Raw genomic sequence first — 60948 nt, 5'->3', positions numbered from 1 at the left:
ACTTAGAAATAGAGGGGTTGTGTAGCGGTGTCACTCTGGGATGTACTTCCTGTCTGGCTATCGTGAGAACTCCAGCTAGAGTCTGTTCTCTTCATTTGTGTCTCCACATCTAGTTGATTACTCTGACTGTTGTGGAGAAACAGTGAAAAGAGCCATAGCTCTAGTGGCCTTGATTTAAGGATTAGGAAGCTATCCTTGTGAGTGCATATATTTGGCCTTAGAACTCTAGTTATTCAACTTTTGATAAGGCACGAATGGGAGATGTGTGTCGTCTTATAACCGATTTTTTTTAAAAAAAATTAAACGCGTTGTATATATCACTTTATCATCATGTGTTTTTCTCATGCATTTTTTATGGTCTTGTTTTTGTGGGTCATATGTAGGAAGTTATAAATTTGTGACTAAGCCGTCGAGATAAAATGGAAATTAACATGAGATTTGAAGTTGACCGACCTTCAAGTTCAAACATTTTAAAGGAAAGGATAGCCATTGAAGCAGAGGAAGGAAATATGAATGGTCTGAGAAAACTGGTAAAGAAAATGAAGACATCCCAAAAGGATGCATTCAAGAAGGAGTATGGAAATTTGTTGAGCCTGTTAGAGGTGGAGGTCCAAACATCAGCAATTACCACTTTAGCCCAATATTATGATCCACCATTGAGATGTTTCACTTTTCGGGATTTCCAATTGGTGCCAACAGTGGAAGAATTCGAGCAAATCTTAAATATACCTCTCGAGGGAAAAACTCCATACAACTACCTTGGGCAATATATCCCTGTCTTGCAGCTATCAAGGATCATGAAAGTACACCCTATGAAGCTGGAGAGCAAGTTCACAATCAAGGGCAAAGTGAGGGGCCTTCCTCAAGGATACCTAAAGGGATACTTGCATCGTCTGGCTGAAGAGGAAAACTGGGAAACATTTATGGATGTATTGGCTCTTCTCCTCTATGGTGTCATGCTTTTTCCTAATGTCAAGAATTTCGTCGACTATGCCGCCATGAATGCATTTGTGGGGTACAAAGAGCGCTGTGAGAATCCAGTCACTGCCGTCCTGGCTGAAGTTTATGGGACCCTTAATCGTTGTTATGAACTGAAGGGAGGAAAGATGTTATGCTGTCTACCAGTGTTGTATATGTGGTTCATTTCCCGTGTGACTGGAGATGCCTTAAATTCCCTGTGCCCCATGGATGAGCTATTGCAGTGTAAATCAAATGTGAAAGGGGCAAATGAATGGGCACAACTTTGTGCAAGTTTAAACGAGGATCAAATTAAATGGTGTGTCCCTTGGCAGCGTAGATCACAAATTATATATCACTGCGGGAGGTACCCTAATGTACCCCTCATGGGTATTAGGTGTTGTATTAATTACAATCCTGTGTTAGCACAAAGGCAATTTGGGCATCCTATGAGAGGATCACCTACACCTGCGTCTCTTGCCATATTGCAGATCTACTATGAGGAAGGAACCTTTGTTGAAGTGCTTCATCAAGTTAGAAATGCTTGGGGCAACATTATTCGTGCAGAAATGGACCCCAGACCATGGACTATTGATGAAGGAATTCCTTACAGCTATTGGATTGCAGAAAGGGTTAGGACAGTGAAGTTGCCTTTCGAGTTAACTTCTCCTAACCTTGATTATGGAAAACAGTTTCGTAAGGCTGAAAGTGAGGAAGTAAAATTGTTGAAGGCAGAATTCGAGCAAATGAAACTAGAAAATATCAAGTTGACCAATAATCTTCAGAGCCTGCAACATGATTATGAGAATCTTAAGCAAGAAGGTGTGGAAAACAGCGAAGCATACAAGGAGTTGTTAATAAGACAAAAGCAAGAGCTACTAGCGGCCAACATTGAGCTAACTTTGAAAGACCGGGAATATGGTATAATTGAGATATCAGAGCGTGTTACGAAGCAATTGTGTGACCAATCCCAGAGGGACAAGCAAAAAGTACTAGAGGAACTGCATAAAATGCATATTAGAATGGACGACGCCGAACAACAGGCGAATGCAGCAGTGACAAAACTGAAGAAGGAACGTTGGCATCGGGCTGAATCAGAGAAGAAACATCAAGAGTTGATGAATCAGATGAAGGAGTATATCGTTGAACAAGAGCTAGTTACAGAACACTGGAGGAGAAGTTTCTCACAACTAGTTTCCCTTGCCAATGAAGCCATTAAGGATGTCCCTAAGCTATTAGCTGATGCTGAGTCTGCATTACCGATCTTTAACCCACCTGAGAAGGTTGAAACTTTCCTCAATTACTGCAAGAAACTGATAAGAGAAATGAAGAGTGTAGTGGCTGAGGCTCATGATAGTTGATCATGATTTTGCACACCTCACATGTGTTGAACTTAAATGTTGTGAATGGACTGTCCTATTGACTTTGTTTCATGTTAATTTCCAGATTATACATTTGGCAATGTTTTCGCATCTTTATAATTTCTTACTATAGTAATTGTGTTGCTTTGTCTTTTCTCTTTTTCTTTTCGTTTTTATTTTCTTTTTCTTAATTTATTTCAACTAATAAAATTCAGTTTAAAAATAATAATACGGCTAAAGTCTCCAAAACATCCTAAATAACACGAACCAGTGGCAAAATCATGGAGAACCAAGGAGAAGTTCAAGAGGGGATGAAAGTCGATATCCAACAGCTGAAGGAACAAATAAGTCAAATCCTAGAGGCCATGAATGCCTTACAAAGCCCCAAAGATTCGTGCGCACAACAACCACAACAAAGAGTTCCAGAAGTACAAACTTTCCCTTCCTATGGTCTTCCCCCAAATTATACTCCACCATCAGGAGTGGACTTGGGGCATCTTGATACTCAAAAGGCCGAAGGTAATGCAGTTGAAGTAGAAGGCGAGCTTGGGGCAACCACTTTCACAATTCCTGGGAAGACAATCCAACCAGGTATTGAGAACATGATAATGAAAAAACAACCTGAGACGAAGTCTTCATCTTATGTCGTTACACCAGCAGATTTTAAGGACGACAAGAGTAAATTAGAAGTCTTTGAGAAGAGGTTAAGAGCCATAGAAGGCGAAGGAAGTTTTGAATTTGGAGATGCTAGAAAACTATGTTTAGTTCCTGATGTGGTGATACCTCCAAAGTTCAGGTTGCCAGAATTTGAGAAATATCGGGGAAATACTTGCCCATGGAGCCATATAACTATGTACTGCAGAAAAATGGCAGCTTATGCCCACGATGAAAAACTTTTTATTCACATCTTCCAAGAAAGTTTAATTGGCGTAGCTTTGACTTGGTACATGCGCTTAGAAACTACTCACATCTATTCATGGAAAGATCTGGTTGATGCATTCCTAAGGCAGTATGAATATAATAAAGATCTAACACCTGACAGAATACAACTGCAAAACATGGTGAAGAAAGAGTCTGAATCATTTAGAGAATATGCCCAAAGGTGGAGAGAAATTGCTGCTCAAGTAGAACCGCCTCTGAGCGACAAGGAGATGACTACCATATTTTTGAATACTCTACAACCACCATTTTATGAACACATGATAAGCAGTGTCTCCTCAAGTTTTGCTGACATAGTAGTAATTGGAGAGAGGGTCGAGGGTGGCATAAGAAATGGAAAAATTGCACTAGGCTCACAACTAGTAGCAAGTTTAAATGAGTATGGTCCTAGACATGAGAAAGATAAAAAACGAATAGTTAACTCACATTTTATTGCCTATCCTCAAATGTCACATGGGTCCAATCGACCCATTGAGCGAAGAAATTACAATCGTAATGAGAAGGTCGTCAGCTTCACTCCTATCCCCATGACCTATACAGAGTTACTGCCAGATCTTCTCCGCAGAAACCTCATAAAGGTTTGTCCAACTAGACCTATACGACCTCCGTACCCAAAGAGCTATGACACAAACGCCAAGTGTGATTATCATGAAGGAGCGTGTGGACACTCAACAGAGGCATGCAAGGCTTTAAAGCATAAAGTGCAATCTTTGATCGATTCAGGATGTTTAAAGTTTGAAGAAAGTCAATCCAGCACTCTGGCAAGGCGCGAGTTCGGCCCTACAAATGCCATGGACAAATGAAGAACTATATGGGAAAGCATAGGTTGTTGTAAAAGGCGAAACTGATGTTGTTTTGTCTTGCTACGAGGGTTATGCTCATGGATATTATGCTTTTATCCGTGACTTTTAATGTGAACTTTCATTATTTGGTATCTCCAAGGTTTACTGGAAATCATGTCCTAATAGGGTGTCGTGGAGAAAAATGAAAGCCGCGAATAACAAAATTGAAAAAAAAACAACAAATAAATGAAGGCAATATTGAGTCGCTTGTCTTTCTTGCAAATTATCAAACTCTTGTTTTTTCGAAAATAGCAAAAAATATATAAATAGAAAAAAAAGAAAATAAAAGAATTGATAACAAAAAGAAAACAAAAGTTGTTGTGTCAGATTTTTCCGAGGTCAAATGTTGAATCAAAAATAACAATTTGATGTTTTCTCTTGAGATGTTTGTGCACATGGTGTTTGAAAAATCTCACCCTTCACTTTCCAAAATAAAGGATCTTCCCTAGTAAACATTGTCACTGCCCTCAGTAACAAAAACCTTTACACTGGGGCAGATTGGCTTGACCAACATTATCCTCGTTTGCGCTAGTTGAGTGATCCTGAATCCATTGAGGCAAACAAAAGAACGAAAGAATTTTCAAAAAAAAAAAAAAAAGAATAAGTCCCCTATATTGAAAAACCCGAAAGGGCGGTCTAGAAAAGAAAGGAAGAAAAAACGACTCATGTTGAGGTCATCTAATCGTAGAATTAATCTTTTGAAAATAAAGCAATCAGAGTTCAAAATGATGTGTGGCCTTCTTTCTTTATCCAAAAAGCAAAAAACTATAACCATTGTTACCCCGTTTGAGCCAAAAATAAATTCTTTTTCAAAACTATTCCCAAGCAAGGGTTATCATCAGTACGAGTCAACTTGGAATGCAGATGAAGAGTACTCAACGATCAAATGAAGCGAATCCTTCAAAAAGGGTAAACAAAAAAAAACAACAATAAAAAAGAATTAACCAGAGATGAAGGAAAAACGAAGTTCAAGACAAAAGCAAAGTGCTCTAAAGAATCAAATAGTTGATGCAATGCGTAGATGATAACCCTTGTTTTAAAAAAAATGTGTATCCGACAAACATTTCATTTGGGCCTTTATACCCTTTTCTTTCAATACCTTTTAGCCCCTAGCCATGTTACAAGCCTAACAAAGTCCACGCAGATCGAATGATGATTGCTCATATTTTCATAGAGCTTAATTTTGCGATAAGACAGAATAACTTTCAATGTGTCAAAAAAAAAAAAAGATTTGAAAATGAATAATGTCTCAAGAATAGGGGACCTCTCTACCAACCAGCCAAAAGCATACAAAAGAAAATCGAAGCAATTTGAGTCATCCTTTTAGCTGACCCTTTCCTACCCACTACTTCTTCCAAACAGAACCCCATTCCAAAAAAAAAAAAAAAACAAACAACAAAACTGGGGCAGCTTGGTAAACCTCACCGCGCGTCTTTTCCTTGAAATTCGTCAAACCATAATCTCAAGAATGGGGCAGCTTTGCAGATCTTACTTGAATTTTTCACCAGAATTATCATGGATTCACCATCATACTCATTACACCAAATCGGGGCAACTTTTTAGGTACCTCGTGTTTCGCTTTGACACTCATCTCCTATAAGGAGCGTATGAGGTGACAAGCCCGCATGGCTATCCCATTATCTTCCAAACCATTCTAAACAATTCCCATTTCTTCACTTCCGAGTGAATTCAAGCATATGTACGTTAATGTCTCGGGAGAAAAAGTCAAAATGTAATAATCTCAAAGTTAGATCTCGGATGTATGACATTCCTCACTTTTCTAAGCATTGGAAATAATGGCCAGTCTGATGATTGCAAGTAAGACCATGGACTCGAAAAAATAAAATAAAAAAACAAAAACAAAGCAAACGTTTTCATATACATGAATGGTTATCGATTTCCTTCTTCAAAAAAAAAAAAACCAAAGAAAACACAAAAAGAATAACATTCAGATTTTCTCTCTCAAGCCATATTGTTTCATGTCGATAAGCTTTCGAATTTGTGTCAAAATTAAATAACATGTGAAGTTTCAGGAATTTCAAAATTCGAAAGCCCAGTTTCTACACTGGCCCACAAAATGAAAGGTTTCAACACCCCTACGCTTTTTCAAAAATCAAATTTCTATCAAAATTACAAGACATTTCACAAATTACAAATTTCAAGAATTTCAAAATTTGAAAGCCCAGTTTCCATACTGGCCCACAAAGCCCAATTATCACATTGGCCCCAAGCCCAGTTTCCACAATGGCCCCTAAGCCCAGTTTCCACACTGGCCAACATTTCACAAATTACAAATTTCACGAATTTCAAAATCAGAAAGCCCAGTTTCCATACTGGCCCCTAAGCCCAGTTTCCACACTGGCCAACATTTCTCAAATTACAAGTTTCAAGAATTTCAAAATTTTAAAGCCCAGTTTCCATACTGGCCCACAAATCCCAATTATCACATTGGCCCCAAGCCCAGTTTCCACACTGCCCCTAAGCCCAGTTTTCACACTGGCCAACATTTCTCAAATTACAAGTTTCAAGAATTTCAAAATTTGAAAGCCTAGTTTCCATACTGGCCCACAAAGCCCAATTATCATATTGGCCCCCAAGCCCAGTTTCCACACTGGCCCCAAGCCCAGTTTTCATACTGGCCCACAAAGCCCACTTATCATATTGGCCCCCAAGCCCAGTTTCCACACTGGCCCCAAGCCCAGTTTTCACACTGGCCCCCAAAAGCCCAGTTTTCACACTGGCCCCCAAGCCCAGTTTCCACACTGGCCCCCAAGCCCAGTTTCCACACTGGCCCCAAAAGCCCAGTTTTCACACTGGCCCCCAAGCCTAGTTTCCACACTGGCCCCCAAAAGCCCAGTTTTCACACTGGCCCCCAAGCCCAGTTTCCATACTGGCCCCAAGCCCAGTTTCCACACTGGCCCCAAGCCCAGTTTTCATACTGGCCCACAAAGCCCAATTATCATATTGGCCCCCAAGCCTAGTTTCCACACTGGCCCCCAAGCCCAGTTTTCACGCTGGCCCCAAGCCCAGTTTTCACACTGGCCCCCAAGCCCAGTTTCCACACTGGCCCCAAAAGCCCAGTTTTCACACTAGCCCCCAAGCCCAGTTTCCACACTGGCCCCCAAGCCCAGTTTCCACACTGGCCCCAAAAGCCCGGTTTTCACACTGGCCCCCAAGCCCAGTTTCCATACTGGCCCCCAAGCCCAGTTTCCACACTGGCCCCCAAGCCCAGTTTTCACACTGGCCCCCAAAGCCCAGTTTCCACACTGGCCCCAAGCCCAGTTTCCACACTGGCCCCCCAAGCCCAGTTTTCACACTGGCCCCCAAAGCCCAGTTTCCACACTGGCCCCAAGCCCAGTTTCCACACTGGCCCCAAAAGCCCAGTTTTCACACTGGCCCCCAAGCCCAGTTTCCACACTGGCCCCAAAAGCCCAGTTTTCACATTGGCCCCCAAGCCCAGTTTCCACACTGGCCCCCAAGCCCAGTTTTCACACTGGCTCTTAAGTTCAATTTTTGCCTGGCCGTTAAGTTCAATTTTTGTATGGCACCTTTAGTTTCTCTTTGGGATATCGATCCTCTGCTAGGCAATGGTCGAACCCTTTTTATTGCATCGTGATTCTCTTCATCTTATGTACTTGAATCGATTGTTATTCTCCTCTTTTCTCTTTGAAACCCAGACGAAATTAGTATTTTTATCTTTACTTATCTTTTACTCTAATAATATAAAAACGTTGTTTGTCATATTATCTAGTAAAATCTAAGTAAAGAGGGGCAGCTGTCAATACCCAATTTCGTCCGGGTAAATATAATTCATCACAAAAATAAAAAAAAAAACATAAAAAAAAAACCAAAATGAAAAATACTATTTATTTTACTTTTTGCACCCCCAAATTTTCTTTTAAACACTTAATCCAATGGCCCAAAATAATCTCACTTTTTTTACTTCCTCACCACCCATCTCTTCTTATCACACCCCATTCTCCACATCACCATCCACCTCACCCTCCACATCATCTACCTTTTTCATTTACTTTTTCCACATCATTTCCATATTAATTTTATATATCAACTTTTCTAATTATTCCACTTACATTTTTTAATTATATCTTCTCCATTAACATTTTTTATTATCCATTTTTCTCCACCTTATTTTTCCACCCACTTTTTATATTATTTCTTTCACTTATTTTCCACATTAACTTTTACTATTCACTATATTTTATTTTACCTACTTTCTCCACCAACTTTTTATATTATTTCTTTCACTTAATTTTCATACCTAATTTCTCCACCACCTTTTTATATTATTTCTTTCACTTAATTTCCATACCTAATTTCTCCACCAACTTTTTATATTATTTCTTTCACTTATTTTCCACATTAACTTTTACTATTCACTATATTTTATTTTACCTACTTTCTCCACCAACTTTTTATATTATTTCTTTCACTTATTTTCCACATTAACTTTTTCTATTCATCTTTTTTTATTATATTTTATTTCATCTAAATTTTCCACCAACTTATTATATTATTTTTATTCATCAACTTTCTTCATCCTTAACTCTATAAATACATACATTCTCTTCACTTCACAAAAAAAAAGTTACATAATATCCATCTTCTTTCTCTCACACACCAAACCTCTTCATCCTAAAACTCTACTTCATTTTTCTCTCACATTTTACTATCTCTCTATACATATAAAATCTCATACCACATTTCTACTACAAATTCATCTTCTTCACCATCAATCTACTTCTTCTCACAACTTATTACAAGCAAAGTCTTACTTCATCTTTCAAATCCTTAACAAGGTACACATTTTCTTTTCATTCTACTTATATTCATTTTGATCATTTTTTAGTTTATAAATTTATCCTATTTTCTACCACGATTTTATCCTATGCTTTTTAATATTTTTACGTCATAGATATTTCAACTCACCTCTCTTTCTTAATAAAAAAATAAAAAAATATAAAACTTTAAAAAACATGTAATAATAAATATCGGTATGAGTACTCGTGCGATCGTACGCATCAGCCTAGTACTCGTTACCCAAAATATAAAAAAAAAACAAAAAAAGCCGTATGAGTGCTCGTGCGATCGTACGCATCAGCCTAGTACTCATTACGCAAAACAATAAAAAACAAAGAAAAAGCCGTGTGAGTGCTCGTGCGATCGTACGCATCAGCCTAGTACTCATTACGCAAAACAATAAAATACAAAGAAAAAGCCGTGTGAGTGCTCGTGCGATCGTACGCATCAGCCTAGTGCTCATTACGCAAAAAAAATCTAAACATTACATCAAAAAATACCAAAAAATATAAAAATCTTCAAAAACTAAAAACATCCACATTTTCAAACAACAATCAATATTGCTAGCCAGAACTACGTGATCCTTGATTCTCCATCAAAAGTGGAGATACGTAGGAGCAAGGCCAGTCCTTGTCAGGCTCACTCTCCCAAAAAATCCAAATCATTTTCCAAACAATTTCTCAAACAATTTTCCAAACAATTTTCTCAAACAGTTTTCTAAAAGAACTACGTAACCCTGATTTCTCACATGAGAATACGTAGGAGCAAGGTCAATCCTTGTCGGGCCCAAAAAACTAAAAAATATTGTTTGTTTCTTTAGAGTTTTATTTTAAGGGAAAGTTAAACATTTTGAAAACCACATCCACATTCGCGCATTTAGTTAAAGGTACTGCCTTATGGCAGGCGTTGTAGGGTGCTAATACCTTCCCTACACGTAACCGACTCCCGAACATAGAATCTCATTTTCGCAGACCATGCTTTATCATTTTATGGTTTTTCCGTAGTTTTCCAGAATAAACTATGGTGGCGACTCCAAATCTCTTTTTTCAAAAACATTTTATTTCTTTTTCTTTTTCGGATCGCCGTCCCGTCGCGATTTTTTCCGGTTGCGACATTGACAACTATATATTAGTCCTTTTATTTATTTGTTATTTTATTATTTAGTTTATTTTTATTAATGTACTAGTCCTCTTGTTAATGTGTTATTATTAAATTGTATTTATCAACAACATGATGTTTTTATTTTCAATTTATTTATATTTTTATTATTTAATTTGTTTCCGGTTATACGTTGATTCATTTCGTCATGCTCTTTTGTTTGTTATTTTCTACTTATTCTGAATTTAAAATTCTTGTTTTAATTCTTATTTTATTTAAATTTATTTTTTGTTGTGAAATATGTTTGAAGTCTTGTATCAACCATAGATAAGGTCAATTTAAAATATATAAGTGGGTGCAAACCTCACCTTACAAATCCATTTTGTGTTTAGAACCTATCCTAAAAATAATTGTTGTTTATTGGACATATTGTTCCACCTGCTATCAGGTCGTTATCGGACTACTCATTAATGTCTAGTTTCACACTCGATATTTATATACCTGGACGTGATGGGTATGTTGAAAGTCCCATATCGATTAGAGATAAGGCCAATTTTAAATACATAAGTAGGTGCAACCCTTATCTTACAAGCCAATTTTGTGAGTTTGAATTAAACTTAAAATTCACTTCTTACCAAAAGATATTTTAAATATTGTTATTTTATAATTCAAGATATATATAAATATATATATATATATATAATAAAAAATAAATAATAATAAAAAGAAAATAAATTTTTAATTTAATAAATTTGAGAAGAAAAAAAGTTACATGTATACTTTACAATTAACTTCATAATTTTTCACGTTTTTTTTTATATTTCTTTGAATTGTTTATATAAATTATAAATTGATTTTTAAAATAAAACATGACATATCTGATCTTGAAAATTTAAAAGAACATGTGAGTTGAATTGAGGAGAGTTACAAATATTTTTTTGGAATGAACATTATGCGAACACGTGATTATTTGTGTTTAGAAAGTCAATTAAACTTGGTGAAAATAATAAAGTAAATACATGGATATTTAGATGTTCTATAGTACATTTTATATAATGCCAAGGTTAGTAATATAGATGTTTTTTTTACAACCAAAAATGTTTTCTAATTGAATTTCCAACATTTTTTAATTAATAAGAATTTGATGTATAATCTTTCGTTAAACAATAGAAACAAAATATAAAAGATGTAGTAAATAACTTTTTAGGAAGAAAGAAAACATTTTTGAAAGATTTTTTGTTTTTATATAAAGGAATATCTAATTCCAGTTTTATCCTTTACAAACTTTTAAGAATTAAAAAGTGTATCCAAAGTTAGATTTTTTTTATTGTAAACTTTGCAAGAGTTTTATCAAGAAGTTGTACTTTTATATATATGTATATATATGTATATATATATATATATATATATATATATATATATATATATATATATATATATATATATATATATATATATAATTTACCTGAAGTCTCATTCACGTAAAAAACTTTTTATATGTGTAATTATAGTAGATAATGCCTTTTCTAACATTTTAATCATACACAAAAAAATCACCTGCAAATATTATTAATATGTATTCTGAGATGTATAATAACAATAAATTTATGAGCAATGTGTAGATAAATATTTATTTTTGTTACATATGGATATATAATTGGTGGGTAAAATAAAATTGCTAACAAAATAAAATTTGTGGATATTTTCCATAAATAATTATCATACTTTTTGTAGTGATAATAATATATGGTTACATGTTTATGTCCATAAATTAATGGTTATGAAAGATACTTGTAACTAATAATGGATTATCTTAAATTTTGTATTATGGTATTTTAATAGAAATTAAGTGTCGATGCTACAGGACTAATAAATACATTTTTGGGCTTTTTAAGTTTTATTCCTTTATTTTCATTAACCTTTGAAATATATATATATATATATATATATATATATATATATATATATATATATATATATATATAAATATATATAATAAAAAAAGTAGTAATTATTATTTACCAAACGTATTTATTATAATATTTATATTCATTCAACGATCATGCATTCCAAGTTATTTTTGAAAGTATTTTTTCTGGTTTGTCTTTTTCAACTTTCTTTTCTTTGTTTAACCTTCTTCCTTCAACAATAGCTTTGGTGATTTTACTTTATTTTGTCTTCATTTCTTGTATATTTTTATTTTCGTTCATCTAATTCATTTTTATTGGTTAAGTTTAGTTTGAAATTTAATATTCATTTACTTTGAAATTTAATATTTATTTAGTTTAAAATTTTATATTTATTTTTATTATATTTTGTATCTATTGGAATTTCAAATTTAATTTAGAAAATTTACAGTATTTCGAAATTCGATTTTTTAATTTTGAAATCCAATTTAAGAAACTCACCTAATTTTGAAATCTTGTTTAAGAATTTATTGAACTTTGAAAATTGATCTAGAAAATCATCAAATTTTAAAATTCAATTTGAAAATTCAATGAAAAAATCCAGTGAAAGTTTTTCCTAAATTTCAAAATTTTATATTAATTTATTTCAAATTTCGAAATCGGATAGCCACTTCTTTCAAATTTTAAAATCCAAAAATCAAATTTTGAAACATGATGAATTTCTTAAATATAATTTAAAATTCTGATACATGCAAAATACAATAAAAATAAATATAAAATTTCAAACAAAACTTAATCAACAAAAATGAACAAGTTAAATGAAAATGAAAATAAACAAAAGATGAAGGAAAAACAAAATAATACCACGAAGGATACTGAATGAAGAAGATGAGATAGAAAAAAAATATGATCGAAAATGACTTGGGATGCATAATCATTCAATAAATACAGACAATAAATATATTTGGTAAGAAGTACTTACAGCTTACCTAATTTATTTTATATTATATTTATTTATTTATTTATTTCGAAGATTAAATTTGTCTTTGAAGTGAATTTTGAAGATGCAGGATAAAAACTATAATGAGTGTTGCCCTTGCACATGCACACCAAGGCCCAAAACAATTGATTATATTCAGTTGGATTGCTTCCTACACCTCTATATTTTCTTCCTGAACCCCATTGGTGTGATAAAATACTATTTTATTCTTAAATCCGACATGGACAATCAAAAATACGTTTCAAAATACGATACAGTACATGTTTGACATTGTGCATAATTGCATCATATTAACTACATAAAAATATCTCTTGGAGACTAATACTATATTTCATTCAATGTTTTATAGTTAAATGTCGTGTATCTAAGTACTATTTTGGTATCAATGTTTTAGTAAATTGTTTAAAAATTAAAATATAAATTAAAAGTTTTATATTGAGTAAAGTATTATAAATAAATAAAAGAACCCTTAAAGTTTTGTGTTAAAAAGATAGCATAAGATCTCTCATAATCAAGTCATACTTCTTGATTGGAAATCTCCTCAATCTATCTTCCTAAGAAATTATCAACATAAATTAAATGTTTAAACACAACTTTATTATAACTTTTCTTTAACTAAATTCGATATCTATACATCACTTCAATACAATATTATAAAGTTAAAGTCATGCATTTAATCAATACTCCAATGCAAACTTATTTTACATTCCAATGATGAAACACACTTTGATTTCCTTTATTAAAAATATATAAAACAAAATTGTTTCAGAATATGACTTCTTTATAATAAATTTGTATGTACAACATATTTCAATATTTTTTAAAATTTATTCACTTTTATAATTTAAAAAAAATTACAGTATTTTCATAATTTATCCATGAAGATTATGCTTAATTTGCTATGTTCAAATTAGCAAAAGAAATATTGGTTCGATTAAAAATAATTTGTGGGGTCATAGTTTTAAAATATTATCTACAAGTTTTCAAGGAGATCATTTTCTAAGTAAAACGAATTATATCATTAACATTATGTTTTTATAACTTTGGAAAGAAGAAGCCATGGAGGACGTGGTAGCCAAATAGAAGTAAGAGGTAATCTCTTTGAAAAATCTATTAATAATCTCAAAACTAAAAGTTAACTTTAATAACTCGTATACAATATAATCTCTTATTTGAGTTTAACTTATATTCCACTTAAACGCTGATAATATCTATTTAGTAAAATTATATCTTTAAAGATATAAGGAAAATTTTTATTCCCATGCACTATCTTTTTAGTTATACCTTAGAATATGATTTTATATCTCTCTCTTACTTTTTCCTCTTTTTATTAACTTTAAAGATATGGTTACACCCTTAAGAAAGCTATAGATATTTACATTAATTTTTCAAACTCAATTTTCTTTTTTACAAAAATTAATGCATCCTTTATATCTATTGTTTTCGGTGAGTCAAGACCAACTATTCAGATTGTGTTGTATTGTCATTGATTAGTGAATTAGTTCTCGTTAAGCTGTTCGGATGATATTTACAATAGGTACTTCAATATCAAAATCAATTCAACATTAATATAATTGACAAAAAATAGTTAATGCAACAATTAATATATATAGCCTACCTTCCTATCTCAAACTTTTATTTATGGGTTTCCTAATGGGTTATTGATTAACATTGGCCTAATTACAACCTAATTGTGAGTAATTATACTTTACTCTTAAGTTGATGAGTTTTAAGGTTAATCTCTTCTGGTTTGTTCATCATGATCAATCTAATTCAAGGTCAGACGGTCTGCTTGGTCATCATCCATGCTCGCCCTGCTACCTGAGCCAATGCTTGACTCATCCGAGTTGGTGCATGGTTACTCAATGTCCTGTTGACCAGGTTGATGATTGGTTATCTAGGCTAATACATGAACAACCGACCTGTTTGTTGATTGACCGAACTCTATGGCTTGTGCTCCGGACTATGGGACATCTATTAAGGGTAGTGTACAATCAACCAATCTGTTTAGTGTTCGGTCGAACTCACTAGTTTACTCTTTGAACTCCGAATAAGTTATTGGGTTGGTTCATGGTTGATCGTCCTCTTTAGTGACTCGTCAGACTTGCTGATTAACCATCTGAACTCTGATTGATCGAATAGTCATACAATACAATTATAAAATATGAAGAAATAAAAATAGTTTCATTAAAAAGAAATATCAAATATAAAAAAATTTCATGCATTACATATAATTTAAAATTTTTTAAATTTATTTAATATAGTAAATATAAAATGTTTTTCTGGTCTTAAGACAGGAAAGATTCCAAGAGTGACAAGGTAACTTATTTGATAATTATGTTATAAACAATTATTATTGAACAATTTTTTAAAATTTTAAATTATTAAAGAAGTTAAACATATAGACTAATAAAGAATAGTGATTTTCTTATGTCAATCAAGTAACAGAGAGATTTTTTTTTCTTCTAAAAATTGACGTGAATTTGTAAAAAGAATAGTGAACAAGAATCTAGAGACTAATAAAGAAGTACAGACTTAATTGATGTCAAATGTTTGCTCAAGTATACATAAATTATGGGTGCAACGTGAGAGTTGCATTTCACTAAACTCACTTATTGATTTATATTCAAATTATATCCTCCACTTACTTAATTATTTAAATTTTATTTTTCAAATAATTAAATTAAATAAATTTGTTGAATATCAATTTGTTAATCATTATAATCAATTAATCAATTTGAGATCACAATACACTAATTTAACCTATTTTGTAAAGATCCAATAAATAGTATTTTAAAATTGGTATTGGTTTAAAAATAATTAAAAACTCATTTATTTTAATATTAAACTATTTTAATATAGATAATTTTGTTATAAATGAATTTTATTATTTTAAAAATACAATTTTTTTATAAATTATTTTTCTAAAGTTCTATGATTTTTCTCTCTACAAGTTTTGGTCTTCTGTTTGCGTGATGAAAACCTAAAACCAACCGTAAACGAACTTTTCATTTTGGACATATCAATTTTTCATATAGAATAAGTTGATCTTTTTTTTCTTTCTTTAATCTATTTTGTCTTCCTTTACGTGCAATGGTTGTAAATGCATGTGATGTTTGAGTCTTTTATTAGATTCTTTGCTAATTAGATATCTAATTATGTTTTTATTATTTATAAAAGCATATAAGATTTCCTCAACATTTGTAATATAATTATTATTATTATTTGCTTTTATTTAATGAAAATTTTCCACACTTTATAACTATGACATATATATATATATATATATATATATATATATATATATATATATATATATATATATTATAACTTTCTCCCTATCAATTGTTTATATGGGAAAAAGAAGATAAAGAAAATATATTTCAAATAATTCATTTTTTTCAATAATGAGTTAGGTGATTTTTTAAAAATTTGAACATACAAAAACACCTTTATCTTTACTAGTTTTGATGAATAAAAGATAACTACATTCGGTGAAAGCACACAAATCTCATTGCATAAATTCAAAAATTGCTCAAACTATAAACTAAAATAAAAAAAATCCAAATACTTTAATCTCTTAAATTTAAGATACGTTTATTTTTTTCTGTAAATCTAAAATTTATTTTTTTTAATTATCATATTTTTAAAATATTTATTTTAATATTATCATCTTATATCTTCTTTGAAACATAACAAATGATCCATAATCAATTTATAAGATATTCTATTTTGATTTGATATTTTTGTTATCAAATATGTAATCATATATACTTTTTCATTCGAAATATTCATTTTAACAATCAAAATTAACATGCCAAAAGCAATATTTTTCAAATTTTAGAGGATAAAAAATTAATTTAAATTTTAAAAGATAAAAAGCAATCTTAAATTAAATTTTAGATTATATATATAAATCAGAACCAGGTTAACTTCTATTCTTAACCAAAGCTGTCGTCAAAGTCCGTTACTATAACCAATCGTACATCATCTTCTAGGGTTTGTTTCGACCATTGGAAAACCCCAATCGATCACTCTTTCAATCCCCAATTCCACATCACAAACCCTAGAAAATCGTTCCAAATGCATAAAAAATCGCTCCAAATCCTGGTGCAGTCACCGGACCTCGGAATTTCCGTTCAATCCACTACCAATCACAGAACCCTTTCCGATGTCAAGCACCGCCTTCTCCCCCGATCACACCAATCCTTCTACTTCACCCTCAATGGCAAGCCCCTACCCGACGAAACCCTTCTCTCGAGAATTGCGCCTCTCTCCACCCTCTCCCTACGGCCCCGCCTCCTCGGCGGCGGTGGAGACGGCGGAGCCACCGGCGCCGAGTCCCGCGACTGCTACCTCAATATGTACGCTGAGAAGAAGCCAGATAAGGTGGACCCCCACGAACAGCGTCTCTCAAAGTGGCACAATTGCTCTCTCTCAAATGAGCCCCTGAGGGAGCCCTGCGTGATCGACAAATTGGGGAATATATTCAACAAGGAAGCGCTGGTGGAAGCTTTGCTGGGGAAGAAGCTTCCTAAAGAATTTGGGTACATCAAGGGATTGAAAGACATGATCAATATTCAACTTTGTTCGATTCCTGGATCTGATGATGGGGCAAAGTTTCAGTGCCCCGTTGCGGGGCTTGAATTCAATGGAAAATATAGGTTTTTCGCGCTGAAAAGCTGTGGGCATGTTTTGAGTGCCAGGGCTCTGAGGGAGGTCAAGTCTTCGTCGTGTTTGGTTTGTCACAAGGAGTATGCCGACGTTGATAAGATTGTGCTCAATGGGACTGATGAGGAGGTGGCGGTTCTGAGGGAGAGGATGGAAGAGGAGAGGGCTAAGATAAGGGAGAAGAAGAATAGGAAGGTTAAGAATAGTGATGATGGTGTGAGTTTGGAAGGGACTAAGTTGAGTGGTACCAAGCATCGTGTTGATGTTAAGGCTGTGGAGAGGGTTTCAGCTAAGGTGGAAGGAAAAGGGAAGGTTGCTAATGGTAACGTTGGTTTGAATGGTGCTGTTGCTGCTGCGAAGCGTTTCAAGGCTTCGGATTTGGCACCAGCGAATGCTACTAAGGATGTGTATGCGTCCATTTTCACTTCGTCTAGGAAGTCTGAATTTAAAGAAACATATTCTTGTAGATCTCTTCCTCTTGGTAGAAACTGATTGAGGAATCTGTGTATTGGTGTCGCTACTGTTTTATTGTTGAAGAATGTACTGAATTTTAGATTGTTGTATAAGAATTTGAGTTTTCCTCTTATGAATTTACTGGTTTCATTTCCATCACATTATTGTCATTAATCATACTTCGGAAGGAGTTTTGTTAATAACATCTATTATTTGGAACGAGAGAGATTTTGGAATTTGTACTCGTTGTTTTCCTGTATTTCTGATTATATACCGCTTGCGCATTATTCGATAGATAATGTTTAAGTGATAGTTGCCATATAAGTTGGGTTAAGAATTGAGCATGCTATATTCAGGATAATTATTTTAGTTTGTCATGAATGACAGTTTGAGTAGGTCAGTGATGTCTCCATAGTCAGTAGAGAGCATTGCACTAGTATTACCCTTTCTTCCTTGTAGATAAGGAATGTGAGAGGGCCTTTCCAAGCGATTATAGAGAGCTTATTCCAATAATACACCATAAATTCTCAGTTATTAAGCTATTAAAAACTCTTTCTAATTAATCTATCATTTAAACCTTACATATCTTCTGTGAGCTTATTCATTGCTAACACCTATAAATGAATGACATGTTTGGATCCTATATTGGAATCACAATGCTCATTCGTTGTGTATCAGTAAGGCAATTTGACTTCAAAACAACTGGTGGATTTTCTGTTAATGAAGTTTGTGCAGGATGAACCTGTCAGATGGACTGGTCGTGTGCAAGGTCGTCATACTACAGTTTTATCTGTAGAATTACACGACTTTACGATACTTATGAAGAACCGTGGTTTTCATCTATATACTTATGCAATGTAAATTTAAAAACTAAACGCATTGTTTTAGTGGTGTGGTGCTGGCGCAAGGCATTTCAAGGCCAGCTTTTGCCCCCAACAAATGGTGTAAAGGATGAGCGTGCATCCATTTTCACTTAAAAGGCCGAACTAATAAGAGAATTTTTACCTTTAAGTCTTGGTGGTAGAAACCAATTGTGTTCAACTGTATAGTTCATACTCTAAACAAATGATTTGTGGTAGAAACCAACATATCAGTGTAGTTTATTTGGAAGAGATTTTGTTGATAAAATCTGTTTATTATTTGGCCTCTTGTTTGGGAGGCGGAATTTAGATGAAAACTTGTACTCATGGTGCTCACGTAGTTAATATTAAGCGAGACATAATCTAAGTTGGGGTTTGAACGGTTGAATCTGTGACATTCCAGTTGATAACTTTTGTTCATAGTTTTTGTGTAGCAGTACTGCATTTTCGTTGTAGATGAGAAATGTAATTCAAAAACTGCACTTATATTGTACTGGGTTATTTCCTTTTCGTCCTTGAATGAATGATGCCGTATTTAGACCACGGCCCCCGTAATTCATATATCAGCATAACATTTTGGATCTCCTGTTAACGAAAGAAATTTCTGTTGAGCTTTGACGGCATGGTTATGTATAAAATGAAAAACAGTCCTCTTGTTAACAACGAAATCCACTTTAAATATATCTATGTAACCTAAATCTTTGTTGCGTTCAAAGAACATAAAACTGAAAGCTAAACAATTTTTCACAGCTTGTTCGCAAATTTTGTGTTGATGAACCATAATCAAAATGAGAAGCGGAGATGTAGAGAATTCAAGAATTCTGGAAATAATCAGAGCTTGAAAATAAGACAGAATTGCTGGCTGCGTAAGCTTTAGGTAGTGTTTGGATAGAAAATCTGAAATGCACGAAGAACATACAAAGGTATGACATAAAAGCAACACATCACTTTTCGTACACTCGAATTAAATGATAGGTAAGTAGAAATAAAACACAAGTTTGGAAAGCAGCACAAATATAATAGGGTGGTTATCATTCTAAATTACTTTTCACAAGCAAAGATAATGGTATGAGCTTCGGTTTGAATGTATGCCCACGACAACAAAATTTACGACATTGTACCTGTATAGCATTTGATTAGAATCGTTGTAGGAGATCGATGCTTGACCTTTGCGGAGGCACAAAAATAGCTGATAAAGTGTATTAGTGATATTAGTGAATAACATACACATAAACTTGTGCTTACTTAACATTATCAATACATGGTCTATAATCCACGGATACAAACAATGCATTATCGGTTGTAGGCCCTTGAAAATAGTATAGAATGGCAAGTTTAAATCGTGACAATACAACAAAACTTGTAATAACCTGCAAGATCATTAATAGACGAGGTCTACAAGCGCTTTAAATAGAAGATAAAAGAAACAAACAGAATCACGAGTCATATGATTAGTTAGAATTGCAATGATATAGGTGTTTCTTTTGCAATGGAACTTAATTTACAGCACAAGTAGATGGTTATTGCTCAGCTATGGCTTAATAGGTAAATATCATATTGTAGACTAAAAAATAACAAAATCTAACATATATATTCGTCCATTACTTTTGTGTCGTTACCGAGTGATGGACTCAGAACCACATCACATACTTTATATATTGTACATGATGCGAAGCAGGGGAGATAGACATATAACAATCAATTGTATGCAGTGAAAAGTCAGGTCCAAAAGATTGGAAACACAGTTCACTAAGTCACTACTACTTCAGGATCAGTAGCACTCTTGTTATCAGTGATGGCTTGTTCAGGATCAGCAGCACTCTTGTTATCAGTGATGGCTTGTTCAGGATCAGCAGCACTCTTGTTATCAGTGATGGCTTGTTCAGGATCAGCAGCACTCTTGTTATCAGTGATGGCTTGTTCAGGATCAACACTCTTGTTATCAGTGATGGCTTCTTTACGATCAGCACTCTTGTTATCAGTAATTTCTTCAGGATTAGCAGTCTTGTAATCAGAAATGGCTTCTTCAGGATCAGCACTCTTGTTATCAGTGGTGGCTTCCTCATTGACAACACGCAGATCTGGATAATTTCTATGGTTTAAAGAATGCAACCAAAGAGCAACAGTTCCTTCCTTCTGCTCCGTGGAAGAAATATGGGAATATATGTACTTCATTTTGAACTCCTCAGCTTCTTTCTCATATGCTTTCATTGACACCTCTTCATGGCTATCTTTCCACTTCTGGTTATATGAAGAAAAGAAGCACTCGTCCAGATATAATCCAACCTCAGGAGCAGTAGGCACATTAATGTTCACATCCCTGCGTTTAGGAAAACAAAAGTAGAAAAGTAAATCCAATGAGAATCACAGCATTTCAAATGCAAACTTATAGATAACACAAACAATAGAAGTTGTACTCACTGCTGCAAAGCTTTATTGATAAGTGATTCTGGTGCACAATTTCTCATTATTGCCACTGCCAGCCCTATCATCTTCCGTATCTGATGAAGCATGAAGCTCTGTCCCACAACCTCACACTTTACAAACTCAATGCCCTCAACTACAACAGTAGTGTTAGCATTGAATGAAATAATGTAACGACGAGCAGCAGGGTCCTGTGCTTTTGTTCGGGTGGTGAAGTTATGGAAATTATGAGTCCCAACAAAAAAATTTAAAACCTTATTAAATCTCTCCCTCTCCTTCTCACCGTAACAGAACCTGCTTCCACCAGTAGACTTATCCACTCCGTTCATTTTTTCTTCCTCAATAATGTCTGAATTATTCACAGATTCACCATTCAAAGGCATATCCTCATCCTGAACAGTAATCATGTTCTCAATACCAGTTTCAGGGTTCGTGCCATCAACTAAAACTTCACCCTTAGTATCAATCCCAGACTCCCCATTTAAATGATTATCATCCCCTTTGCTCAGAGAAACTTCCACATCCTCTGCAACTACAGAATCAAGCACAACATCTCTGTTTGATCCAGCGTCAACATCCATAGCTTCAAGTTCCAGATTGTGCTTACGGTTGCCAACTAATCCTACCACCTTTCGGCCTCTCTCAGAACACTCCAAACATTTAACAAGCTCGTTTGTAGATCCCAAACTAGCCATGACAGTCTCTCTATCACGGTGACAACTTGGATCAAGAGCAAACACGGGAATGAGATAGACATACCTCCTCCGGTCACAGAACTTCTTGGCACTAAAAGAACCTGTCACACGCTTGTAACCAAAGATCCTTATCTGAGAGGGAAGGTTTGAATTAAGGCGGTCAACAAGGCCAGGAGGATCAATGTAGAAACGACCGGAGACAACCTGACCAACAGCACTAACACCTTTATCTGTTCTAGCTGAGCGAGCCCAGTCATATCGTTTAGGAATTCCACGATCATGTTCAGGAACAGCTCCAGACACATATAAGGCCTCTTCTAGGTCACCTTCAATGGTCTTTGCACCAGGGTTTTTCTGCATACCCTGATAGCCAACACCACAGTAAGCAAAGAAAATGGCAACCTTACGGCGTTTGTATCGTTTCTTGGTGCCCGGGGCAGTTTTGCATTCTTCATCATCAGAAGTTGTGGTGGACATCTTCAGCTTCTTGGGCTCTGGCTCGTCCGCAGCTAATGGAGGTGGTGGAGGCAGGGATGAAGTTGTCAGCGCTGTATCTGGGTTTTCCATATTATAGAAGTGACAAGAATGACTGGTAGAAGTCAATGTTTTAAAATGTGGAATGTTCAACAACCGGAAAAAGGTACTGGCTCAAGACTCAAGAGTCAATGGCCAGGCCAGGGGACAACTAATACCAAATCACTGACAACAGCATGAGGCCACAAACCTAAACAACAATTTGATTTATTAATTCAGAAATGAACAAGTCCTATAGACGTTCTTTCAGTGCATTTATAGTTTCTACACACAGCTCCGGATGCAATTTCAATTTCTTGAAGTTTTAAAGAACTCGACTAATCACAGTTATCTCTACTTTTTGAAAGCCTTTTCATGTTTTGCAACAAGCAAGTTGAGAGAACAAATAATTACGATCACAACGGCAATAGCGTGAATTATTGCTTGCTGTTAACAGTTGATTTATGATTGAAACCACATAAAAGACTGAAACTATTCAGATAAAAATAGACGGGGGGAAATCCAAAAAGCATGAGATTTTCTTGAACTCCACAATCCACATCCACTTCGAAAATAGCGGGAAAAAATGGCACCTAAATATTATATCATATTTTTTACAAAAGAAAGAGAATAGGATAATGAAACAATGAGCGCAAAAGAGGTATTACCAGAGGAATGAGCGGGAGAACGGTTGAGAATGCTAGCTGGGTTGAACTGCAAAGTGAAAACGTGTGTGCGAAAAAGATGCAACAAATGTTAAACCCTCGTTTCAAGTTTCACAGACAAACTGGGCACGCGCCACTGATTTCTTACATCGGCCCCATTACGGTTTTTTGCATATGGGCCTTAACCTAAAATTGAACGATGGGCTGACAACTTTTTAGGGAATTTTTTTTGCATCCGTGTTTTTTTTTCTGCACCCCCATAAATATTAAAATTCCCACTTTGCCTTTTGGTGTAAAGTTTTGTTGGATTGCTCCTCTGGAAACTTTGTGAATTGTGAAATCTAGAATTTAAAAATGTATACCAAATTACACAATCTAGTATAGTAAATTGAAAGTCAATTTTAATTTTGGATGGTGTAATCTATATAATTTAATATTGTATTTTGAATTACATAATTCAGAAACTCTATTTTAAAAAAATATAATAATTTATGAATTCAAAAATGACTTTTAGATTCACAAGTGACCTCCGTATTAAACAATTCATAAGTCATGTTTTTCAAAAACAAAAACAAAAAGCTTTCGAACTGTAAAATTTCAAAAGCCTAGAAGTCTTTTATTTTAGAAAAAAAATTATGAATTTTGTAATTCAAAAATGTTTTTTTGGAATTACGCAATATGTAAGAAGTTGCTGAAGTAGAATTCGAAGAGTGGGTGGGGACAACAAAGCAGTGAAACCAAGGAGATAATGCTGTTTAGTCTTTTAAAGATCCTTTGGAAGTGCAAGAGAAAACCATAAGGATGCAAAACAAAATACTTATTTTAGTATCGTTGGTATTACAATAATTATTTTATATGCATATAGTTATAAATCATATATCACCATGCCTTCTAAAATTGGCCTAGAGATGGAAATTGATGTATTGTTTGTCTCAAAGTTCAACTTATTTTTTATGTTATTCACTGTGTAACAAAACATCATACGCCGACAAAAAAATGGGAAATACAAATCATACAAAATATGAAAGTCCAGATAAATAGGTTGGGGATATGCTCTAAATACACCCGATTAGTTTGTCTGTGACTTTTAAAGTGATTTATAAGTGTACAACGAGAGCAAAAATATATCAATCCTTAATCTAAACGATTAAAATTGTAGGTACCTTAATTAATTTACATTAGAGGTATATTTTTTATGTCATTTTACATGTATATTTTATTTATAGGAATCAAACCTCAGCCGACAACCTTTCTAATCAAAATAGATAACTTATTTGTAGATCTTGTAATTACACTAATCAGTAAATATTACTGCAATGAACGAGAAGGATGGAAGTTGTTGCCAGTGCTGAAAATTCCTATCTCCAATTACTGCTGTTGGCCGTTGAGGATCGCCCTGTGCATAAAACTCTATGCATAGACAGCAAGTGGATATTGAAGATAATAATGATTCATGGATTCCAACAGCGAAGCAGCAGGCTTTAGCAAAATAAATTTTCCATCGTGTAGTTTTAATGATCTTAGGTGTGTGGAAACTTTCACTTAAAAGCAACAATACGAAAGTCAAGAAACAGAAATTTACCGTTATACCAAATCAGTGTGTACATCTTGAATTTTATGCATACCTCCTCTTTCCAAAAGTTTTCTCTAGGTGCTGGGTTTTACGGTCCATGATGGGGCTGTAGTAATTCTATGTATGACCTTAGGTTTTCTTTTTGGCATATATGACAATATGAGCTTGGTCTATTTAAACAAACCAAAAGAACGCCTAGTCGTCTAAGATCTTGCTAGCACTAATAGCACATTTAGTTGCCTGAAGTGCAAATGACCCAGCGCATTATATAGCTGGAACAGAAGCAAGTATAATTTGTTAATTGACTCTCCGCTTCACTCTTAGGGTCCCACTGGTTGACCTAAGAGGATTAAATAGCTACTGACCTCTTTCTTCTGGTTCCTGATCATGTATGTGCCCCATGAACAGCCTGACCAACAACCTCATGAATTGCACATAACAGTCGCAGCTTGAAACTTTTGGATGTGGGCAAGATTCTGAATCATTGGCTCGTAAATTACCATACTTCTTGATGATTTGACAATCCTCTTTAGCTAACCAACCAGAAAAAAGCACAAGACAGCAACACCAATGCACTAATTGCAACTCAGTGGTTAAATGCCATCCTGGATTGCAATATATCACCATTAGTTTGAGATTGTGATGAAGGGGAAAACAAAAGAATAGTTACAAAATAATGACTTCCAGGGCTGGAGGAAGCAATGCTAACATACAATCTCTAAGATAAAGAAAATTGTTTCTAGATGCAAAACAGAAAAAGGACAAATTACTTCAAAAATATACGTAGAAGCAATTTTCAAATATCTCAATCAACGAATTGATATAAAAGGGGGACCATAATAGGGAGGTTTCTGAATATAATGAACAATAATCTTACATTGGGCATGAGTTGACGATCTCCTCAATCTTGCTAACAGCCACCACAAACCCTGAGTTGTATCTCATCGCTGCCTTCTTGATCTACGTGAACAAGGGAAATGAAAATAAAGTTTAAATAAAAAACTAAGAATTGGAATAAATTATAAAACCAATATATCAAGAAGAAAAGGCAAGCATGAGAAGCAAATAAGGTTGAAGACAGAATATGCTGGTTCAGATGCAGATCGTATTTATCTCAAATTTTCAATACAGTTACTAAGAGGCTTTCTTAACAGTAGAATTATACCATACCCCGAGGTCCAATCCAAACAACAAAAGAAAAAACACTGCATGGAATTACTTGTAAACATTGATTGGTACAGATGGGAACTTTTATCAAATAATACCTTTCAAATCATCACTGATAATTTTAGGAAGTAATGGATCAAGAAGAGGTTGATATCCTTCATCTTTCATTAACTTGGTTAACAGTTTTAACGCCAACCTTATTTCTTCAATTTGTGGGTGCATATTGTCTCCAACAACAAATACATGGGTCAAACTTTTCAACTCAATCCAGCTACAACCAGGTTCTTTAGTCACCCCTCGGGTCTTCATCAGTCCCCTGACACGCTCCACGTCTTCCCATTTTCCTAAAGCCGTATATATACTCGATAACAACACATAAGCAGACGATTCTGGCGAGCCTAACTCCATTAGTTTCTCTCCAGCATAAGCACCAAGATAATAGTTACGATGGTTCTTACAGGCCCCTAATAATATGCGCCACAGACATAGACCATGATCAACCGTTGCTGATTCAATAAATTCTTTTGCTTCATTTAGTTGTCCAGCACGGCTCAAGATATCAACCATGCAAGCATAATGCTCTACTGTAGGAGCAATGTTAAACTCATCAAACATCATCTTAAAATAAACCCACCCTCTTTCCACCAAACCCATATGACTACAAGCAGAGAGAAGATTCACAAATGTGACACTATCGGGCTTTGTTCCCTCCGAGCACATCTCTTCAAACAACTTCAAGGCTTCAATGCCGCGACCATTTTGAGAAAGTCCGGATATCATTGCATTCCACGAAATTACATCTCTAGAAGGCATCCTCCAAAAGATGCGGCATCCATCATCCAAACTTCCACACTTTGCATACATGGCAGAAAGAGCACTTCCAATCGGAACTTCCAAGCTAAAACCATACTTAATAATCCCGGCATGCATTTGCTTTCCCTGATCTAAAGCCACCAAGCTAGAACAAGCCTTTAGAACACTAGCCATAGTTAAATCATTGGGGATAACTCGCCCCATCTGCATTTTACCGTACAAATTCATAGCACCTTCATAATCCCCATTTTGTACATAACCCGTTATGATTGAAGTCCAAAGAACAACATCAGGTTGTTGAATATACTCAAAACCATTCCGAGCATCCCCTATACTACCACACTTCGCGTACATGTCCACCAAAGCCGACATCACATACAACTGCAATTCATAACCCAGCTTCAAGGAATAACCGTGCATTTGTCTCCCTTCCACAATAGCACAAGCATCACTACAAGCATTGATCACCCCAACAAGAGTATACTCAGTGGGCAAAACACCAGAGCGATGCATATCATAAAACAGTTTCAGAGCCTTATCCGCATCCCCACTCTGAGCAAAACCAGTAACCATAGCCGACCACGTGATCGAATTCTTATTCCCCGACAACTCAAAAGTCTTGAGCGCATCCTCCAAGCTCCCACACTTCGAATACATCGTCACGAGAGCATTCCCCACAGAGACAAAGCAAACACCCCCGTTTTTCATCGCAAGAGAATGAACCTGCCTTCCGGTGTCCACAAACACGTGACTCGTCAAAGCACTAAGAACACTAGTGATCACAAACTCTTTTTCATTGTCACTCTCTTTTTCATGACGCAATAGTTCAAAGAGCTGAAAAGCCTCATAAGCAAACTCCTTGGAAGCATACCCAGAAATCATGGTAGCCCAAGAAACCACATTCCTCACAGGCATTTCGTCAAACAGCTCACGCGCCTCCGCAACGAGACCCGTTTTGCAGTACAAGTTAAGAAGCGAACTGGCAACGAAAACGTCATCGGACCAGGCCGTTTTGACGGCAAGAGCGTGGGCCATGCGGCCGGCGCTGGCGTCGGAGAGGTTGGAGGAGGCGGTGAAGACGCCGGTGAAGGTGTGGGCGTTGGGGAGGGTGGTGCAGGCCATCATACGGCGAAAGAGACGCATGACGTGAGAAGAGGCGTAGGCTTGCTGTTGGGAGAATGCATTGATGAGACAGTTCCATGAGATGACGTCCTTGTGAACGATGTTGTCGAATACGAGGTTGGCTTCTGCGAAGTGACCACACTTTGTGTAGAGGTTGATGAAGGCGTTGGCAATGTGAGTGAAGGAGAAAAAACCGTTTCTGAGAATGCGAGCGTGCAAAACTCGACCTCTACGAAGTTCTTTGTTGACAGTGTAGTGAAGGAGAGCACGCAACACTTGCACGTGTTGGGGAGGAAATGGAAGAGGCATGCATCCACTGCTAACAAATGACTGTCTTTGTTCAACTTCACTCATCTGGGTTTGCTTTATCTATCTTATATAAAGATGTAAAAAATTTAATATTTTTATTTTTTTATAATATAATTATTGTTAAAATATAACTGTTACAAAAATATATTTAATTTTGTTAAAAAATATTTATTTTTAATATATAAAGATAATTTCTTTTCACATTTTTCATATTTTAATTTTACCTTTTATATATAATAGGAGGTATCCGTTTTTTAATTTTTTTTTAATAAAATTGTATATTATTTATATATTTTTCAATAATTAGGTCTGTATCTAATTACTTTATTTATATAATTTAGAAAAAATAAATTTTAAATTCTAGATCATTCAATAAAACATCAAAGTGAATTTCTTTATTTCTGTATATTAAAGAATTATATTTAATAAATTTTACAATAGTAGAATGATTTAAGTCATTCTATTTAAAACTTATATTATTTTTACTTATCCACAAAAATCATATTACACTAGGTCCCTTTTCTTATAGTTTTTGTTCTATTTTTTCTGAGAATATGTTAACCCAATATATGATATCATCTTTATATAATACCATTAAAATATCTAATAGGACATTTAGATATTATATAATAATATAAGTTGTGTGTTTATCTTCCTTACAAAAAAAAATATATTACATCTTAATATCCAAAAACACTTCAAAGTTCTATTATATACTTTCAGTTAATATTTTCTCTTTTACAATAAATAAATATATATATATATATATATATATATATATATATATATATATATATATATATATATATATATATATATATATAAAGATATATTTTGTAAAGCCCTGCAAAGTATATGGGCTATTGGGCCTTATTTTTTTAGGCAGCCAAACCCAAAGGACCAAAGGCACCATGACTTTAGAAAGGGTTCCTTCATTTTCCAACTCTGAGCTCATTTTCTAGTTCTCCTTTCTCTCTCTAAACTCAGCTTCCTCCTTCTTGCTCTACTTTCTCTCTACCCTTACACTCATTTGAACCGTTGCATTTTCAACTAGGTGATGTTCTCTCGCTCACGGAGTTGAGAGCTTCCCTTCTATCCGATTAGATTTCTATTTGGACGGGTAAGTCAATTTCTCCACTCTTCTTGAACCTAGGGCATGCAACTTTACTGGTTGCATGCAACCAGTGGTGCTCCTTTTTTATTCTCTGCCTATTCTAGCTCTAAGAGTTGTGTTCATCACCATTTAGGTGGTTGTAGGGCACTATTTGGATTCTCTTTGTGAAGGCACGGTTAGGGCACTCTAGTTGGCTATACTGCTCAACTTCAAGGTAAGGGGAGCTAATTATTTTTCTTTGAATTATTTTTTGAATCTGCTTTGTAAATGAATGCATGTTGAATTTTGGACTGTTGTACGGTACTTTGGATTTGAAGTATATAGGATGGTTTGAATTGAATTGTGTAATTGATGGAACTGTGATTGATTTCTTTATAGTGAGTTTGATGAACTTAACTACTGGATCATGTTAGAAGTGATTTGGAGTGTGAAATCTGTTGTAACTTTAGCTAGGTAGAAAACTTGGTGATTCGGTAGTGTTTTAGGTCCTTTTGGAGAAAGTGAGGTAGTGAATTTGAGAGTTAGGGGTTCTGGGTATAATTGGGCTATTGGGGCAGTCTTAGCAAGTGGATTGTGACTTGTTTGAGTCACCAAATTGGTTAAAATAGGTACAAAGTGTTAGAATTGGGTTTGGGATCCTCTAGTTATTGAGTTAGATGTTTTGGAGTAGAAATTGAGTTGGTTTAGTACATCTAATTCCTATCCAAATGACCAATGCAATACTTTACTTTCATCTATAAACATGTTTCATATCAATATTAGTGTTACAGATTTTAGTTTGTTCATTTCGATATGTCTAAGATGCACCAAAACCAGAAAAATCACGTTGCTGTCAAAAACTGATAAGAATAATCGATTATCTCACTTGATAATCGATTATTTTAGTCAGAGAGTTGTATCCTCTTCAAAGCTCTCGCAAATAATCGATTATCATATATGATAATCGATTATTGTCGTCGGAAAATCATCCAGGACAGTTTTGGGTGGTTTTCGGGGTTTCGGATATAATTTTTAGACGTTCTTTAGGTCGTTTTAGGGGTTTTGGGCCTTTCTGGAACTGTTGGTGATAGTTTCAAAGTTATTTTCCTGGTCTAAGTATGAGTTTAAGGGGTTTTGTGTTGTTTAGTGGGTCTTCTTGGACTATTATTGTCTGTTAATGTACATGGAATGGTTTCATGTGATTTTTGATGACTTATTAAGTTGTTTGTGGTCTTTTGAAGTATAATTAGTATTATCTCTATGTTTGTATGCAATGTAAAAGTGAAAGTATGTGATTTTCAAGGTATGTTTGATGGACGTAATTCCATGGACCTCGCAGGGGGGTTACATGGTGGTGCCTCATGTTGTGATCCACAGTGAATTCTCTTGTTGAGATTCAAGTATGTGTAGAATGATTGCATGGTAGCTCAGTCTTGGGGGTTTTCCTGATGCTCCAATGGTCTTTCATTCTCAAATAGAGAGGATTGATCCATGTGGTGAGGAGTAGCAGGAGGTCCTAGTCTTGGAGGCTTCCAGTATGCTCCAGGGCGCGGAACGGACTAACCTCGTGAGTGTGGTAGGGTGGAAACTATTGTCAACGGCTTTGCAAAGCAGTAGAGGCCACCACGAGTGCATAACTCGCCATAGCTCGGTAATCATTCTAGTCCGGACGAGTCGGTTTATAAAGTAACAAGTCTTGTGATGTCATCTTACCATGTTTTGAGTGACTTTTGCATGTCGTGTGAGGTTGAATAACATGCTTTTTATATCTAGCTCACCCTTGCTTGTTTGTGTGCTTGTGTATGTTTCTTTTGCGACGATCATCCACTTGGGTGGGAGCAGATGGCGAGGAGGTTCTTTTGGAGACGGCCTTGGAAGTTGAGGACAATGTTGCTGCCTAGTCTCCTTAGGATGTTATCGATTATTGTCTGTATTTTGAAATACTGTTTACCTTTAAGTTTACAGTTTAGATCTTTTTGGAGTTGAAGTTTAATTTCTGAAGTTACTTTGAGGATGACTGTAATCCTTAATTATTCTTGACTGTTTTCCTATATTATGCATGATGACATCTTTATTATATATAATTTTCTATATAATTGGGATGTCACATATTTAATTTTATTAACGAATAAAAAATGACTTTACATCTTAATCAATTTATAAATTTAATAACTTATATTATAACATAAATACTTAAAAATCCAGACACATATAAGATAACATCTATATTTTATATCATTCTAAATCAAACAACAATCATAAATATCAAAACGTATCAACTAACAAATTATATAATACTTAAAGGCTTAATTTATTTCATTTGCAGCATCAACTAGAAAACATATGCAATTTCATAATACAATTCAATCAAGTCAAATTAAAACCCTAATTTAACTTCCCATATCATATTTCATTAGACAAATAAATCACACAAACAAAACACTATACAAGCATACAATTGACAATTTAAAGTATTTACAAGTTGTACCAGTAGGGACCGGGCATCAAACAAACCGAACGTCCGCATAACCATAATGGTCCAATCACGCTACCTTACAGCTCGTCATCGGGAGGGGTCGGGCGTGATTGGCCGGATATCCGTGAGGGCTTGGCGAGATCGTCTCCCTTGCCTCCAATTCGGATATCTTCTCCCTTGCCTTGGCGAGATCGTCGGTGAGGGCTTGGTTTGATCGGAGGAGCCCGTGCTCAGAGCTTCGTTGACGAGCAACCTTCGTCTTTAATTGGCTACACTCCTCCAGGAGCCGTTCCTGATCGCCCCGGGCGACAGCCAGACGGTCGCTTGCATCAGCTGACTCCCTCTTGGCCTTCTGTAGGTCGGCCTCCAGTTGTTCGATCCTCTTGTCATAGTCATCGTGGGTCAGGATCAATTGCTCCATGGCCGACTGGAGGGAGGCAGAGTTCTTCTCGGCCAAGAGTTCAGCACGGACGTCATCCACCCCTCGGCAATCGGTAAACACTTTCAAATACCAGGCGAGGAAGGCTGCTCGGGTGGACATTTCCAACATGGCGTTGGTTAGCTCCACCTCAGAAAGCGGCTCAATTAGAGCTCGCTGAAAAGAGCTCATATGGAATTTTGTCCAGTCACTCATGTTGAATGTCGGGTTAAATATCCCGCCCGGTAGTGGCGCTGAGGGGACCTTCTCCTTGCCCTAGCGGGCTTTCTTCGAAGCCGACCGAGATGACGAAACTTCCTTGTCTTTGTGACCCTCGCCTACAAGGTCTTTCCTTTTTCGCACCAAGGGAGCAGCAGAGGCGGTGGCCGCCTCAGAAGACGGATCCACAAACACGACCTCAAGGCTTGGGACGGGATCTACACCAGGCGCCCGGCCTGCGGGAACAGGACCCCTAGTCACTTCGACGAGGGGGGACGATTGTGGCTGCGCCACAAGTACCGGGGGCAGTCGGCCAGTTGAAGAGGACCGCCTCACGAGAGGAGGGCGATGAGCGTTTGGCGCCCCCTTTGCCCGGGCCGATGACGAACTGGCCCCGGCTCGCTTCCTGGAGGCCAAGAAGTTGGATTGGCAGGGTGCAGGAGCCGTCATGAGATCTGGGAAAAACAAGAAAACTCATAAACGTTAAGGTCGACATACTAAAGAAAAATGAATGCAACATAGTAATACCATACCAAACGCTTTTCGTTCACAATCCTCATGACGAAGGCATTCGACCAAGTGACGAGCGGAAATTCGGCATGAGAGGGCGTTAATGGTGCGCACGGCCTCTAAGTCGGCCGGACCCAACACTCCCATGGGGAACGCTTTTATTTTCTGGGGTACCCTTGTCCAGTAAAAAGGGAACAAGGGATTCCCCGCGGAGTCATGGAATTCATGACGGCCGGCAGCATCGATGATAACCTTGAAATAGTGATGTTTGAAGTTCTTGAATGAGTCGGAGTAAGGACAAAAGAGTGTCCTGTCCCGAACAGAAGTTAGGGACACCCAACCGCCTTGAGGGGGCGGACGGACCTCGAAGTAGTGGAAGAAGACCGGGATTGTCAAGGTAACACCCACGGCCAGGCACATCGTTAGGAATGCTTGGATGGCCGCCCAGGAATTGGGGTGCAGTTGGGCCGGGGCTACGTTGGCCTCCCGAAGGACGACCATTTGAAACTCCGTAAAAGGTACCCGGACAAAGAGCTGAACAAAGACGTTGGCGTACATATAGAAGAAGTCGTCCGGGCTCGACCTCTTCCCGTAATAAACTCTTTCATCCCTCAGACTAACTCCCGCCCGGACCAGCCTAGAATCCTCCATGTCCCAGACGACGTGAGTACGGTTGACCCTCCACTCCAGTAACTCGCGGGTGTCGTACGCCGAAGCAAACAAACTGACGCTATAAGGAGCCCAGTCGTATTCTGACACCAGGGTACCATCACCGTCCGGCTCATATGGGGAGCCGTCTATGCGGATGCCACCCTTAAGCAGGAAGATGGGGATTCCGTGGATTATCCGATCGCCCGCCGCGTCCGAAGAACTAGGCTCCCGCCCTGAAGGCCGGACGGTCTCCTCCAGAAATGACGATGATACCGAACTCGGAGAAGCGTCGCGCTCGCCATCACCCCTCGCCGAACTCCCCCAGACTCCGCCCGACGACTCAGAAGAAGATTCAATATGGACTGCAGCCATTTATTACTTGAGGGAAAAAGAATATCGAGCTTGAATGAAAACGGAGAAAGTGAAAATGACAGCACCCCCTTCCCCTATTTATAGAAAAATTTCTGTAACCGTCAAGCACATCTGCACCGTCGAAGGCCAGCACGATCAACGCTCCAGATGCGAGGTCGTTTCAACTTTCGCCACTGCAAACGCGACACGTGTATTTCCCGCCTAAATCCAAGGCCGAAAAGTCGAGATCCCAAAGCCCATGAGATCTGGCCCAATACCAGTCCACTGACCCTCGCTACCCCACGGTCAGGGCAAACACCACGCTCAAAGTCCTACGTACACTGCGTATACTAGGGCTTGGGGGGCTTGTGTACCAGTAGGGACCGGGCATCAAACAGACTGGACGTCCGCATAACCATAATGGTCCAATCACGCTACCTTACCGCTCGTCATCGGGAGGGGTCGGGCGTGATTGGCCGGACATCCGTATGTCCATGATCGCGCAACCTTGTCGCTTGCCATCCGGATGAACATCAACTCATATGAAGCCGGCCGGTCATACCGCCACTAATCGGATTGCCTATATGGGCCGGCCGGTCGTAAGACCAAACTTCGGGAGACTGGCCGGCCACATCGCTAATTAACCAGGTTTAAGGTAAGTAGTTGTTAAAAGCTATTGGGTTGAATTTGGGCCGTGATTAACTTTTCATTAATCCCAAGCCCATAGCAAAAACTATAAATACAGATCCAGGGTGAGTGGTAGATAGGTTGCATTTACTGCACATTTATTACTGTTCTATCGAAAAAGTCATTGCTCTCAAACTGACTTTGGCATCGGAGAATCTTCCGCAGGTCTCCCACCCGAACGCAGATAAGGAAATTGAGGAGTAAGGAGTGATAACCGGACGTTCGAGAGATGAGAAGAGGAGAACGTGGAGGCATTGGACGACTCAGCCCCTACAACCGAAACACAAGTTAAAAACAATGCAATTATTTTTTTCTTTCTTGAGAAACAAATGAATCTGTTCTTACGAATCTCGAATCTCTTATAACTCACAAAATGTCCTATCTATACTTACAATACAAACACGATCACAATACACCATTAGAACCATTGATCAACAAAAACTTATATAAATGACTAAAAAGATGTATGTAAGTAGAGGAAGACTCACATGCAATATATAATAGAAAATATTGAGAAAATGACTGAAACTTAACTTATGCGAACTGAAAAACTGATCAACCTTGAAAAGTTTAAGACAAGAATTATTGTTATACTTTCGCTTCTTCAATCGTATGAACAAAGAAGAATAATCCTTAAAAGTAAAATAACTTTAGAAAAATAAATTTGAAAAAGAGAGTGTATTTTAAAACAATAATGAATTCATATCAAAACTATTTATATAAAACTTTTTAATATTAAAATTATTGAATTATATTGTTTTTAAATCACTGTTATTTTTAAAATATTATTTTAACATATTTAACGTTCTTATAAGAGTTTCAGGAAAACTTTATTTTTTATTAAAAAGTAAAATAAAATTTTCCTTAAATATACAAAAGTAATAGAAACAAATTTTTACAATCAAGTAACAGTAGATAGCATTAGTTATCAACTACTTATTTAATGGAATAGTAAGGATTTAATTACTGGCCTTTTGAATTAAAACCTTGTCCATGACATAGCTTTTTAAAATATGATGTCATTTAAATGTAATTTTTTTATAGATAAAATTACTATCAAGCATAAAAGGTTAAAATATTAAAAGAAAATAGATACATTTCAAATTCCAGTCTAAGATTCTCATGTCATTAAAAGAAAATGTTTTTCTTCTTCCAGCATGCATAAAGATAAATTAGTATATTTTAAAGAGATAAAATAAACAATTATAAAGTTATATAATTTTGTACAATTTTGAATTCTAACATCATTTAACAATATAAAATTATGAAATAAAATATTATAAATTTGATAAAATAAAATAAATATTTTAAAAAATATATAATATTAATATAATTTATTCACCATAATAACTATAATATATATATATATATATATATATATAAGAAAAACTTTGGTCAAAATCTATTCATTTATAAATTTCAACACCATAATAATTTTTAGTAAAAATAAAAATAATAATAAACGAGTATGATATATAATTATGAAAAGTAGGATATACAAATATAAATTAATACAAATAACTAAGTTACATATTTTATGAGAAAAAATAATTCATAACAATTTGTAAATAATATTAAATGTGTTTTTTCTTTTTTTTATCTTAAAACTATTTTAGAATAAGTTTGAAAAGTTTATTTAAATTCTTAACTTAAATAAAATTTAATTGCATAGATTACATTAAAAAAAATTGATAAGAAAAACCTTAGTCAAAATCTATCCATTTATAAATTTCAATAGTATAATAATTTTTAGTAAAAATAAAAATAATAATAAACGAATATGATATATAATTATGAAAATTATGATATAAAAATATAAATTAATATAAATAACTAAGTTACATGAGAAAAAAATAATCCATACCAATTTGTAAATAGTATTAAATATATTTTTTTTCTTTAAAGCTATTTCGGAATAAGTTTGAAAAGTTTATCTAAATTTTTAGAGTATTTTTTTTTAAACTAACACTTAAACTTTTTCTTTTAAAAATTTAATTTAGGATATTTGTTTATTTAAAATCACTTTTCAATAAGTTATTTGATAAAAAAAATAAATAGTATGTTTTCATTATATTTGGGTGAAGCAGCAATTTGTTTTAATCAAGTTGTATTTTTTTACTGTTTTAAAACCGTTAACTGAGTTAACTGAACTACTAATAGGAAAGTTCAGTTTTTTTTAAATTGAACTACAAAATAGTATAATTCAGTTTTTAATAAAAGCAGTTCAGTTTTTATAGTATAATATAGTATAGATAATTTATAGTTTAGTACAGTTAGGATAATCATGTCCAGCCCTAAGTAAAAGGTTATGAAATTATTCAACAAATTTTTTTATCTTTCACCTTAAATATATCATCATCTATTTCACCGTTTACCCTAAACACGTATTTATATACTAAGACTATAAATTTATAATGTTATAATCTCATAAAAGGACTTTATCAATATCTTTTCCTTAAAATAAAAAATTTGGTGTTAAATTCCCAAACATTCAAATGTAAAAGTAGAAAACATATAATTTTATATTTCTATTAGCTTAAAAGGAGATGTTAGAAGAGAAAGTGTGTATTTTTCTTTATGAAAATACAAGAATAAAAGAGCACGTTAAGAAGGTAATGAAGATTGGGCTTTGGCACTCTGCCATCTCCCAAACCAACTAAGGCAAACAAAACCCTTTTTTCTTCTAACCTCAATACACTTTCTTGAACACAATCGCCATGGAAGACGATGATGACTTCGGTGGTTTATACACCGATCTTCCTCAGCCCTTTGCTCCTTCCTCTCCTTCTCCTCCTAAAGCTCAACCCATTCACAGCCAGCAATCACCTCAACAATCACCGCGCCACGCGGAACACGTAATCGCTGATTCCAACGTCGCCGCTGAACCTTCCGTTGATTTGATTGACAGTGACGTCAAATTCGACATCGAGGATGAGGAAATCGACGACGAGCCACTCATTCCGGGACTAACAGGAGACGCCGTAGAAGCTTCCAGAAGAATCGGCGAGGGTGATGATTGGGAAGACAGCGATGATAGCGAGGATGACCTGCAGATTGTGTTGGACGGTGGCCTTCCTGATGTCCGCGATGACGGTGGCCTCGATGTTGAGGCTGCAGCTGACTACACTGAGGAGCGCGATTGGGGCGAGAATTCCACTCAACCGCTTGATGGTGAGAAGAAGGAAGCGGGAGAGTCGGTGAGAGTACTTGCGCCGAAAATTGGGTACAGCAATCAGGGTTATCATCATCCTTTTCATTCTCAGTTTAAGGTCAGTGTCGTTGTAATTGTACATTTAAGAATAGTAATAAATAAAGTTTGATGATCCAATTTAGCTGGTTTTGTGTCTCTTTTATGCTTCCTTGTTGTGAATAGCTGAAAAAAGAAGAAAAGCTTAAAAGGCAGTGAAATAGAAAGAAGCCAGTGCAAAAAGATTTTGTAATATTTTTTATGTTATTATTAATATTAGGTTTAATTGCTTCCTTTGTCCCCAGTTTGGTTGAATTGTGTCAAATTCTTCCTCATTTTTAAAAAAGTTTCATTGTCGTTCTCACGTGGTGTAAAAGTTTCATTGTCGTCCTCACGTGGTGTAAAAGTGTCAATTGAATCCAAACATAGAAAAAATTTGTGTCAAAGTAGTCATTTTTCCTATATCTCTGTGTCTTCCTTTCATACAATCAAGTACAGATATTCATTTTACCTTATCCAATTTAAGGCTTTTCATAGCTCCAGAGAAGTGACATATGAAAGGAAGACACAGAGATATAGGAAAAATGACTACTTTGACACAAATTTTTTCTATGTTTGGATTCAATTGACACTTTTATATCACGTGAGGACGACAATGAAACTTTTTTAAAAATGAGGATGAATTTGACACAATTCAACCAAACTGGGGACAAAGGAAGCAATTAAACCTTAATATTATTACATCGTGACTTGCACAGTTACACCAATGAAAAAAATTTAGTTGAAATTATTTTTTTGTTATCCTTTTCTTTTTGTACATTAGCCGAGCCTTGGATTCAAGGACCAAACGAATGTTAGTTGACACATGCGGATTACAGAACATCAGAACATATATCGAGCATGACATCGTCATATGGGCGATGTTCTGTATGGTATCTGAATAACTTGTACCTTGGCAACCTTGTTTTTTTGTTAAATGTGAATGAAAAGGGCAAATAATTATGGTACTGGTTTATGGGAAAAAAATAAAATAAGATGGAAGGATGTAATAAGTCTCTCTCATAAACTAAAATTAGTTTATTCTCAAGTTCATATACAAAAATTATGTAGAAGCTCACTCATGTTTCATGGTTGAGTCGCTGTTATTTCCTAATCAACTGCTACGGGAAAATGAATCACAATGAGAGTGTTTTCTCCATTTTGTTAATTCAGTTCCTTTGCGTTTGGTGAATCTTGAAGTATAACTGTTAATATCCCTTCTCGCTAGTGTATCAAGCTTTCTATTCAAGGAAAATGAGCTGATTACTCTAAATATTAAACCATGTTGACATTAATTATTTTTACTGGTTTCCATATTTAACTTTAATCAACTTATCAAATAAATGCTCCTTTCCAAGGTGGTGCAGACTACAGAACAGTTTCACTGAATTTTGGGGTTTTTTTTTTTCCTTTTTAACTTTTTGGGGAATGGAACTGCTTGATCTTTGTATCTTTGTTTGTTGCTTGAATTGAGACGAAGACATCAACAACAAAAGTTTTACCATATTCTTTGAGATGTTATTTACCATAGAATTCCTTTTCTCCACTACTTTCAATGTTTTCCTCTTTCTCTTTCTATCTTTTTTCACAAAACTAAAAGTATGCAATCTACTCTTCTTACTAATGTTTATAGTTGCCTTTTTTTCACATGTCCAAACCACACTGCACGGCAGTGAAGCATGACTAAAACTGGCAGCCATACTTCAATGATTCTGAGTCTGAGATCTAACTAATAACTCACAAATGTAAAAATCATGCACAAGCCTTCACTTGGCATAATAAGCTCCTAGAATATTTTGGTTCTAGACATTGGCTCTGTGTTATAATTTTTTTTTTTTATAAACAGTAAAAGAAGAAAATGAGAAGGAAAAATGAATTAAATTTATTTTAAAATGCAATTACATTTTTTGCCTTTTAATAGAAACTGTTTTGTCTAATTTATAAGTTGATTTTAGATTATAGAAAAATAACTCAATTCATTTTACCTTTTCATTTTCTTTGCTATAAAATTTTGTAGAGAAATTTATTTAAATAGGACTACAGTGTTATAGTTTTTATGAGGTTGAGTTTGACCTACTGGCCCATCATTCTAAATAATTTCAGCGCAAGTAATCATAGCATAAAAAAATTAGTAAAAGAACACGGAAAATGTACCTTCAATTATGTGGGATGTTCATGCTGCTCAGCCTGCGTCACCTTTTAAAAATTGTGTATTATATAAAATTGAGGTAATTTTTTCAATAGCAATTGGTTATAATTTGCTGTTGCCTTAAAGAGTCATTCATGACATGTATATTAAATCCAGTTTGAGATGCTGCAGACACAGGTAATTAGCTGAATTCTGTTTTCAGAATTCCAGAACCATATTCTTTGACACACTCTTATGCCCTCATTTAGTATTGTTGGACGAATTTTATGTGGGTCTCACTTCAATAAGTCTACATTATTTGCAATTATGAAATTAATTTACCTGATTTATATGGCTTGTTTCTTCCAAGAAAACTTTAAATACATTAGAACGGAAAAAATTTCACAGAAAGGTTTATGCGCTCAAACTATATTGGTTATTAATTATATTTGGGTGAGCATTTACCAATTTGTTTTAGATGAACTTGATTTTGTTATATGAGTGTCAACCCAAGTGGTTTATGTGCTGTAATTTTTATCCAAAAAGTGAGCTTGTGAGAGAATTTGGTATAAAATTCCTATCCCACTGCAAAAGTTAAAAATTTTCATTGCGGGTTGGAAGCAGAATTGCATTATGATGCTTCAAATGTGAGTTGGGGGCTCTCCTAGCACATTCTAGTGGGGTCTTGTGATCAATTGTTTGTTTCTATAATTTATGTGTTTCTATGCATGTTGAACCTACAGAACTTGTGTCTCCATAGATTCTATCAGTAATTATGCTTTCTAAATTTGGCTGGTTGTTGTACTTCCTCTCTGCTGGTTCATTGATTAATTTTTTATCTTAAAAGTAATCTTTTATGGAAGAGAAGAAACTATCTTCTGTTCCATTCATCAGACAGTTAGATATTTCATTTACTCTAGACTCGTATAATTGTTTCCTTCGTTTTAAGTATATAAATATGTGAACTATGGATTATGAAATGGAAAGTAATTAAGTATCTAATGATTAGCATTTTTCACTTTTGTTTTAATTGTAATGTAGTATGTCAGGCCAGGTGCAGCATCCATCCCTGCAGCAACTAGTTCTACTCCAGGAGGTCCTCTTGGTCAGATTCGTCCACAAGCTAACATGAATCCTTTGGCCGGTCATGGCAGAGGGGACTGGAGACCAGCTGTAATAAAAGGTGCTGCAGCCATGCAAAAAGGTTTTCAAGCAGGTTCTGGATTACCTATGCGGGGACACAGTGCAGGAGGACGGGGCTTTGGTGGTGGATTGGAATTTGTGCTTCCTTCTCAAAAGTAAAATTTAATTGACAATTTTATTTGTCTCTAGCTGTGTTAAGACAACAAATGAAGTGATTGATGTCAACTGCTAACTAGAAATTCTTTTTGTTAAGCATCTGAGTTGCATTGCATTTAGGGGAGAAGTGTTTGGAATATGAAATATGCGGTTTCTGAGTGGAAAGAGGCTAATAATATTTTTTTTTGTTTTCCTTTTGATCTATAAAAGCTTTTTGGTAATTTTGATTTGAAGTATAAAGTGTAGATAAGGTTAGTAAACGAGCTTTATATTGCATAAGTTGTTAGATCAATATGTTAACCAAGGTCATCATTATTCATTTTTCTCGGGATGACGTTTTTGTAGGGCAAATCTACTTAATCGTTTACACCTCCATTTTATCGCCCCCTACGTCCTCCATTTTATTACTACTATACTGATTTATCTCCCAGTGATTTCTTTTTTAAACTGCCACTTTTTCTTTTCAGGACAATATTTGATGTTGATATTGATAGTTTTGAGGAGAAACCATGGAAATATCCTGGTGTTGATGTATCAGAATTTTTCAACTTCGGTTTGAATGATAATACCTGGAAAGATTATTGCAAACAACTGGTAATTTTTTTGCTTATATTCTTTTCCAGTAGAAATTTAGTGTAGACTGAGAAAATCATTTTTTGACTTTCTTCTAGGAACAACTACGGCTGGAGTCTACCATGCAAAGCAAGATCCATGTTTATGAGAGGGGTCGAACAGAGCAGGTAATGATGTTGATGTTGGCTAGGAACAGTTCCTTATCACATATTTTTGGAGTTGTTTTGGTCCAGTGCTTATTTAAAATAAATTAAATCATCAACTTGATTTCATTCCAGGACTATGATCCAGATTTGCCCCCTGAATTAGCTGCAGCTTCTGGTATACATGATGTTCCTGTTAATAATGGTAATTATGTAAAGTCAGATGTTGGACAAAATGATCTAATAAAAGGTTCTGGACCTATGCGACCACCAATTGTATGTATTTCTACCATTCATTGAACTCCTCTATTTCGTTATGGCCATATACTTTTTTTTTTCTGGCGTATGGCCTGCTTGTGTCTGGTTATTATAGTACAAAATATTTGTAGAAGTTTCTGCTTTTCTTATTGATTCTCTTGCTAGGAGTTATTAATGTTATTCATTTTTCAGCCAACTGGGAGAGCAATACAGGTGGAAAGTGGTTCTGGTGATCGTCTTCCTTCCATTGACACCCGACCTCCTCGAATCCGTGATTCGGATGCTATCATTGAGGTTTTTGAGCTATTGTCATTAACAATGTGTCGTAATTAGATTTGTCTTTTATTGTTGCATCCTGCATGTGCAATGTTGTTGTTACTCACCATATTTTTATGAACAGATTGTTTTACAGGATCCAGCAGATGATGTTTCCAATGCAAAAATTGATGATCAAGATCAACAAGAGGGTGATGAGCCCCAGAAAAAGGATTTTAGTGATGACCATGTATCTGGATATGAAATTCCAAGGTTAGAGTCCAAGTATTTTAATGGTCAAAAGGGAGAGCTGATTGGAAGAAGAATGCTCAATATGAAAGCCAGTCCTACTAGCATACCCATAGAAGATGAACATTTGCCCTTCCCCCAGGAAAAGACAAATGACTACTCTGATTCTAGGTACCAAACTCCTGACTCCTATTATGTTCTTTACATAGGATAGATATAGATAATTCAGCCAATCCAGGTTAAATTTAAAACCATTCTTAATCCATTCCACTTTGATCCTATTTATGCGAAGTTTGTGTATGATGCATTGTGAACTTGGGCGGCATGAGATAGGACCCAAAAATGATAATTCAGATCCGTAAAGAATTGCCTAAAGACACAATTAGTAGCAAATACTATTAGTTCTGGCCAGATTGGTCAATGTCGGCTTCTTATTCTTTCTCACATAAGCATTCCATATCCTATGAAAACATTGAATGCAACATAATGAAACATATCCAACTCCTAGAGAAAAAAGAAAGCTGAATCTAAGATCAAGGTCTTGCAACCACTCAATGTAGAAAATAATTTGGTTAAAAAAATATATTTGTCAAATTTATATTTAAAATGAAAAAGAAAAGGATTGTCCAACAACTTAGATGCTTGCAAACCTTACAGGAAGGGATGGTTTTTCAAGTTTAGGTGTGTTGGCTGTTAGTAAAAACTTTCATTTTTAAGGACAACAACTTATTTTGTTATTCTTTGCATGTCCTGGTGGTTTTTGATGAGTGCTCATTTATTTTAATCTGCAATTCATTAACAGCATCTCTGTTTTCTATTTGCAGGAAAATGCAAGGAAGTGCATGTGATGATCAGTCTCCCCGTTTTACTTGTAGTCGAGAAGTGACAATTGTTGACAATAAAAAAGAAGGGTCGGTTGAAAGCATGGAAGCTAGACATAGTGCACACTTGTCATTTCCTGTCGTTGAGGATGTGAAGGAATCCAGCATTGAAAACAATCAGCTTGAGAAAGCTCGGACAACTGATAGAACTTCCAGGTTGGAAAAGGGAGATAGAGACTTAAATGCAGTGGACAACAGAGATGTCATTAAGGATGGGGTAGCAGAGAGACAGAAAATAACATCTCAAGTTGAGCAACCTTTGCTTGGGGATGGAAGTGATTGTGAGGACTCAAAATCTGTAAGAAGTAGTGATAACAGCAAAGCAATATCAGAAAGCAGCAGGGATTATCATAAGCAATGGGATGGTTTTGAAGTACGTCAGGATCCTCATGATGTTCATCTGGGTAGCATTAGAATGCAATCTCATGATAATGAGCAGGTATTCCATAGAAGAGAGCAAGATGGGGGCAAAAAAACAGAGACAAACGGTATGGTGATTAGAAGTAGAGAGAATTCATACTCTCACAAGGACCGACACCCTAGCTCGGCACATCAATCACACATAAAGATTGATGGCTTTGAAAGTCAAAGAGATAGGGTTAGCTCTGACATGGATTGGGAACGTAGAAATGATGATCTCTATGGAAAAAGGGTTAAACATGATGAGCCAAGAAAGAGGGATAAGGGTAGGGTTCGTGAAAAGGAGAGAAGCGACAATGATGATTCCTTTCGATCAAGAAAACAGTTGGATAATGGTACCTACAGGGTTCCATATGACAAGGATGTCAGGTCAAGAGTCTCAAGACACAAAGAAAGAGATGATAGCTTGAAAGATAAGCATGAAGCTTTGGAGGATTTCCGTAATAAGAGGAGGAAGAATGAGGAATATCTTAGGAGGGAGCATGTAGCCAAAGAAGTTGTGCGTGGGTATAGAGAAAATGTCAATCGGCACAAGCCAGAAAAGGATTCAGTATTGGATCCACGGAAGAGAGATGAGCATCAAAGAAGTAGAGTTGACCTTGATGTTCAATATGCTGCCAGACAAAAAAACGAGGCCTGGCTACTGAGGGAGAGGGGTAATAGGAAGAGAGATAGAGAGGAGTGGCATCAGGTGAAACAGTCTCGCGAAGAACATCCATTCAAGCGTGAAAGAGGAGGTCGAGATTTTGTAAGAAGTGGACGAGAAGCTGAAGAAAAGATATTGGCTGGCCTTGTTAGGGCTAAGGATGAACATAAAGTTTCGGAGAAAGAATACCAACATAGAGAAGCAATGCGACACAGTGACCAATTGAAAACAACGGATCGAGTTAAGGGTGAAAGCCCACACCGTAAGGGGCATGATGATGCTAATGTCCGTGGAAATCAATACAACAGTGAGGAAAGGCGATCCAGGGAGGACAAATCAAGTAGTCGAGGTTATTGTGCCACTAATTCTTTAGATACTCAAAGAGTTCACGAGAGAAAGCGTGATGACGACTCTAGGAAAAGCAAAGAACCCATTGTTGGTAGTTTAGGCACGTCCAACAAAAGTCCAGAAGCTCAAAGTGGTCAGACCAATTTCAAGGTATACTTGATGCTTATATATTTTAAATGTGAGATTTATCTGGAAATTATCCATCTCTACGTGTGACTTGTAGGAGAATGGGTCTATAATAATGGGTAAAATTAGTGCCTAACCATAGAAAACAGGCTTGGCATCGGGTATCTAATTTCATTCACATGGTTCCTCTTTCCCCAACTTAATGCCTAGGGAGAAAGGTAGAAAGCAGAAGATATGATTCGGTTTAGCAGAATTTTGTCCTTTTCCGATTAGGCTTTATAATTTAGTGCATAATATGAGCCATGCTTAAGTATCTATACAGTTAAGAACCAATCTATTATTTTAAGTTACAAGTTTCTTTTTCTCTACTGGCTGTAGTTAGTCCTTAATGTTTTTGCACAAGAGATTGTTATTATTTCTTTGACTGATATTATCTGTCACTGTCAGTATTAAGCTTGATCCTGCTTGTAATGACATACATGTGATTAATGATTGGAAGAAATCTTGCTATTACTGGAGTGTTTCCGCATAATTTGATTATATCCATCTCTCACATTTTTCTCTTTTTTCGCTATGGTCAGCAGTTGGACCTAGCCAGGTTTTCGAATTCCCTTGAACGTCATTGTATTTGACAAGATAGATTAATGTAGTCAGCAGGATTCGGGCTGTGAAATATCACTCTTAGAAGAATGAAATTTTGAGACTTATTTCACGAGAGTGTGGTTTGATAGTTCTTAGTAAGCCTTGGACATCGATTTTAAATGCATTTTTCCTTTCTACTTCTGTCTCTTCGAACCAAAAAGTGATTGTGGAATAATTTTTTATTCCTTCTTCTGATTTTGAGCTCAAGCTGATGTAAACAATTACTGGGTACTAACTTATATACGGTCTTTTGTTTCTGTTTATGAAGGGCATGAAAGGCTCTGGCGATGAAGATCATGCAGAGGATGAAATCCCAGGGCATCGGCTGTCCAGAAAAAGGAATGGAGAAGCCAACTCAGATGATGAACAGCAAGATTCTCAACGAGGACGTTCTAAATATGACCGCTGGACAAAGGATTTCAGTAACAGCAGCAAGTCGTCATCTTCCTTAAAGTTCAAGGACCTTGAGAAAGATAATAATGATAGGTCTTCTGAATCTGGGAAACCTGTTGACGACGAATCTACCAAGTTAGTTTATACCAATCACCAACCACATTTATCAGTTGAGGGGAAGGATTTTGTAGATGTGGAGATGAAGGATGCTAAAGCTAAAGAATTAGAGGATCAGCACCCTGATACTGTTGATAAATTGAAGAAGCGTAGTGAGCGGTTCAGGGTTCCAAGGCCAAGTGAGAAAGAGGCAGCTGTCAAGAAGTTAGAGGATGAAAATCCAATGGATTTTTCAGAGGTCAAACAAGAGCGACCACCCCGGAAAAGGAGGTGGATAGGTAACTAGATGAGAAATCTGGGAGCTTATTATCTGACTACAAATCTCGTTTATTTTTTTCCCCACGAAAATGTGTGCCTGGCCTAATTTTGTAAATTCTAGCAGTCTCCCCTTCCACCCATTAAGACATTCAAAACTCCTTTACCATAATTCTTGATGGATAACCCCAATTTAGGTTTATTAGTGCATTGTGATTTTGAATAATTTGTTGAAAGTAACATTTTTAGTGTTTGACATTATATGTAGTTAGACCATTTTTGTAACCACGCACCCAATACATTATTATACACTGTATATATTGGTAAAATGTAGAACCTTGAAATTTCACAATACAGACACGTTTATCTGTGTCTAAATGTGATCCATATCGTAATTTGATCTGGGTTATGAGAATTATGGGATTAGCATGACCAAGGCTTGTTGCAATATTGCTGGTGATGCACGAGCCTTATACTGGCAGTGTTCCTCTTATGACCGAGATGTTCCAAGTGTCAGAAACCAGAGACATCCCTGGTGAAGGACGGTCTGAGGTGGATGCTGCTTACTTCCTAACCTCTCTTTGGTGATTGAATATGAGATGTCAGCGATGATTGTTCTTATTGTAAACTGTAAGTTAATATTGATTACTGTTTTTTCCAACAAGAGGATGATTATACAATAATTTTAGCTCTGTGCTTGGCTGTATCTAGATGTTAATGAAATGTAGTTCATGAATTTCTGCAGTAATAACAGAAGGCATCAGCAAAAAATAATCCATTTACAAATCTTTCAATCTGCAAGTTTATGCGAACAAGTGCCTTTTTATATACTTTGGTTAGGGAAAGGATGTGGCAGATTCTTGCAACTTATGCAAATATTTTGCACTTGCCTAGCTTGAAAGACTAAAAGGGTGAAGACATTTGGTTGGTTTATTTGTGCTTATTTTTCATAAAAAATGTGTTTTTTTTTAATAAAATAACATATATATTCATTTATTAATTTATATGAAAAGCACTCGTACTGTGTCCTTGAGTATGACATGGTGATGCCAACTAAATAGCATGGTGAGTGAGTGGATTGTTTGTTAATACCACATCTTGTGGCAATGGTGATGCTAACTAAATGTCATCCACAACAAAGTTTAATATTATGCTTAATTGTTTAATTGGTGTCCAAATTCATCTGTTAGTATTAAGTTGGTATCTTTTTAAAAATGTCTTAATTGGTATAATTACATTAATGAAGTTATTTTGGAGAGTTAATTTTGTGATGAGGTAACAAATAATTGTTTTTATGACGTGATGTACTCTTTTTTTTTTTTGAAAAGCCATATTTTCATATACGAATAAATATTGCAAACAAATATAATTACATCAAGTATACCATTGACACAAACTTCTGCTTTTGCTTGTGGCTTCCGACTCTATTTTATTTTAATAAATTTTACAATAAAAAATCCAAATATTATGAACATATTTGGAGAACTTTTTTGCCGAAAACATTTAGAAAAAGAATTAAAAGGTGAAATTTACTTTTAGTAAATTAAAACTAAAAACATTAAGAATGAAAAAAAGTTACATTGAAAAAATTCAAATATTAAGGACATTTGGAGAACTTTTTTGGCAGAAACATTTAGAAGAAAAATTAAAAAGTGAAATTTATTTTTCAGTAAATTAAGACTAAAAATAAAAATTTAGAAATTTTAGAAAAAGTAATTATATCATAGAAAAGAGACTCAAACCAACTTTGCACAGAGGAAAAGAAAACGATTACTATTATTAATATTAATATATTATTATTATATTATTATATTATTATTATTAGTATTATACTATTACTATTACTATCATTATCATTATTATTATTATTATTATTTAAGATTTGAATTAATCATTAAAGCAAAATAGAAAAGGGAGAAAATAAGAACATTAAAAAAGTATAAATATATATTCATAATAAATCTTGTTGTGTTGCAATATCAATAATTGTGTTTTATGTATTTAAATTTTGAAACAAATATCAATTGTTTTTTTTGGATTTTGGGTTTATAATCAAATGAAGCTGGTTCATGATTAATGGAATAGATTTTTTTCATACAAATAAAGGAGTATAGAGAAGAAATGAACTTGATTGATGTCGGACAAGCAAAGGAGAAGAGAAAAGAGAGAAAAAAAAAAACAGAATTTTTTGTCATATTACCGTCGAGTCAATTTTTTTTTTCTGTATATTTAATGGAAGAGACTTTATTAGTGTAATTATACTATATGAGAACGATGTTTTTAGAAGAAGTACCAACTTTGACATTAGCTGCTGAATTCAAAACCAATTAAGCAATTAAGTCAATATAATAATATTACACTTATATTTATGTATAAAGGAAATTTCCCTTTTTCTATTTATATTTATTTTCTAATTTTATTTTTGAAATAAAAGTCTTTTAAAATTAAAATAGTTAGTTTATTCACTCTACTCTTTAAATGAATCCTTTTTAAATTTAACCATTTTTTCAATTTAATATTTTTTTTAAGTTTAACTGCTTTTTTTAATTTAATTATTTTTAAATCTATCCATTAATCATAAAACTACTTATAGAATAAATGAAAAATTCAATAAAATTCTAAATACTATTTAATTTAATTTTATAATTATAACAATCACAATAATAATTATATTATTTATATTATTATAAAGAAAACTTGTATAACATGTGTTTTTACTAATAAATAGTAATAATAACTTGTTTCATCTTCAATATTTTAATTAGTACAAATTAAATATAAGAATTTTTTATTTTATATTAAAAAGTAAAAAATAATAAAATCGTGTACTGTAAAAGGACGAATAAAATAAAATAATAAAGCATGTGAAAAGAGTAAAAGGGAAAATTTATAAACATTTTAAGAAAAAATATATCAAATAAAAATGCTCAAAGTTAGCGTTTGAGTAAACGTCACCTTTCGTGATATTTAAAAAGCAAACACTATAAACTATTGAAAAGATTTGGTTTACCGAAACCCTAATAATAGATTCACGCGAATTTTTCAGCTAGTAAAAACAATTCAAACTAACTAAAATGGCAACTCTAATACGTTGCGTTTAAGACTTATTACACTTAGTTGTATTTTTTCCTGCTATTTTAGTTTTTAATGTTTTAATTATTGGTAGTTTTAATCCTTATTTGATTCCTTAATTCTTAATTATATGTAACCTTGTTCAATTTATAATTTTAAAAATATACTGACTCGGTCTAATTATATTTGGTAATATGTGACATTCCATAATTTTACTTCACATTTATTCTTTCTGTAAATATGAGTTGGGTGACAATTCTAAACGTTGATAGTTTTTAACTATTTTTGAAATTTTGGAATGATTGTATCTACGTTATCCATTATAATATTCTTCTATTATGATTTTTTTTATAATGATACTTTGACAATATTATTTTGACAATATTCTTCTATTAACGTGTCATTCTGTAATTGGTTTAAAATTACTCCACAATCAATAATAATAATCATAAACACTGACATAAACCAATTACAGAATGACACGTAGATAGTGTTAAAATGTTGTCAAAAAATATTGTCAAAGTATTATTATTCTTTTTTCTATTCAATGAAGGTTTGAATGTTAGTTTTTAGATCCTTTATTGAATTTGCGAAATTTAAATTTATTTTTTTGTCCTTTGCACACTATAAAATTGAGATGAAAATGTCCCTCCAATTTTATGTTTGAGTTAATGTTATGTCTCTAATTTTGAAATCTCTACAAAATTACAAATATGTTTTTGGATCTTGTATTTATTTGATGGTCTATAAATATATTGTTTTGTGCATACTGTAAAACTGAGATGAGAATCATTTTTTTCTGTTTATATATATATATATATATATATATATATATATATATTACCTTCTTAACTTTTAAATATTATTTAAATCTATTTAAGTAGTTTAGTATAAAGTTTATTTTTAACACCCGTATCACGTCAAAAACACCCGTTACTACATTTCATCTTCAACCATTTTCATTTCTTTCTGAAACTTTTGGGATCCTCATTCCATTCTTTCTGGTTTCTCCCTCTCATCTTCATCCACTCTCCGAGGCTACTATCATTGGAGTAATGGAAGGAAGAAGAGATCTCAACAGGCGTGTGAGAGTCGATGGACAAGTGCTAATGATGGTTTCACAATTGATAGGGTACAACTATATTTTACTTAATTAATTATTCGTATAATTATTCGTTTTCATGTTTCTTGGGATTGAAGTTAAGAGTTATTATGTTTTCAAAATGGGTCTTTGGTAATTTCTTGGAATTAATTCAAATAAACTCAGCAGTAGGTTACTCTTCTTTTTTAAGAATTTATAAACTTTTAAGCTTTCTCTTTTACTCTCTTGATTTTGTTTAAATTTTTTTGCTAAAAGGTAAAATCAGCCACTTGATGCTTCTACTGTTCGGTCTGAACTTTATATTTGTTACATTTGATTGGATCTTGATTGTTTAACTGGATTTTTTATGTTATAATGCTTTATAATTGGGTAACTGGTTTCTGGTACATTAGAAATGAAGGTCTGCAGTAATCAGCAATAGCAGGAACTTTCCTAGTTGATGATTGTCCATTTTACTTCTGTGTGCTTGAAATTCTGTTTGGGAGGCTTTCTAATTTACTGTATAATCAGGTATTACTTTGAGTTTAAAATACTTAATAGTTACTTCAATTTACTGGCTAATATATTGTCTTGCACTTCACTGATATGTCAATAGGCTCTGAAGAAAATTTCCAAGTTTGTGAAGACAAATATTCTTCATGGTCCTGTTGCAGAGGTTGGACTGCTCTGTTTTGTGCCTGTGTTCACTAGAACCCAGAAGAAGCAATTAGTCAACTTGTTGAGCCAATATTACTTTCTGTGATATCTTCTTTGAAAGTCACCACGCACTGGATTTGGAGGAGGAGGAACTTTTGATGCTTCTGCTTCATCAAAGGCACCTTGCTTGGTCCTGTGATTATCTTTTACTGCTTTGCTGCTTCTGGATTTTCTTGAAAGGTGACACTTTTTTTCAGGTTAGGTCCACAATTTCACCAGCTCTTGAGGCTGCAATTGACTATCAACTTAAGATATTCACTACAAGGATCAATTCAAAGAAGCTGTCTTCTTTCCTTTTGACTCACCATCTTGGAAGGTCTTTTTATTTCCATTGGTTCCTAATCTATTTGATTGTTACTTCCAATGATAGGTCAATGGGGCTGCTGATCATCTTCTTCGGTCTCTTCTAAGAAGTTAGATTCATTATTATCCAATTGATTAGATTAGTATAAGTATGTATATATAAGTGTTTGACTATGTTTATTTAGTTTTTTCTTCCCTCATTTTCTGGTTTTATATCTTTCTCTTGAAATTCAAATGTTAAATTTTTTATTTTATAGGTATGTTCTTAGTCACCCTGATGCTGTTGCCCTTGAAATGGATTAGCACAAAAGGCTTTTCCACTGAGGAAAGCTTTATCCAAGAATGGCATTTTCCTTTGAAGAAATTCATTTTGCAAATGAGCTTATAGACATTCACTTCCAGTCAGCTTTGGATGATCTGTTGAAAATATCCAAGTCTAAAATCCATGTAGACCAAGGTATGAGAAATACCCATGTCTCAAGTATTTTATAATTTCTTGCTGATAAAAAAAGTAGTTTATACTTTACCTTGTCATCCTTAGGAAGATAAATTATGATACCTAAACAATGTTTTGATTTTATACTTATTACCATGACAAACATAATACCTAAGAATGAAATTACCATCAAACTTACTAAAAATGTGGAAAAAGACTATTCCAAGACGTAAACTATCATTTTTGGATTGGGTTGGGATGGGTTGGGTCGGATTGAGTCAGGTTGGGTTGGATTGTTTTGGGTTGGGTTCGGTTCAGTTACTTTGAGTTGGGTTGGATTGGGTTGAGTTTGGTTAGGTTCGATTGGGTTGGGTTGGGTTGAGTTCGGTTCAGTTGTGTTCAGCTATGTTGGGTTCGGTTGGATTGGGTTGGGTTTGGTTGAGTTTGGTTAGGTTGCGTTCGGTTAGGTTCGGTTTGGTTGGCTTAGATTGGGTTGGGTTCGGTTGTGTTGGTTTCGGTTGGGTTGGGTTCGATTGGGTTGGGTTCGGTTATGTTCGCTTATGTTGGGTTCGGTTGTGTTCGGTTGGGTTGGGTTGGGTAGAGTTGGGTTGGGTTCGGTAGGGTTCGGTTGGGTTCGGTTCGATTCAATTCAGTTGGGTTGGGTTGGGTTCGGTTCGGTTCCGTTGTGTTGGGTTGGGTTCGGTCGGGATGGATTGGGTTGGGTTGGGTTGCTTTGGGTTGGGTTTGATTCGGTTGGGTTGCGTTGGGTTGGGTTGGGTTAGGTTGGGTTGGATTTGATTGGGTTGGGTTGTGTTCGGTTAGGTTCGGTTGAATTGGGTTGTGTAGGGTTCGGTTGTGTTGGGTTGGGTTGAGTTCGGTTCGGTTCGATTCGGTTGTGTTGGGTAAGGTTCGTTTCGGTTGGGTTGGGTTGTGTTGGGTTGGGTTCGGTTGTGTTGGTTTGGGTTGCGTTCGGTTAGGTTCGATTTGGTTGGGTTGGGTTGGGTTGGGTTGGGTTAGGTTCGTTTGTGTTGGGTTCGGTTGAGTTTGGTTGGGTTGTGTTCGATTAGGTTGGGTTCCGTTAGGTTTAATTCGGTTCAGTTGGGTTGAGTTCGGTTCGGTTGGGTTAGGTTCGGTTGCGTTGGGTTGGGTTCGGTTGGGATGAGTTCGGTTGGGATGGGTTGGGTTCGGTTGGGTTGCTTTGGGTTGGGTTAGGTTCAATTGGGTTCGGTTGGGATGGGTTGGGTTTGTTTGGGTTGGGTTGGGTTGGGCTGGGCTGGGTTGGGCTGGGTTAGGTTGGGTTGGATTGGGTTGGGTTGTGTTGGTTTGGGTTTGGTTGGGTTCGGTGCGCTTGGGTTTGGTTGGGTTGGGTTGGGTTTGGTTGGGTTGGGTTGTGTTCGTTTGGGCTGGGTTCAGTTGGGTTGGGTTGCGTTGGGTTGGGTTATGTTGGTTCGGTTGGGTTGGATTGGGTTCGGTGGGTTAGGTTAGAAAGAGTTGGGTTAGGTTGGGTTCGGTTCGACTATGTTGGGTTAGGTTTGGTTGGGTTGGGTTGAGTTGGGTTGGGTTCGGTTAGGTTGTTTCGGTTGTGTTCAGTTGTGTTAGGTTAGGTTGGATTCGGTTCGATTCGGTTCTTTTGGGTTGGATTCAGTTTGGTTAAGTTTGGTTGAGTTCGGTTGGGTTCGGTTGGGTTGAGTTCGGTTGGGTTTAGTTGAATTGGGTTTGGTTCGATTGGTGGGGTTCGGTCGGGTTGGGTTCGGTGCGGTTCAGTTCGGTTTAGTTGGGTTGGGTTTGGTTCGGGTCGGTTCAGTTGGGTTGAGTTAATTTGGGTTGAGTTAGGTTGGGTTGGGTTCTGTTAGGTTTGGTTGGGTTGAGTGCAGTTGGATTGGGTTGGGTTGGGTTCCGTTCGATTCGGTTTGGTTGTGTTGGGTTCGGTTGGGATGGTTTGGGTTCGGATTTGTTTTGTTTGGTTCGGTTCGGTACCTCTTATTTAATTTTATATCCAACTCAATCCAACCGAACCCAAGCGATCCTAATCCAAACCAACCCATCCTAATCGAACCAAACCCAACCTAACTGAATCCAACCCCACCTAACCAAACCCAACACAACCAAATTCAGGCCAACCCAACCCAATCCAACCAAACCTAACCGAATCGAACTGAACCGAGCCGAACCCATTCTAACCCAACCCACCTAACCGACTCGAACCCAAACCAACCCATCTGAACACAACCCAACCTACTCAACTGAACCTAACCCCACTCAACCGAACCCAATTGAACCTAACCCAAACGAAACCAACTGAACCCTACCCAACTCGACCCAACCAAACCTAACCCAACCGAGTTGAACCGAGTTGAACCGAATCGAATCATCCCAACCCAACCCAGCCCAACTTTACCCAACCGAACCGAACTGAAATGAACCAAACTCAACCCAACCCAATCCAAACAAACCCAATCCAATCGAACTCAACCCAACCAAACTGAATCCAACCGAACCAAAGCGAACTTAACCCAACTGAACGAAACTGAAATTGTTGACAAGTGTGTAGAGAATGTAATAGAAAGCAAAGTAAAATTCAATAAACATATACAACTCTTTCTTCTACCAACAATGTTGAAAACCTTGGCCAAATTTGAAATCGAAGAACATAAGAAGAAAGAGAGAGGTGAGAAAAATGTACGTGGATCACGCCTTCTCGATTTCTGATGAGGACCCGATGATGAAAACCGCGTTCACGGAAAGCAGCAAGAACAAGCAACCGATAAAAGATATCGCTCTCGCAGTTTCTCTCATCGGCTTTGGAATCGTAGGCATCATCGTCGGCTCTCTGATGTCCTACAATCAGATCGGCGGTGACGTCGCTCACGGTAACATCTCTTTTCAGAATGAAGAACTAGTTAATTATTTTATTTTTTAATTTCATGTTAATTGAATCATTGATGTATAGGTATGTTCTTTACGATATTGGGATTAGTTTTGCTCATTCTGGGTTTCTACTATACGCGGATTGCATATTACGCTTACAAGGGATACAAAGCCTTCCCTCTCTCCAATGTACATCCTGCATAGTTATTTTCTCGACTACTTTATGTATAGATCTTCTTTTCGTCTCTTTGTTTTCTATTCTTTGGTAAGTGACTGTTATGATAGTATATTTATTACTCTTAAGCTTCTTCTTTTTTACTGAACAGCCTTCTGCTTTGATCTTCTTTCAAATTTTCCATTATACTACTGTGAATAGTTGAAAAAGGAAATAATATGTATGAGCTAAAATTTATGAACAAAAATTGTGATAGAAGTGTTGTTCAAACTCTAAATTAAATTTCAAAATCATATTAAATAAAAATATTATATAAATTTCTTTAAATTATAATTTATTTGATATTGGATATTAGAGGTTGATAGAAGAAATATTACATTCCATAAGATGATCATACATGCATAATGAATATCATCACCATCACCATTACCAGAAAGTTGACAGGTGTGCAAAGAGAGGTGAAACTTTAACAGAAGGTAAAGTAGAATTCAATAAACACACAACTCCTGTTTCTGTCGTAAATCTTGAAAACCTTAGCCACATCTAAATATCCAAGAGCACAGAGAGATAGATGTGGATAACTCCTAATCCATTTTCAATGAGGACATAATGATGAAACCAATATTTGTATAGAGCAACAAGCAAACAATGAAAGAGATCACTCTTGCCATTTCTCTTATTTGCTTCGGAACTCTAGACATCGTCATCAACTCTCATATCTTACAATCACATTGCTGTAACATCGCTCACGGTAACATTCTTAATGCATGTGTATGTTTCTTACAATGTTGAAATCAATCTTGTTCATTTTGGGTTTCTATTGAATGCAAACTGTGTGTAACACTTACAAGAGATACAAAATTTTTTTTCTCTGACGTACGTACTTCCCCACATAGTTCTGTTAGCTTTATCACTTCAACTCTACCTTCAACCTTTATTTTGACCTCTTCATTTCTTTTTTCTTTTCACTGTTAAGTGACTAGTATGTTTATTGATATTGCTTGCGTTTCTAAATTAGTATATTTATTACTATTAAGTTTCTTTTCACAGTCATTCTACTCCGATTTTCTGTGTGTTTTCATTATGTGATTGTGAATGGTTAAATTTACTTTGCATAACGATTTCTGTTGTTGGTGTATCTGCAAGAGCACGCACAGGGAAAATGGAGAAGCCAACTGAGATGATGCACAGCAACATCATCAACTAGTACGTTCTTAATATGAAGGCTGGACAAGCTATATAATAAGGAAAGGGATTTCAGTATCAGTAACAAGTCATCATCTTCCTTAAAGTTCAAGGACCTTGATAATGATAGGTCTTCTAAATCTGGGAAACCTGTTGACCAATCTACTTTAGTTATACCGATAAACGACCACTGTTATCTGTTGAGGAGAAGGATTTTGTAGATATGGAGATTAAGGATGCTAGAGCCATAGAATTAGAGGATCAACACCCTCATACTGTTGATAAGTTGAAGAAGCGCAATTAGCGGGTTCAGGTTCCAAATCCCAAGTGAGGAAAAGGCCTAGTAGAGTCAAAAGTTAAAGGCTGAACCTCAGTCCTCTGCAGAAAATGAAAATCCAATGGATTCAGAGGTCAAACAAGAGCAATCACCCCCGTAGGGACAGATAAACAACCTGTGTTCGTCAGTCTACTGTGTTAACTACATGTATTAAGAAAGCATAACAATTTTCCTGACCTGCCTTTATAAACAAGGAAAAACATGCATGTATCACTCCAAGTCAAGATAAAGCAAAAATCTGCTAATTGGAAAACCATTTCCAATTGCATTCTCAAATGCAGCACATATACCAAGAGACAGAGTTCACATTATCAATAGACCAATGTGATCGAGATTCAGCTGCTCCTGATTAAAACCAATAAGTAAACTAAATAAGCTATAGTAAGAGCTTTGGACTTTTTCAAAAGCTAAAAATTCTACATCCAAACCTTATTTTTAAACAACAACGAACTTATGTGAGTAGAGAAGCCCCAAGAAGAAGCATCCAAACAGGCCCTTAACTGATATCCGCCCGATCAAGCATATCCACGTGGGTCATCCTCCTGGGAAACCTAGGTGGAAGTTTCAAAAACATGGAATCTTCTATCTCGATGGGTAGATGAGTCGCCACAATCACAATTCCTCCGTGTTTCCTATGTTCTGCGATGATATACTCAAGTAACTTTACTCCTTCATCGTCTAATGCAACCGAAGGCTCGTCTAGCAACCATATGGGGCGATCAATTGCGAGCAACCTGGCAAGTTGTAGTCTTTTACGCTGGCCCATAGAAAGCATCCTTGGTTTTTCATTAGCTAATTTTCCTAGTCCCATCAATTCCACTGCAGCCAAAGCCTTCCCTTCCTTGTTCTCAAGAAGTTCAAACCATTGTACATTGTTGAGAACTGTGAACTTATCATTAATGGCGTCCTTGAGAGAGAGCCAGTTAAGTTGAAGCTTATACTGATGGAATATTGCAGATTGTTGTATGTCATGGCCATTCCAAAGGATTTCGCCAGCAGAAGGACGAGAAAACCCAGCTAACATACGCAGGAAAGTTGTCTTCCCCGAGCCATTTGCGCCTGTTAGCACAAGCGCCCCTCCATCATGGAGAGACACATTCACATGACGCAGAATTTGCTGTGCATTTCTCATACATGAGACATTATTGAGGAGGAGACGAGGGAATGGGGCTCTTCGGTGCATGACGTTTAACAATTGAAAAATAAAAAAAGAAAACTGCCAAATGTGTGCAAACAGAAATTCCTAAATAATGCTTTCTGATCCTTTTATTTATACTGATGATACAGTTAGCAGTAGTCACCGCGTCTCCTGCACAATCCTGCGGCGAAATAGGAGAGAAAAGGACAATTTCTCTGCTGAAGAGTAACTCAAACTTAACTACACACGAGGCAAAAACACCTCTTAAAAATACTATAACAATTGCCTCTGGTGTTTAAGCATTTTCTTCAATTCCAGATATAGATGAAACTTGAGGGTTGGACTAACATGAAATTGGATTATAATATAAGCACTGCAATCTACAGAAAATCTTATAAGCAGCAAGTTGCAATGCAAATGACAGTATGAATCTATAATAATATGCAAGAGTCCATGATCAAAGCTGACATGGATTGATCACCAAACAAAATCAGAATGAAATCAAAATTTCAGCACAACCTATTGCCAAAATTCGGTATCAAATCAGTAATAAAGAACACCGAATCAGAGTCAGCTCGAATTTAAGGATCAGATTCGGAGTGCCAAACATTAAAAATCAACCCCGAAAAAACAAAAACTAAGTCACTGATTTGATGTGAGAAATGAAAACGGAGGGCCAACCTGGACGGCGACCACTGGTTTCACGGATTTGGCAGCTTCGCAGTGGTGGCGGCGTCGTTGGGGGCCAGGCCTGAGAGGGACCAGGCGCTGCAGAGAGAATAGAAGATGAACGAAGAAGAAAAAAAACCCTCTCGATTTGAAAAGCCTTGTCACTGTAGTCATGTTGAAAAAAAAACACTAAATTAGTTTAAAAACTCAAATAGTCCATCTTAAAGTTTTTAATAATTTAAATTAATTTTAAATATGTTAAAAATATCAATGTTAAAAATTGATTTTAAAACACAATGTTAAAAGTTTCAACTAATACTGATATAAAATTAAAATGTTTCAAAACTATAATAATTTTCATAGACTATTTAACAACTCTTTTCCAAAGACCAATTTAGATCTAATAATTTATGGAATAGAATTAAATATATATTATATTTTTTCTTCAATTAAAAAAGAAAAATTAAATATAGATTTGAAAGGGGTTCCTTCACTACTTTTTGTGTAATTTGTTCAAATTGTTAAAAGTAAGGCATCTTTTCTATAAAACTATTAATTATCAGTGAAAAATTTGTTGGCATCTGAATAATTCATTAAATATGAGAAAAATAGTAAAATACGTATTTATTTTCTTAAAATAAATTCTCGTAATTTTATTACTCGAATCTGTGTTGGTAAATGACTAAAAGGCCATTTTTGCAGCCGCACACTACATTTCAGAAGGAGACCACTCGTTGATGCTTTCTTTAATAATAATAATTAAATAGATTTTTATAAATAAGTTACTAAACTAAAAACACAAATGTATACTTAATTTAAGTTCTCCCTGCAGTGTCACCCTGTACCTTCTTATTTTTTTATTATTCTAACTATGTTTATGTTAGAATAGACGAAGGTCTAGGTCTTAACTGCAGTGGATGAAAGGATGTTGATACTGGGTTGGATTGGATGCATTTTTGAGTTAGATGGACGAAGGTTGAGACGTAATAATTGAGAACACGTTAACAAGAAGAGCAGTTGTAGAGGTTACCACACTAGAAGTGTGGTTGAGCTGCTAGAAATGCGATAACCGTAGTTAAAAGTGTGGTTCATACCGTACCACAGTTGAAAACACGATTTATACTACATCGCAGTTGGAACTACGATAACCACACTTGGAAGTACAACTCATTTAAGCCGCAAGTAAAAATTGCGGTGAAGAGATTTTGTATTGTCCTTTCTTTCTTTTTGCTTTGATTTAGTATATTTAATTGTTTTTAATTTGATTTGTATTTTATTTTTTTAATAGTTTATTTAAATACCTAATATTTTGCGATTAATATTTTTTATTTGTATTTTTTTATATATTTGATATTTATTTAAATAGTATTTTTAATCTAATTAATTTTTCCTAATTTCTAAAATTAAATTTGTTTGTTAATTTTTTGAATCTATAATTATTTATTAATATTTTATTTTTCAATATGAATTATTATTTAATTATTTGTTGTATTTTTTTAAATTTTGATTCGTTTTTTAATTTAAATTTAATTTTTTGTCTTTTTGTGATTTTTAATTTTTATCATTTTTTTAATTTATAATTTTTTATTATATTTGATATTGATTTAAATATTAGTAATAATGTAATTAATTTGAAATTTACATTTTTTAATTTGTAATGTTTTTGAAATTATTTATTTATTTAAATAATATTTATGACTTTTTTTTCTTAAAATAAAAAATTTAACAAATTAAAATTTAACAAATATCAAATAACAAATTAAGGAAAAAAAATTAAAATTAAATTAAAAATTACCAAATATAAACATCATTAAAAAATTTAAAAAATTAACACATAACAAAATGCATACCATAAATACAAAATAACAAAAATATTCTAAACTAAATTCTAAATAAATAGAAAATTAGGAGGTGCAGGTAAAACATGTGCCTGACTTCACTAAACAATAGCATAGGATTAAGGATGAGTGGTGGTTGAAAAATTATTAAACTATTATTACACTTTTTCGTATTTTATTAAATGAATGATATAATTGTCAATTGGGAGGTGAGGTGAAGTGTAGGAAGGAATGCTCTTAATTTAATTAATTCATCAACTTTTAAGGAAAAAAAGTTAAATAATATTTTTTACTAATTTTTACTTGATTAACTTTCACATTGTATTTCTTAAATTAAAATCACGCATGTTTTTCTCGTATAAATATTATATTTTTTTTAACAATAAAATTTGTATACTTAAAATATCACCTCTTAAATTTTGATATATAATAAATATTTTAACCACGATGGTAATAATTTAAATTAAGAATAATAATTTTATATTAACAATGGCGACAACTTCATATTAATAATTAAAACAAAATTTAAGTATAGCAAATAACAAATAATTTCGTTAATAATATAATATTATTTTCTT

The 60948-nt window shown here is 35.0% G+C and overlaps 7 protein-coding genes across 16 annotated transcripts; 4 read left to right on the top strand and 3 right to left on the bottom strand.

Moving 5' to 3' along the window:
* The first annotated feature begins 2599 nt into the window (after positions 1 to 2599).
* On the top strand, positions 2600 to 4060 carry LOC128196183 (uncharacterized). Its single transcript, XM_052876413.1, has one exon. The coding sequence runs from the start codon at positions 2600 to 2602 to the stop codon at positions 4058 to 4060; it is 1461 nt and encodes a 486-aa protein (XP_052732373.1).
* Positions 4061 to 16864: 12804 nt separating this feature from the next.
* LOC108332748 (uncharacterized) lies at positions 16865 to 18205 on the top strand. The gene has a single exon (XM_017568056.2). It carries the CDS (start codon positions 17006 to 17008, stop codon positions 18083 to 18085), a length of 1080 nt encoding a protein of 359 aa, XP_017423545.1. The 5' UTR covers positions 16865 to 17005; the 3' UTR covers positions 18086 to 18205.
* A 2261-nt stretch (positions 18206 to 20466) lies between these two features.
* On the bottom strand, positions 20467 to 23355 carry LOC108346518 (uncharacterized). 4 transcript variants are annotated; one of them, XM_017585595.2, is made up of 3 exons: positions 23207 to 23355; positions 21328 to 22749; positions 20467 to 21226 (listed from the first exon to the last, which is right to left on the bottom strand). In XM_017585595.2, the coding sequence occupies exons 2-3, from the start codon at positions 22590 to 22592 to the stop codon at positions 20656 to 20658; spliced, it is 1836 nt and encodes a 611-aa protein (XP_017441084.1). In that variant the 5' UTR covers positions 22593 to 22749; positions 23207 to 23355; the 3' UTR covers positions 20467 to 20655. The 4 variants fall into 4 exon arrangements, with proteins under 4 accessions (XP_017441084.1, XP_052735560.1, XP_017441092.1 ...); XM_052879600.1 differs by having other exon boundaries at positions 21328 to 22579; positions 23207 to 23347; XM_017585603.2 differs by having other exon boundaries at positions 21328 to 22534; positions 23207 to 23331.
* Positions 23356 to 24326: 971 nt separating this feature from the next.
* Positions 24327 to 28211, bottom strand: LOC108346512 (pentatricopeptide repeat-containing protein At2g33680). Its single transcript, XM_017585590.2, has 3 exons — positions 26042 to 28211; positions 25654 to 25736; positions 24327 to 25381 (listed from the first exon to the last, which is right to left on the bottom strand). The coding sequence occupies exons 1-2, from the start codon at positions 28185 to 28187 to the stop codon at positions 25687 to 25689; spliced, it is 2196 nt and encodes a 731-aa protein (XP_017441079.1). The 5' UTR covers positions 28188 to 28211; the 3' UTR covers positions 24327 to 25381; positions 25654 to 25686.
* Positions 28212 to 37165: 8954 nt separating this feature from the next.
* LOC108329458 (FIP1[V]-like protein) lies at positions 37166 to 46895 on the top strand. Its single transcript, XM_017563668.2, has 9 exons — positions 37166 to 37861; positions 40988 to 41244; positions 41713 to 41839; positions 41917 to 41985; positions 42097 to 42237; positions 42412 to 42513; positions 42620 to 42894; positions 43548 to 45168; positions 46055 to 46895. Exons 1-9 carry the CDS (start codon positions 37310 to 37312, stop codon positions 46580 to 46582), a joined length of 3672 nt encoding a protein of 1223 aa, XP_017419157.2. The 5' UTR covers positions 37166 to 37309; the 3' UTR covers positions 46583 to 46895.
* A 6784-nt stretch (positions 46896 to 53679) lies between these two features.
* On the top strand, positions 53680 to 55690 carry LOC108341509 (uncharacterized). Its single transcript, XM_017579186.2, has 2 exons — positions 53680 to 55030; positions 55111 to 55690. The coding sequence occupies exons 1-2, from the start codon at positions 54838 to 54840 to the stop codon at positions 55230 to 55232; spliced, it is 315 nt and encodes a 104-aa protein (XP_017434675.1). The 5' UTR covers positions 53680 to 54837; the 3' UTR covers positions 55233 to 55690.
* Positions 55691 to 56379: 689 nt separating this feature from the next.
* On the bottom strand, positions 56380 to 58707 carry LOC108329744 (ABC transporter I family member 1). 7 transcript variants are annotated; one of them, XR_008250108.1, is made up of 3 exons: positions 57154 to 58707; positions 56903 to 57070; positions 56380 to 56766 (listed from the first exon to the last, which is right to left on the bottom strand). XR_008250108.1 is itself a non-coding variant. In XM_017564142.2 (2 exons), the coding sequence occupies exon 2, from the start codon at positions 57906 to 57908 to the stop codon at positions 57222 to 57224; it is 687 nt and encodes a 228-aa protein (XP_017419631.1). In that variant the 5' UTR covers positions 57909 to 58243; positions 58545 to 58703; the 3' UTR covers positions 56952 to 57221. The 7 variants fall into 7 exon arrangements, 4 of the variants coding, with proteins under 4 accessions (XP_017419631.1, XP_017419841.1, XP_017419680.1 ...); XR_008250107.1 differs by lacking the exon at positions 56903 to 57070 and having other exon boundaries at positions 57154 to 58044; positions 58545 to 58703; XR_008250106.1 differs by lacking the exon at positions 56380 to 56766 and having other exon boundaries at positions 56952 to 57070; positions 57154 to 58706.
* Positions 58708 to 60948: the final 2241 nt, after the last annotated feature.

Source organism: Vigna angularis, chromosome 1 (genome assembly GCF_016808095.1).
Source record: "Vigna angularis cultivar LongXiaoDou No.4 chromosome 1, ASM1680809v1, whole genome shotgun sequence".
Lineage (NCBI taxonomy): Eukaryota > Viridiplantae > Streptophyta > Magnoliopsida > Fabales > Fabaceae > Vigna > Vigna angularis.
This window is presented reverse-complemented; position numbering and strand designations above follow the sequence as displayed.

Bases quoted from the DNA above. Each gene is read 5' to 3' on its own strand.
- LOC108329744 (XM_017564142.2), bottom strand. From the start codon at position 57,908: ATGCACCGAAGAGCCCCATTCCCTCGTCTCCTCCTCAATAATGTCTCA.
- LOC108329458 (XM_017563668.2), top strand. From the start codon at position 37,310: ATGGAAGACGATGATGACTTCGGTGGTTTATACACCGATCTTCCTCAG. The intron at 41,245-41,712 runs GTAAAATTTAAT...TTTTCTTTTCAG, and splicing joins TTTGTGCTTCCTTCTCAAAA to GACAATATTTGATGTTGATA. The intron at 45,169-46,054 runs GTATACTTGATG...CTGTTTATGAAG, and splicing joins GTGGTCAGACCAATTTCAAG to GGCATGAAAGGCTCTGGCGA.
- LOC108332748 (XM_017568056.2), top strand. From the start codon at position 17,006: ATGCATAAAAAATCGCTCCAAATCCTGGTGCAGTCACCGGACCTCGGA.
- LOC128196183 (XM_052876413.1), top strand. From the start codon at position 2,600: ATGGAGAACCAAGGAGAAGTTCAAGAGGGGATGAAAGTCGATATCCAA.
- LOC108346518 (XM_017585595.2), bottom strand. From the start codon at position 22,592: ATGGAAAACCCAGATACAGCGCTGACAACTTCATCCCTGCCTCCACCA. The intron at 21,227-21,327 runs GTGAGTACAACT...TCCTAAACGCAG, and splicing joins ATCAATAAAGCTTTGCAGCA to GGATGTGAACATTAATGTGC.
- LOC108341509 (XM_017579186.2), top strand. From the start codon at position 54,838: ATGTACGTGGATCACGCCTTCTCGATTTCTGATGAGGACCCGATGATG. The intron at 55,031-55,110 runs GTAACATCTCTT...ATTGATGTATAG, and splicing joins CGGCGGTGACGTCGCTCACG to GTATGTTCTTTACGATATTG.
- LOC108346512 (XM_017585590.2), bottom strand. From the start codon at position 28,187: ATGCCTCTTCCATTTCCTCCCCAACACGTGCAAGTGTTGCGTGCTCTC. The intron at 25,737-26,041 runs GTATTATTTGAT...TTGTTCACGTAG, and splicing joins TATCAGTGATGATTTGAAAG to ATCAAGAAGGCAGCGATGAG.